The 72089-nt window shown below is 32.8% G+C and overlaps 3 protein-coding genes across 4 annotated transcripts; all 3 read right to left on the reverse strand.

The window, feature by feature from the left end:
- Positions 1-6519: 6519 nt before the first annotated feature.
- Positions 6520-14284, reverse strand: LOC132756379 (uncharacterized). The gene is made up of 2 exons (XM_060747439.1): positions 11005-14284; positions 6520-9763 (listed from the first exon to the last, which is right to left on the reverse strand). Exons 1-2 carry the CDS (start codon positions 11124-11126, stop codon positions 7660-7662), a joined length of 2226 nt encoding a protein of 741 aa, XP_060603422.1. The 5' UTR covers positions 11127-14284; the 3' UTR covers positions 6520-7659.
- A 2587-nt stretch (positions 14285-16871) lies between these two features.
- LOC132756380 (uncharacterized) lies at positions 16872-26938 on the reverse strand. Its single transcript, XM_060747440.1, has 5 exons — positions 26518-26938; positions 25248-25526; positions 23473-23488; positions 19986-20088; positions 16872-18228 (listed from the first exon to the last, which is right to left on the reverse strand). Exons 1-5 carry the CDS (start codon positions 26627-26629, stop codon positions 17788-17790), a joined length of 951 nt encoding a protein of 316 aa, XP_060603423.1. The 5' UTR covers positions 26630-26938; the 3' UTR covers positions 16872-17787.
- Positions 26939-33793: 6855 nt separating this feature from the next.
- On the reverse strand, positions 33794-40523 carry LOC132756381 (uncharacterized). 2 transcript variants are annotated; one of them, XM_060747442.1, is made up of 7 exons: positions 40364-40523; positions 38281-38403; positions 37920-38042; positions 36969-37121; positions 36061-36210; positions 35248-35368; positions 33794-34437 (listed from the first exon to the last, which is right to left on the reverse strand). In XM_060747442.1, the coding sequence occupies exons 1-7, from the start codon at positions 40418-40420 to the stop codon at positions 34217-34219; spliced, it is 948 nt and encodes a 315-aa protein (XP_060603425.1). In that variant the 5' UTR covers positions 40421-40523; the 3' UTR covers positions 33794-34216. The 2 variants fall into 2 exon arrangements, with proteins under 2 accessions (XP_060603425.1, XP_060603426.1); XM_060747443.1 differs by lacking the exon at positions 37920-38042.
- Positions 40524-72089: the final 31566 nt, after the last annotated feature.

The following is a 72089-nucleotide window of genomic DNA, read 5'->3' on the forward strand; positions in this document are numbered from 1 at the left end:
ATTGGTGTCAATGTAGTCTAGCCTGGCTCTATACTGGTGTCAATGTAGGCTGGCCTGGCTCTATACTGGTGTCATTGTAGGCTAGCCTGACTCTATATTGGTGTCAATGTAGTCTAGCCTGGCTCTATACTGGTGTCAATGTAGGCTGGTCTGGCTCTATACTGGTGTCAATGTAGGTTGGCCTGGCTCTATATTGGCGTTAATGTAGGTTGTCCTGGCTCTATACTGGTGTCAATGTAGGCTGGTCTGGCTCTATACTGGTGTCAATGTAGTCTAGCCTGGCTCTATACTGGTGTCAATGTAGGCTGGCCTGGCTCTATACTGGTGTCAATGTAGGTTTGCCTGGCTCTATATTGGCGTCAATGTAGGTTGTCCTGGCTCTATATTGGTGTCAATGTAGGCTGGCCTGGCTCTATACTGATGTCAGTGTAGGCTGGCCTTGCTCTATATATTTGTGTGAATGTAGGCTGGCCTGGCTCTATAATGGTGTCAATGTAAGCTGGCTTGCTCTATACTGGTGTCAATGTAGTCTAGCCTGACTTTATATTGGTGTCAATGTAGTCTAGCCTGGCTCTATACTGGTGCCAATGTAGGCTGGCCTGGCTCTATATTGGTGTCAATGAAGGCTGGCCTGGCTCTATATTGGTGTCAATGTAGGCTAGCCTGGCTCTATTCTGGTGTCAGTGTAGGCTGGCCTGGCTCTAAATTGGTGTCAATGTAGGCTGGCCTGGCTCTATATTGGTGTCAATGTAGGCTCGCCTGGCTCTATATTGGTGTCAATGTAGGTTGGCCTGGTTCTATTTTGGTGTCAATGTAGGCTGGCCTGGCTCTATATTGGTGTCAATGTAGGCTGGCCTGGCTCTATATTGGTGTCAATGTAGGCTGGCCTGGCTCTATATTGGTGTCAATGTAAGCTGGCTTGGCTCTAAACCAGTTGAAAGGGATAATTAATTGCAATTTAAACAGGTAAAGGATATTGGTTATACATGAAAAAAGTACTCGTATATAAGTATAATGTACAGTATATATTTATTTAATTACACAACTTTCCCATTTCAATACATCTTAGTAGGAAGAACAATAGTATTTTGCTTTTTTTTTATAAATAAACATACTAGTCAATTGTCATTTTTTAAAACCTTTTTTTTCCCCATACATTTATTTTCTGTAATATGTGAATGATTAAAGCATTTTTGTGTTTTTAAGCTTTTGTTTCCTTGAATTTGTAAACAATGTAGTACTGTTTAATTTTCATTTTGCTTTCATTCTTTGTTTTCTTTGTTTTTTTTATGCGCAATAAAGGTAACAGAGAAAAGTGAAAAAAAACTTATTCTAATTTGCTCATGTTAATGTTGTAATCTTTGATGACATAGGTTTATTAAAAGAATAATAATCTTAAAGGGACTCCACTGAGGTTTTTTGACGTAAAGGGAACGAAATTTTTTTTTAAATATTGTATAACTAAATAAAGGTCTAGACCAAAAACTCTATGTACACAATTTCAGATCATTCGCTCACTCCGTTTCCCAGAAAAAATCAAGTTCATTGTGCAAATTGGCCCAATAAATGAAAACCGTTTAAACGGTTTTCAATCAAATCAGCCAAAAATGGCATAAAAATCGATTACGAATTTAATACCGTGTATATTTTTATGCCCCCGCCATGTAATGGCCGGGGCATATAGTGTTACCCTGTTCCGTCATTCCGTCCTTCCGTCATTCTGTCATTCCGTCATCATCAGTTTCCGTTCATTATCTTAGTAACGGTTGCACACATTCAACTCAAATTTGAAATATGGATATGTCATGAGAAAATACAGGTCAGGTTTGAATTTGGTCATGGTTCGATGATTTGTGGCAGAGTTATGCCCCTTTTACTTTGAAAATAATATGAAATTTTCAGTTTCCGTTCATTATCTCCCCATTGGTACAACACATTCAACTCAAGTTTGACATATGGATATATCATGAGTAAATACAGGTCAAGTTTGAATTTGGTCATGGTTCGATGATTTTTGGCAGAGTTATGCCCCTTTCACTTTAAAATGATATGAAATTTTCAGTTTCCGTTCATTATCTCCCCAACGAATCAACACATTCAACTCAAACTTGACATATGGGTATGTCATGAGAAAATACAGGTCAAGATCGAATTTGGTCATGGTTCGATGATTTTTGGCAGAGTTATGCTCCTTTTACTTTGAAAATAATATGAAATTTTCAGTTTCCGTTCATTATCTCCCCAACGGTACAACACATTCAACTCAAACTTGACATATGGATACGTGAAATGAATGCGCAGGTCAAGTTCAAATTTGGTCATGGTTCAATGATTTTTGGCAGAGTTATGCCCCTTTCACTTTAAAAATAATATGAAATTTTCAGTTTCTGTTTATTATCTCCCCAACGGTACAACACATTCAACTCAAATTTGACATATGGATATGTGCTTGGAATGCCCAGGCCAAGTTGGAATTTGGTCATGGTTCGATGATTTTTTGGCAGAGTTATGTCCCTTTCACTTTAGAAATAATATAGATACATCTTAGAAATAAGCAGTTTAAGTTTGAGTTTGGTCGTGGTTCAATGATTTTGGACAAACTTATCTTTCCTGAATGTTGAAAAAACTTTGAACTTTCAGTTTCAGCACTCATACTTTTGTGGAAATGTATGTAGCTATTATTTTGGCTACAAATATGCAATATGCTATTTTCAAAAGGTTAAGACTGAATAATTTCAGTGCCTTGAACATTGTATGAAAATGGTATGTGTTAACATTGAAAAGTTTTAAGGGCTTTGAACTTAAAATGAAAAAATAATTTGTGTAAACAAATTTGGAACTAAATATTATAACATCTGAAATTTTGGCTGCATGCGGGGGCATCCTTGGCATGATGACACATTTCTAGTTGTGAAATCTATTAATTTAAATGTACCAGTTGATTTAAGAAAGAATTTCAAAATATATCATTTAAATCTATTGGACCTCAGTGGAGTTCCTTTAATCTGGACCTTAAATTTGAATGTCGTGGATTTTACTTGAACGTATCACACTTGGTTCCTCCACCCCTCATGCTACCACGCCTCATGAGATTTTATCTTTGTAAAATCAACTCAAGTCAAATACAACTTCCTGACCCAGGTACACCTGTAATAATTATTTTTCTCAAGGTTCTCTAGTATCGTTTTAAACTTAAAAACAGCATGTCTCCAGATTCATGCTAATTTTCATGGAAATTTTGAAAATGTATTTGAATGTGTAATATTGTGAAGTAACCAAAAGGAAGCAATTTACACATTATCAATGGCACTTACAAACCATGTAAATTACCAAAAAGTGGTCAAAATATGCATAAATAGCCTTTACTGCGTTAGTAACACAGTAGAAAATATAGTTTTAAATACTGAAAAATCAGTCAGTAATCGCACATAATATGTAAAATAGTACTTAAATCTTGAAACTTTTTACTTTTCCTTTCATCTTAGTACATTTTTCTCAAGTTTGATTTTATTGAAATATTTTGATTCACCTGGAGGCATGTAGCTTTAATTGGCTCTCTTTACCAGTGGCTAGTTGATACAGAACAATTTTTTTTTCCCAATTTTAAACAAAAAATATGATAAAAATGCAAAATAAATCAAGAATGAGATAGCAATGTCCAAAGTTGATTATACTTGTCTTGTAGGTCAATACTGGAAGTGGGAAGAGAGTATCCAAACCATTGGCAGTTAAAGGGTTCATATAGATTTTCTAGCCTTTTTTAAAGTCCATAATTTGACGCTTCTGTAACAGTTATAGGAGACATAACAATGGTAAAAGGACCACAGTTAAAAATCCTGGATTTCTTTATATAATTGACCTTGAGGAGTATGGCCGTTTACCTAAACTTGTTACTGTTTTCAATTTTGATTGTGCATACCTTACATACATGTAATTATGTTGTTTTTTAATTTGTCTTATATAAATTGCGTTTCTACTATTACTTGATCCATAGTTAGTTGCAACTTTTTAAAAGGGAGGTGGCCTATAGTGGTTAAAGTGCCTGCCTCTCAACACAGGGATCATGGGTTCAAGTCCTAATCAGGTCACGACCATGTTTCTTCATATGACACCAGTACTGGTTGGTTCCGGAATGTGGACTCGTAAGGGATTAATATAAATTGCAAGAACTTGTTTCACAATCAAGCATAAATAAATATGTTTAAACCAACTCTTTAAAACTATTTTTTTCGACTATAAAAGTGATAATGATATAAAAAATGTGTACAATCAAACCTGTTTTAAAAATCAACTCTGAATAAAGACAACCTTGTCAATAAAGGCCCCTTTTTATCGCCTTACATTGATAAAATGGAATGATGTAACCTTTATAAAGACCACTTGTCTGTAAGGAACTTTGATTCTCCATTGTATGGCCTTTGTTCACAGGTGAAATGACTGACCTCTAATTGACCTTTAGTATAGGCTTTACTGTTCATAGCAACACTGACATAGTTATTTCATTTTGTTCATAGCAACACTGACATAGTTATTTCATTTATATTCTAAGTATCATCACCTTGATTGAATTAAATGACCTTGAACTTGTATGTGACCTTTCTTAAAGGTCATACCAATGACTGGTTTATTTAACTGAAATCTTGTTACTGTAATAAATCTGATTTGTTGTTTTTGAATTTAAATAGCAAATAAAGCACTAGTAAATTGTTTATTTGTTGTTTTAAGTCCCCTACCAGATAGGATTAAAAGGATTATAGATTTACCATCAGTCTGTCTGTCTGTTTGTCAGTAAAATCTAGATCCTGTGATTATTCAAAGATGATGGCCATGAAATCGCTCACCTGAATACAGAAACTCTCCATGACAAGGAACAAGTACACAAGAACCATAACTCTATCTTCACTAATAACTAGTTATTGCCCTTTGTTACTTTTCCTTGACCGGAGCATAACTTGAAAACTACTCGTTGGAATTCAAAACAACCTCATACAATGGTCAAGCACAATAAGAGGAAATGCTGTGCACAAGAATCATAACTCTATCTAAAGAAATTACAGAGTTTTTGCCCTTTTTTACTTTTTCATTGCTTTTTTTGTCCGGAGCATAACTTGAAGACTAATGGTTGGAATTCAATACAACTTCATACAATGATCAAGCACATTGAAAGAAAGTGCAGTACACAAGAACTATAACTCCATCTTGACTTATTACAGAGTTATTGCCCTGTTACTTTTCCTTGTCCGGAGTATTACTTGAAAACTACTATTTGGAATTCCATACAACTTCATACAATTGTCAAGCACATTAAGAGGAAGTGCAGTGCACAAGAGCCATAACACCATTTTGACAAATTACAGAGTTATTGCCCTTTGATACTTTTCCTCATCCGGAGCATAACTTGAAAAGTACTGGTTTGAATTCAAAACAACTTCATACAATGGTCAAGCACAATGAGAGGATGTGCAGTACACAAGAACCATAACTCTGTCCAGAGTAATTATAGTGTTATTGCCCTTTGTTACTTTTCCATTGCTTTTTTCTTGAAAAAAACTTGAAAACTACTAGTTGAAATTCAATACAATTTCATACAATGGTCAAGTATATTGAGGGGAGCAGTTGAGGGGTATATTGAGGCCTAGTGGTTAAGATTTCTGACTCTCAACCCAGAGATCATGGGTTCGAGCCCTACTCGGGTCATGACCATGTTTCTTCATATGACACCAGTACTGGTTGGTTCCAGGAAGTGGACTCGAAAGTGATTAATATAAGTTGCCAGAACTTATTTTGCAATCGAGCTTAAATAAATGCATGTATGTTTTAAACCAAGTATATTGAGAGAAAGCTAAGTGCACAGAAACCATAACTCTTTCTTGACTCATTTAAGAGTTTTTGCCATTTGTTACTTTTTTTGTTCAGTGCATAACTTGAAAACTAGTGGTTAGAATTCAATACAACTTCATACAATGGTCAAGCACAATGAGAGGAAGTGCAGTGTACAATAACCATAACTCTATCTTCAGTATTTGTAGATTTATTGCCCTTTGTTCCTTTTTCTTGTCCGGTGCATAACTTAAAAACTAATGATGCAACTTCATACAATTGTCAATGCAATGAGAGGAAGCGCAGTGCTCAAGAAGCTTAACTCTTCCTGGACTTTTTACAGAGTAATTCAAAGGTCATTCACATTGAAAGGAAAACCACAACTATCTTTAATCCACAACCATAACTCTATGTCAATTCTTTTGCAAGTAATTCTGTTACTAGTAAGTTTCTCATTTTCAAAGCAGTCTTGCGGTGGTATAAATCACATTTAGTGATAGTTCTAGTTTATTCTGAAATCATTTTGGTCAAAGTTATAGTGACAATCTTTGTCTGATCAATAAACTGAAGATACAATAAGCCATGGCTTCTGTTTGAATTTGGTTCTATTTAGGATAAGGATCTTTACAGTAGAGCACTTTTATTGTTAAGCAAATTCTTACTTATTTCACTTTAAATAAGCGAATTTCAGCTCACCTGAGCCTAAATATTGGAAACCATATCTTAACATAGAACATTACTGTATTTCTAACTTTCTAGGAACTTATTAGATGAAATGTCATACATCATACCGGTAATTATAAAGGTATAAAAGAAAGAAATACAATGTACATATTGAATTTTATTTTCATAGTAATAAATCTTACAAAGTTATATATATAAATACATGCACTGACATGATTGATAGCTTTTTCTAAAAAACATTTATTTTGCTGTACAATATGTTTTCTTTTCATATTTTGCATTTAAATTAATAAATGAAAAAGATGCTATAAAATAAATGTTCACTGTGATTGACTTGTATTTGAATAGTTTCATATCACATATGAATTATCTGCTTCTCCTGTTTATCACTAAGTATGTACGTATCATATGAGCCGCATCACGACAAAACCAACATAATGGGTTTGCGACCAGCGTGGATCCAGACCAGCCTGCGTATCCGCGCAGTCTGATCAGGATCCATGCTGTTCGCTATTATTTTCTCTACTTGTAAAAGGGTTGGTAAGCGGATGCGCAGGCTGGTCTGGATCCATGCTGGTCGCAAAGCATTATGTTGATTTTGTCATGACGCGGCTCATATTATTATTTCACTGAATTTGATACTTTAAAACAAGGATTGTATTGTTATTGTCATTGTGAAACTGGTACTTATACCACTTGGCCATAAAAAACTATCAAAGTTAAAGGCCCATTATGACCTTAAAATGCTTTCATTTTCATGTCTCAAAAGCTTCTTATTTTTTATGTCCTGTCAAAGTTTCCAAAAGAAATTACTAATAAGCCATTTACTAGAATCTGATCCATTTTTTTGCTTCTTTAGCATTCAGTATGGAAGTCAATATACAACTTTGTTTACATTTTGCTACTTTTATGACAAGTTGTTTTACATTACACGCTATTTCATTCAGGTAACAAACATCAAACATGCTCATAAACCATTATTTAAACATTGTAAAACTCATATGTGCCCTTTCTCAAGAAGGAAAATAATAATCGTTTCTTAGGCATAATGTGCCTTTAATCTTCCATACTGGTGTATGAAGTACAGAATGATAGTGGTTAAATAAACCTAAACCATTTATTGTCCTTATTGATACATGACTGTATAGGTTTTAACTATCTGCTATGTACAAATGTACTCAAAAGTCTGCAGATATGAATCTTTGCAGCATTGTTTCTCCTCCTTACATTCAATGACAGGGAATAACACTGTAATGCATTTATAGGTCTGTGTTCCTGTTCCATGCACTGCCCCAATAAATTCAAGGCTGTTTCCTCGTGAGCTAATCTTGGTTCTTGTTCAATGGTTCTGGTAAGTTTAGAGAGTGCCACGCGTTTATCTTCTTGTTTGTTGAGATGGCTGTATATCTTGTACTGTAGAAAGTAGAGGAAAGTTAGAGAATCCACTTCAGCAGTGTCCATCCACATGTCGTCTATTGTTCTGAAAGCTTTGTCCTCTTCTGTAGATCGAAACATTTCCTGTCTTAATTCCTTTGGACAACAATAGACTTCACATGGCCAAAATTGTACACAGTTTGCGAATATGCATTTCATTGCTTCTTCAATTTGTAAATCACATTCTGCATTGAAAGCTTGTGCTCTTGTGTCTCCAACATATACATTTGAACAAAGAGGCTCAACAGTTTTAAGGTCATAATGCCTTTCAATATCACAGAGAACAATTTCGGCTCTTCGAAACTGCCCTGTACAGTATAGCATTGAAGCAAGTTTGAGTTTACTAGATGCAACATCAGTGTTTAGACCCAGGGAGATCCATTTGAGAGCCTCAGCTGATATTGTATTATACTGTTGTATGTCGAAAGAAGCTAAAACAGATCCTAATTTTGTACAGAACTTTGGTGCTACAATATTGCGAGCTGTCTTGTCTAGCCCATGACATTGAAGACTAACTAGGTCAGAAATGATCTGCTTTAACATGTTTAATACTTGTATTGGTTCCCTATTATAATGAGAACCAAAGTATAGAGACCCTTCATATACATGTAACGCAACACCAGTTACGTATTTTAGAAGTTTCTTTGAAATATCTTCACATGTTCTGAATGGGCATATTAGTATATTGTTGAACTTGAGCTGAAGCCTTGAACCAAGATCATCACACTTGATTCCTAGTAGTGCTACCCCATTACTGTTGATGATATGCTGAAGTATATCCAGTATGACAGGTTTGACTTCAGGTGTTATCTTCCCTCTCATCAAGTTGTTTCCAGGTATGAAAAAATGTGGACAATTTTCATTAAGAATGTTAGTGTACAAATAATGAATACATAACGATAAACATACAATTAAGTTCCTTTCCTGCCAGATAATAGACTGGGTATTTTCAATACAGTGGAACAAAACTGTCTTACACATGTAACTAGAAATCACATCATTAAACAATGGATCTATGAATGTTTTTGTTATCATTTTCATCAGGACATAGCAGCGAATCTGTGTAATGTTTAGGTTGTACATTAAACACCTTTCAGCTAAACATGTTGATATCCTCCATTCAAGATCTTCATTTTCACTGCCATGTTGACCACCAACTCCAACAAGAAAACAATCAGAACTACAGCAGTATTGTTTGATTTCATCAGTAGGCCATTGACCCACACTTTGTTGGTGCAACCATTGCCTAGCTTGTAGCGGCCATGTTGTACAGGTAAAAGCAAGAACAACATCTACATCTTCTGACGTACATGCTGGACCATGTTGTACTACTCCATGTTGTACTACTCCATTCAAATCTAGAATTAACATTGATAAAAAAGAATTCCTAAAACATACTCTTCCAATTCTGTCTGTTCTCCAAAAGAAGGTTGGAATTCCACACTCAGGGAGAGGTAGAGGAGCATCACATCTTAACACTTGAAGTCGACAGTAACCAGGGGATACAGAATGATCTTGAATCATCAGTAGATTGATTACACCAGGTTGCCAGTCACTCCAGTCTTGTATCACACGGTGCATTTTAAGACGGAAAACTCTGTCAATATCTGAGTTTAGTCCTAATGTAGTTGTGCCTTCAACTTGACTACCCATAATGTAGTGTTGTAGCATGTTACAAAATGAAGAAGACATGTTTATCATTGATTCAAGCAGAAGCATTGATCTCCTCCTCTTCAGTATCATTCTGGTATTCACGCCTATATCAGCAAGAACTTCTGATAGTTTCAGTGACACTGCCTCTGTGTAATCTGGTGCTTGAAACATTCTGAAATATCAGATTGTATAGATTTATCTTTATTCATATACAATCTATTTCTGTCAATGGATAACTTTTTTTTCAATGATTTAAAAAGGTGAGGAACACATGTACAACACCAGGTCAAGATTAAAAAATTTATTAGCTACTAGCTTCGAGTAAAAAAAGTAAAACTTGAAATATTACATTATTGTTTTCGTGTGATTTTTGTTAAATTTTTTTATTAGACTAAGGTTATTCATAATTGTTATTATTGTTATTGTTGGCCCATTATCCCTCAGAAATGCTATCATTTTTATTTCTCAAAAGCTATTTATTTTTTGGCAAATTACATTAACAATCTTTTGCTTCTGTTGCTTTTGGCCAATTATTAGTATTTTGTATATGAAAGTAAAAATATTAGTCAAGTTACATTTTGTTGCTTGTAATGTTTTGCAATATTGACCTGAGACATTTTAATATCGGTCATTATAAACCTTAACAATTTTATAATGTATTGTACATTGGTATATTAGTATAACTTAAAATTACCAGTATAACATTTGCCTTAATAACCTTAGTGACAAGGTTTTATACTTAAAGTTAAGTTAGTTTCATTAATTAAAGATTGTAGGTTAGAAACAAATGGAATCGTTTGTTTCTTGTACAAATTTTTTTATTATAATTTTCAAAACTTAACCACTATGTATTTTGCATGCAAGTCACCCACTGTATGACTTTACATATTGAAATAAATGAAATAAAAAAAATATGTATTAATTTTATCAAAATTATGAAATAAAAAAAAACAATGCTTAGCAACTCAGGTTTAATATAATTAATAATGTAAATTAAAATAAGTTTATGAAAACTATAAAAAAAAAACAACATTTGTTCGAAGATTTGAACTTGCAACTACATGGTCACAATTCTGTCGTGCTTACCATTAGGCCATCATGCAATATTTATTGATTAAAGTATTGAGATCTATTATAAGTTTCACTAAAGATTTAGCGTTACTCATTATAAATTATGGAAACTAACAAAGAACTTTTCGAAAATTAACAAGTTTTAGATCAGTATTGTCAAACATATGACAAATAATTCCACATTCAGGGTTACTTTTTTCAGGTAATAAACATCAAGCGTGATCTTAAGTCAGCATTTAAACAATAACAGAATTAAAGTTTTTCCTTTCTAAAGAATGAAATACTTGTTCATTTCTAAGTCTTTTAAGAAAACAATACACTTTTATAAAGTAAGATAAATACCTTGTGTTTTTCCCGTAGGTGAATACTCTTTGAATGCAATGCCTCACATAATATATGTTGTTATTTGTTTTATCATTTATACCCCCGCAGTGTCTCTTTACATCCTTACAATTTGAATACATTCTGTTTCTGTATCAATAGAAGGAAAAAAATAACTTAAAACAATGAATTTTTACACACGTCACATTAATTTCATTTTCCACAAAATTTAATAAAACCTACATTAAATTTCCTATTAAAGCCACATTATTACCAGAAATGCTTTCAATTTTCAAAAGCTTATTTACGGTGTCTTGTTTTAGTTTCCTAAAAGCTATTAATTGGTCAATTACCAATTTAGCTGAACAATCTTTTGCCTTTTTTGGTAATAAGTAGATACGTATCATGTAGTACTTTTCTTTGGCCTTGTCAACATTTTGCTACATTAAATAAATTTCGTTTTCAGCTCTACTTCCCTTTACACTTAAACTGTTATTTAAATGTTATGAAACTCATGTGAGCCCTTTCTAAAAAAAGGAAATTATTTATTAATTTCAGAGAAATAATAGACCATGAACTGTTATGATGATAATACAATAGATCTTTTTCCTGGAAGCTTCCTGACCTCATTAATTACGTACCGGGTATATAAGAGACGCAATTATTAGTCACAAGTGGAACTGTAGGTAAATCCGTTTGGCAATTCTTCTGATGAAATATTCACTTCACATACAGAAAATCCCGCAAAAAAAATCTTCCTTATAAACAATAATGTTATGAAAATTCTTAACTTCTTTATAATTTCCTTGTACATTGTAGTATACACTTTGCCTACAATGAAGCATTGTCTTGCGGTTCTTAACAAAAGCAAGAGCCATCACCTAACAGTGGCCCTGCTCAACTGTTTTCTTATTTTTAAAGTCAAACACATTGGCGGAAGAATTAATAAGTAAAGAATACTCCTAGAAAACATTATTTTCATATTCAATATATTACTCAAATTTCGTATTTGACCTTGACAGTCAGGGTCATTCAAAGGTCAAGGACACATATGAATTCATCATCATGCCAGTTTTGTCATAGTCAAATCCAGGAAAAAAACAAGAAAATTTTGACAATCTAAGCACATTTCAATAATTTGACCTTGACAGAGGTCAATTAAGGGTTATAGATCTATGCATATCAGAATTATTCAACATGTCAGTTTTGTTATATGTGTTCATTTGTCAATGTATAACTCAAATCTGTAAAAAATAACAAAACTATGACAATTTAAGCATTTCAATTATTTGACCTTGGCTGTCAAGGTCATTTAAAGGTCAAGTTTATATACAAATTACTTAACATCTTAGTTTTACTTTAAGACGATTGAGGCAAAAATGTGACCGCTAGAGTGTTAACGAACAAGTGTGGACAGACGACGGACGACCTGAGGTGAGCTAACAAAAATCAAGCAAATTCAATAGCTTGACCTTCAAGGTCAAGGTCATTGACCTTCAAGGTCAAGGTCATTGACCTTCAAGGTCAAAGACATTGACCTTCAAGGTCAAGGTTATTGAGAATTTATTAAGGTCATGGTATTTGGTCAACTAGAGGATCTTTTCCAAGGGACTGTTGTGTACTAGTATCCAGACATAAATAACAAAGTTATAGCCAATTATAGTAAAAATCAAGCAAGATTCAAACATCTGATTGTGAAAATAAAGGTCAAGTATGAAGAAATAACAATGAACAATGGCAAAATTAAATTTGTATAAATTTTTTACCGGCAATAGGAACCATAATGGGAGACAAGATTGTAGCAATATCATGAAATATTCTTTGAAAGTCAAGCTAAAAATAATGGTAAAAGTCTTCAAATAATACAATGCCTTTGCTGCTATCATTTAACAAGAGCCACCGCCGGGCAGAGGCAACGCTCGACTTTTTTATTTTTCCAAATTTTAAATAAATCTTTAAAAAGAAAATAATAGAAAACAAGAGGGCCATGATGGCCTTTATATCACTCACCTGATTATTGAGGATCTGAATTAATATTGTAGCAATGAATGAAATGGCACATATAATGCCATGAACTTAAACTGATATCATAACATTCATATTTGCACTTGAAATATTGCAAATATTAATAAGATTATTTTCATATGTGCCTATTCATGTGCTGTGACCTTTTTTGACCTCAGATGATCTTTATTCAAACCTGCACTGAAATCATTCAAACAACCTTTGTGACCAATTTCCAGGATATTTTGACCAAAACAGTAGCCTCTAAAGTGTTAACAAGGTTTTTCAATATTTGGGCTGAATGACCTACTTTTTGACTCATGATGACCCATATTCGAACTTGAGCAACAACCTTTCTAACCAATTTCCAGGATATTTGGACCAAAACAGTAGTCTATAAAGGGTAAAATGATGTTTTTCCATATTTGGGCTGTGTGACCTAGTTTTCGACCCCAGATGACCCATATTTGAAACTGCCCTAAAAATCATCAAAACAACCTTTCTCTACAATTTCCAGGATATTTGGACTGAAACAATTTCCAGGATATTTGGACTGAAACAGTAGATGGAAACCGATCCCCATGGGTCGGGGCCAATTTTGACACTAGAGAAAAACTTTGTTAGAAGACATATAGATGATACCATTTACCAAATATCAAAGCTCTAAGCCTTATATCTTCAGAAAGTTTTTTTAAAGTTTTTACTAGATGTACATAATGAAAACCAATGATCCCCAGGTTGGGCCAATTTTGACCCCAGGACTATAATATGAACAATCTTGGTAGAGGTCTACTACACAATGTTTCATGCAAAATATCTAAGCTCTAGCCTTTGTCAATTCAGAGAAGATGATTTTATAATTTTTACTATACACATACATGTATAAGGAAAATCAATGACCCCCTTGGGCGAGGCAAATTTTGACCTCGGGGCCAAAATTTTAACAATTTTTGTAGTTTCATAACATGATGCTACACAAAATATGCAAGTTCTAGACCTTGCACTTTCAGAGAAGAAGAGTTTTTAAGTTTTTGAAAATCAATGACTCCCTGTCATGCAGGGCCAATTTTGACCCAAGGGCTATAATTTGAAAAATCTTGATAGAGGTCCACTACACAATGTTTCAAGCCAAATATCTAACCTCTAGTCTTTGTCAAAACAGAGAAGATCACTACACATCTGAATTATTCAATATGTTTGTTTTTGTAGACTGTGAGTCTTGTTATGTCAATGTATAAATCAAATCTGTACATAAATTACAAAATTATGACATTTTAACCAAAATTCAATAATTTGACTTTGACAATCAATGTCATTTAAAGCACAAGGTCGGTTCAACCTTTGAGAAGGTCTTGTCTAAAAGGTTGTTTTGTCCAAATATGATGATATTCCATTTATTTATTACCAAGTCACAGTCAATTATAGCAACAAGAACTGTCGGAGGACAGTATTGGCTCGACTATTCGAAAAAGTTGTCACAAGGGTGTTTTATTGAGTATAATAATGCTAATTACCTATGAATACATAAAATTGACCGAAAAGGTACAAAGGCTTGTTATTAAGATGTTTTATCAAGTAAATCACTGCTTTATTATTATGAATGCATAAAATTGTCCCAAAAAAGGCACAAACCCTTCAGTAGTTATGGAGATAACAGCTTACAAGCAAAACTTTACCATGAATTTCTAAGTTGAAAAAGGGGAGAAAAATCAGCCTAAATGCAAGATAGAATTATGGATCTTGGTCAGTGACCTACAATTATGACCCTAAATGCATATGTGAAGTTTTAAATAAATATCTTTAATAGTTATTGAGATATGTAAAACTTGCATGAACATTAACCAAGAGAAAAGGGGAGATGAATCAACCTAAATGCAAGATAGAGTTATGAACTTGGTCAGTGACATACAATTATGACCCTCTAATTATGACCCTAAGCACTTAAACCAAAATTTCTAAGTTAAAAAGGGGCATAATTCTGTAAAAATTGAAGGCAGAGTTATCCAACTTGTCAATCTGATGTACATTGTTACTATAAATAAGTATATACAATGTATTGTAAGTTTCAATTATATATCTCAAGCAATAATTGAGATATTTGACTTTACAAAAAACTTTAACCAAAATTTCTAAGTTAAAAAGGGGCATAATTCTGTCAATATTGTAGGCAGAGTTATCCAACTTGTCAGTCTGATGTACATTGTTACTATAAATAAGTATTGTAAGTTTCAATTGAATATCTCAAGCAATAATTGAGATATTTGACTTTACAAAAAACTTCAACCAACGCAGACGCCGATGCCGGGGCGACTACAATAGCCCTCATATGCTTCGAATAAAAATTAGTGAAATTTCAATAATTTTATCTTCAAGGTCAAGGTCATCAATTAGCCAAGGTCAGCTTGAATGTGACACACATGAAGGACTTATGCAAAAGAATGGTCTGTCTGAGCAACTTGAAGGTCTATTATAAAAGATTTTTATCTTTAAGTTTGAAGACAATCCATTCAATAATAACATAGTTATAGCCACTTATAGCAAAAATCAGCAAAAAGCAAGCAAAATTTAGACATTTAACCTTGAAGGTCAAGGTTATTTATGAATGAAGGTCAAGGTTAGTCTAACCAACTTGAAGGTCTTGTCCCAAGGGTTGTAATGGCCTAGTATGAAGACAATACACCAAGAACTTAAAAAGTTATGATCAAGGTTAAAGTTTGCCGACAGCAACGGCAACGCCGACATGACTGTAACAATACCTTTATTTATTTATTCTTAAAAAGTCTAGCTAAAAATGAATCATTTTAACAGTTAACCGTTCTTACTTTATATATGTAATAAAAAGAATATTTTATTTGCGCAGATTGAATATTATGTTTATTAAACAAGTTGTATAAAACAATATTTTTTACTTTTTATTCTACTTGTTCAAAACCTACACTCATTCAATATTCTCACTCTGTATGATATTTTTAGTTTGCTGTTGTGAAAGCAAAAAATGTGCATCTGGTGGGGTGCGGGTAAAACACCAATATAAATATCCCATACATGAAATATTCCTTTCCATCAAATTGTAATAATCCTAGCCAATAAAGTAAGCTACAGAACAATAAGCAGCGGCTTGCCTCTCCATAAAAGGAATGTGCGTTTGACTCTGACTGGGATCACTTATTAATTTTGCTCATAATTGACACAAGGAATGATTAGTCCAGAGATGATGAATTGAGAATGATAAATAAACCGCGAGCTTTTTTAAAAATCCAGTTTAATTATACCTAATAACAAATGAGCCGCGTCAATGACAAAACCAACATAATGGGTTTGCGACCAGCATGGATCAAGACCAGCCTGCGCATCCACGCAGTCTGATCAGGATCCATGCTGTTCGCTATCAGTTTATTTACTTGTTACAGTGTCTGTAAGCGAACAGCATGGATCCTGATCAGACTGCCGGATGCGCAGGCTGGTCTTGATCCATGCTGGTCGCAAACACACTATGTTGGTTTTGTCGTGACGCGGCTCAAATGGATTCGCAAGATCTCAAGACCTGCAAATTGTGAAATTGTGATGACTGGTATACAGGGTCGCCGTCATGATTTTGTGATTCGTGCGGCAAATTTGGTGGTTCTAGGGGGTTTAACAGGGGCATGCTCACCCGGAAAATGTTTTATTCTAGGTTGCTCTCAGGAGCATTTTCCCCTGTACTTGGCACAGTTTAATGTCTGCCGCTAGTACATGTTATTTTGGCAAATGTCAATGATTTTTTTACAAAGATCTGTGCATCGTAAGTTTAAAGAAGGAAAGGGTTATTACCTATCCCGTAACTGATGGCAGTTGTATATAAAATATGAATAATTCTTATTTGACAAATAAAAAATAAACAATAATTGATGTTGTTATAATTCTTTAGTTGTATCTTATCTGATAATAATAAATAAATAAATAATAAGAAATATTACATACAAGAACAGTTATAGTAAGCAGATTGTGTTTAATCTTCAATGGTTTAATCTTCATTATCAATTGATCAGAGTCTGATTTCATGTGAATTTTCAACAAACACATCGCCTTCATTCATTTTGGAAACAAAAATAATTTTAGTTGAATTGATTCCAATGAAACTGTGTCAAACGTCATGATATCTTAACATTTTAAACTCTTTGTATTAAAATACTTGTTTGTGAATAGCAGAAAAATTTATAGAATTGTGATGTTATATTTTGAATATACATACATATAAATAGTAAACTGTCCGAAGCCACATTGATATCAATTAATGCCTTCAATTAAGATAACTTCACACTTGACTTCGTAGTACATCTACATGTACCTGGTCAATTAACAGTGTCCAGTTGTTTAGTTTCATGTTTGTACATTTATCACTACGCCTTGCATAAGGGGCCAGATAAGTGTCAAACTGCTAATCAGCGACGCATGTTTCGATTGTTTTTTTTGTTATTTTGTTGTTTTTCCCCGCTAAGGACCAGACATTTTTTGCCAAAATATTGGTCCGGCTAAGACCGGACCGTCAACGACAGCCTTGGTGTAACATATTTCTAACATAAACTATAAATTATGCTATGTCTCAATGCACTACAGTCTTCACACCTGTTTCAGTAATTATGCCGTATAACACGCCATCACGTTGCTTGTTGGAAAACAGCTTAGAAAAATTAATGACAGTGTTCAACTTGACAATTGTTGGAATGGCAAAAATTCCAACAAATGAAGACGGTTTTTTCTTGCAACAAAATATGATCACATAGGATTTTCATTAAATATTAAGTCTAAAATTTCATTTCTTTACTGACTCTTTTTCCCATTTCTCCACCATTCATAATATGAATCTTGATCACAGATAGGTCTAAGAATTTCATGAACCATAGGGCTATAAATAGAATCTGGTATATAGTATGACCTTCCTGCTTCTTTAAACGCAACACGTATCTTATCGCGTACAGTTTTTGGTCGGTCCCAGTTTGTTTCCGGTGTGTCTGGAGGTAGATCATGAAAAGCGAAAGATAATTCCGGTTGCAGAAGAATGTAACAATTTTTAGCACCGAAAGAATATCGAGGATGACTCTCAGGGTAGAACGGAGCAAATGTTGTTATGAAAAACGTGACCTTGTTAAACTCGAACACCCATCCCCTTTTGTCTATGTACGGCTTGTCAATACAATGTGCATCTGCTGGGTCATTGTCAGACAGTATTTTCAGCACTTTATAAATACCATCACCAAATTCCTGAAATGAGAATATCCGTATTGTAATTGTTATTAATACTTTACTTTATATCACTACATTTACATACAATATATTGTATATGTTTAACATGCGAGAAGCTTCCACAAGTAAAAAATGATCAGCGTTATATGCATTCAAAGTGGGTGGGGTAATTTATCGATGAGCGTTATTATAGACCTTATACCCAAACATGAGCTTTACAACACTTACCAAGTTGTAGTATACATACCATATACTGTATGTGTTTAACATGCGAGAAATTTTAACAGGCTTTGATGCGACAGTGACATTTTAGACATTAGGGGTTAGTTGCTATCCTGACCCAATTTTGAGGGTATGCAGCATTTAACTAGATCCATGCTTTTTATTTGTTTGGGTCGTCAGACCAAACAAATAATGGTAGCGAAATTTCAGACCCTGATGTTCTTATTTGCAAATGCCGAAAGGAGTCCAAACTCCTCGAAGCGGTTACTTCCCTTCATATGTACATAAACGCTGAAAATAAGGGGAGATCACTGCGTAAAGATTGTCAAATGACAGGCGCATTAATTTTCGTGATGAAAAATTTTAGTTCCCGATTGGTCAAAGATTTCTAATATTGTGTTATTCTTATAGATATACATGCTTATATTCAGCTCCATGATTTTTTACTTCAGTGTTAAACAACAGGTAGACCGTGAACAAAATATATCGAAATTAATAAGGGTTACAAACTCTAATTAAGAATAATATGGTATTCTTTAGGCATTTATCTTAAAACTCCCCGGGGTCGAGGGGTTAACACACTCACTTTAGAAGCAAGAGGTCCGGAGTTCAAATCCCAGTTCAGGCAACTCCTGTTTTTTTTTCAATTGATTAAGGTAAATAAACATTGAATTGAATATCAGTGTTGCAATTAGTCTTATAGCCAATTTACTATAGTTATAACACTGGAAACAGAATTTGGTGACACTTTACAAACAAATTGGTTTATAATCTCACAACCTTCCCCTTTCTGACATTCTGAGACCCAAACAAATTCAGCGCCTTCTGTGCTTTGATTTATAGACAGTACTGTTATGTTACTAAATTCACATGAAAGGAGCATAGGTATGTCAGTACAAATTTAAATAATTTACTAGCTCTTAACTCCATATTAATTGATATTTTTTGCTTGGAATTGAGATAAATATCATATGGCAGCTTTTCCAGCTCTACTGGTGACAGAATACCTCTGTAAGGTGCCCCTTCTTTTATTCTTTCAGGCACAAGAGGGTACTTAAATAGAACTACTGGCATTCTGAAAGCTATGTTTAAGAAACCCATGTCCACTGGCATCATTAAAACACAGCAGTGAAATCTCCGATCTCATTCAAATCAGATCATCCTTCTTGCTCTGCTATTCTAATGAGATTGCACTTCCCCCTCACTGCTTTGTTTGAATGGCTTCGTAGCTAATAGTAACAGAGCGAAAATGATGATCTGAATTTAATGAGATTGGGGCAAGTGGTTCGAAGTCAGCAGTGTTAACAATTGACGCCTCTTTATATAATTCTTAAGCATTATTATGCCTATGGAATCATCAAAGAAACTTGTTTCGTACATTTTTGTTGGTGAAAATAAATAACATAATTAAAAATTATTTGGTCTATACAATAAAAACCCACATATAATTAAACAAACAATTAAAATTTACAGCTTAAATACATGTGATTTCAATTCATGTATAGATTTTAACAATATCAATATTGAAATGTATCAAAGAATCAACCACTTACCTGTAAAGAATCACCATACATGTGGCCTGGCAACTCTATCAGAAAAGCATCTAGTCTCTCATTAGTACACACAATGGTGAATTTAACCAACATTGGTAGTATCCTGAAATGTGAAAAGTATTTGATATATAGAAAATATTGATTGAGTGTAGGTTCAATACTGAATTTATGGAATGAGTTGATTAAAATTATAATTATAATGCAAGCCTTTGGCGAGCATAATATTGTTTTATTCAACGAGTTCAATGAATTTAGTAATAAAGCTACACGAGTACATGTATAATATTTTCTTTTTACATATCCAAAATAAGAATTGTTATTAGAGCTCCCAAGGGAATTTACAGAAGACAATAAGCTCTGCAATGCAACGAAACCAGGTTTTCAACAACCAAGATATTAACAGCGCTTTAATTACAGCCGTGATACATGTAAAACATGAATTGTGTAGAACGATAAGTTTGGATAAAATTGCACCAGTAGTTTATGAGGAGTAATCCAGACAAGCTTTTGTGTATCTGGCAACACACAGAAAAAAACACCTTTTTATCAAAGGGCCATAACTCGGCCAAAAATTATTCAACCGGAAACCCGTGCAATATGCGCAATGACTTGAGCTACAGATCAATCCTGTAAAGTTTCATTGAAATTGCATTAGTGGTATAAGAGAAGTAGTCCGAACAAACTTTAAAAATAAAAATTATTAAAGGGCCATAACTCTGACAAAAATCATTGAACGGGAAATTGCTGACAATATGCACAACTAGACTTGGTACTGATCATTACTGTACAGTTTGGATGAAATTGCACCAGTAGTTTATGAGGAGTAGTACGGACAAGTTTTGTGACGGACGGACAGACAGACAGACGACGGAGAAGTGATCCCTATATGTCGCCACTACTCCGTAGAGGCGACACAAAAATGACCTATTCGACCAACTTGTGTACTAAGAAACAGTTATATTGACATATGTATTTATCATTCGAAACATGTAAAGCTGGAAAAACGTTAGGAATATATTGTGTTCCTAGCGAATATTATTTGACTTAATATTGGTTCGAACTGACTGTCTCTTGAAAAATTGACAGGCCCTTATTTGAGTGATACAAAGTTCACTTGTAAATGAAATGTTTAAATACTTCAAAAATTTTACTTGTTTAATTAAAATATATTAATCGAGCTTCTTATAGTAACTGTTAAGCAATTTTCAAATACGCTGAAAAAAAGTTTATAATTCAGAGGAATGAATCACAACTTTAAAAACTGCAAAGGTAACTGATATCATAAATATATTTACATTTTATCATAGATATATGTCACACATTTTTATCAAAAATATATGTCACACATTTTTACCATAAATATATGTCACACATTTTTATCATAGATATACATGTATGTCCCACATTTTTATCATAGATATATGTCCCACATTTTTATCACAAATATATGTCACACATTTTTATCATAACTATATGTCACACATTTTTTATCACAAATATATGTCACACATTTTTATCACAAATATATGTCACACATTTTTATCATAACTATATGTCACACATTTTTTATCATAAAGATATGTCACACATTTTTATCATAGATATATGTCCCACATTTTTATCATAAATATATGTCACACATTTTTATCATAGATATATGTCACACATTTTTATCATAGATATATGTCACACATTTTTATCATAGATATATGTCCCACACTTTTATCATAAATATATGTCACACATTTTTATCATAGATATATGTCACACATTTTTATCATAAATATATGTCCCACATTTTTATCGCAAATATATGTCACACATTTTTATCACAAATATATGTCACACATTTTTATCATAACTATATGTCACACATTTTTTATCATAAAGATATGTCACACATTTTTACCATAAATATATGTCACACATTTTTATCATAGATATACATGTATGTCCCACATTTTTATCATAAGTATATGTCACACATTTTTATCATAGATATATGTCCCACATTTTTATCACAAATATATGTCACACATTTTTATCATAGATATATGTCACACATTTTTATCACAAATATATGTCACACATTTTTATCACAAATATATGTCACACATTTTTATCATAACTATATGTCACACATTTTTTATCATAAAGATATGTCACACATTTTTATCATAGATATATGTCCCACATTTTTATCATAAATATACAGTCGACTCCGGTTATAATGAACTCAATGGGACATTAAAATATCGTTCGTTATATCCGAAGTTCGCTAAAAGCGAAGTAGCAACAACTTTCTGACTTGTTTGGATGGGGAAATTTGCCGTGAAAAAGCCATACTCTTCACTGGTTACCTGTGTAACCGGAATTTTACTGCAGCGGTTATGTAATAGAAAGAGCACCGAAACACGAGGTTATCTGATTTGTATGAGGGGGGCATAGCCCCCCCGAGTATTAATCAGATTACCGAGTGTTTTGGTGTTCTTTCTCTTTTGTATCATAGTCAAACATAAAAACACGTTCCCTGTTGTTACAATATGACACCCGGCAAAAATGAACCAATGAACGAGCATCTAAATATGACATTTCTGTCGATTTCACTTTCACTGCCGTCACAATATGTAAACCCCAGCAAAAATGAGCCAATCAATGGGCATGCTCTGCAGTGCGGGTAACTAATACCCGCACTCCAGTTATAGCACTGTGCAGAAAACAGAAAGGTCTCCAAACTATGATACAATTAATGATTATTTAATGCAGGGCATTTTATTGAGCAATATATTATGTACATGGTACATAAATTTATTCATGTATTGTTTATGAAGTTCTTACCATTTGTTTTCTTTTGCTATTTGTTTATTATCGTTTGGTTAATATTGCAAACACAAAAAAATCGATTACTCGGCAATTATTGGGCATTTACATCAATCAACTGAGGGTGTGAAATACAAATTTTCCGTAACAAGTAGGAAATTATGTTGTGAGACCAGTTTTCAAAATCTTTATTCCCTGAAGCCATTTCTAACCTGTGCAATCATTCGATTGTTTTATTATTGGATAGTGTTATTCGTGTACTGATTCTAATCGAGCGCATCCCGATATTTCAATTATAACAGTTTGTTATAACCGAGGAAATTTAAATGTTTTCCGTCATTTAGGGCCTTGAAAACTGGTTCGTTATAGCCGAAAATTCGCTATAAGCGAGTACGCATTAAGCGATGTGATTTAATATAAAATAAAGAAGGAATCGGCCGGGGATGTCAGATTTAGTTCGCTATTAACGATAATTCGTTAAAAGCGAGTTCGTTATAAGTGGAGTCGACTGTATGTCACACATTTTTATCATAGATATATGTCCCACATTTTAATTATAGATATATGTCACACATTTTTATCATAAATATAAATGTCACACATTTTTAAAGAAGTGCACATCATTAGCTTATGTCAAACAGAATGAGAATTAAAAGCATTTTCTTACCTAAATATGTTTCCATCTGAAATTTTTATAAATAATAATTAGAAAAGAATACAGGTATATACAAGTACATGTAAAAGTGATTTTACCCTGAGTGAAAGTTAGCTTGCTTTCTTTCCATGCAACCAAGATTAGCCTGTTCATTGGCGCAAACTGATCATGGTCTGGGCCGATTACAATTCAGTCAAATTTATTTTGAAATCTATTAATTATTATAATACATGTAAATAGTTTCATAATAATTGAATCATGGATAAGTCCATTCAAGTAATTTTGCTGGGTTATAAGTGTTAACTTAGTAAAATTGTTAATATACAGTCGGCATCGTACAATGTACTTGCGTCAGCCTTTATTAAGCGACATTTTTATTAAGCGGCCGCATAAAATCCCTCCCGATGATATTTACTATATAAGTTAATTCAACTAATTGCTGAAAAATCAAGAAGTTTAAAACTTATTGCATGAAAGATTACTTGGAGCTCCGGCTGATGATAAGAAAGTATGTTCAGCACAAAATGTGTATGAACATTATAAAAAAATAATTATGCTTTGTTTCATGGTCAAAATGACCTGCTTGATGGTATTATGAGCGTAGATCACATTTGTACACAAATTTCTACAAAAAACAACATAAATGTTATTATGAAACTGAAATACATACATTATATTGTAGTTTTTTTTATGTAAAAATATGTTATTGTATCTTTACTTAAAGTGTAAAAACAAAACCCTCAAGGCTCCAATTTTTCAGAATTCTATTGAGAGACCACTTTATTAAGAGACCACTTTTTGGCAGTCCCTTGAGTGGTCTCTTTAACAATGTCTACTGTATTTCTAAATCATCTTTACCCTTTCCAAGCTTAATAAACCGTCCAGTTGGCGTTGGACTGAGAATCAAGTGACTCTGGTTTGATTCCCGGATGGTGAAGATCATTTTTGTTTTGACTGATCATGAAATCCCTGCTACTGTCATTCCTACTGTACCTCTACTCTGGCAAGAACAGAAGTTATCAGTTCCTCACAAAAGTGAAGGCAACTAATACTGGTTTACTACTAGACAGCCTGCCGAGGAACAATGTGGTGGCTGAACTTTTTTGTTTTTGTTTTGTTTTGGGTTTTACGTCACATCGACACAGTATAGGTCATATCGCGACGTTCAAGGTGGTTGAACTGTGAACAGGATGAATTCAATGTGGCTTACTACCATGATCTGGAGAGCAAACTACCAACACCACCACCTGATGGCCAATGGCCCATCAGAAAGTTGCTGGGGTTCTAACCGGTAGGGGACTTATGGATTGCTTGCAATACTATGATAATTGCTTGTTTTCAAAGATGTTAGAGTTATTCATTCAATATTAATTTTTATTATTATTTTATTATTATTATTTTGTAAATTTCAATTGGAAATTTTTTCCTGTGGATTGGAAAAATAATATCCTATTTTCAATTTGGAATATGACCCAATATCAGCTATAAAATAAGCCAAAAATATATCCCTGTTGCTTCACATTTGTGCCAACTTATTTCAAAATCCCTTGATACATGACAAGAGTTGTAGGCAAGACAAGGTTTTTGAACACTCGCCCACACACTGACATGGGTTTCAGTATATGCCACTTTGCCATTATCATGGCGGGGGTATAAATAAAATTACTTGTTACATCCCCCTTAGAGTTAGAAAATATGATCATAAAACAGTAAACTGTTACACAATTTTTTATTTTTTTTTCCATCTTCGAGCTTTTTTAGATTCAAAATGGTAAGACGAATCTCACCTAAATTAAGATCGTAATTCCATGCTGGTGAGCCCCATATTTTGGCTTTCCTTGCAAAAACACAGTTTGAATTCTGTTTTATTGTCTCAAATCCTTGAAGACTAGGGGTATCTTCAACGTCATATGACACAAGAGTAACAATAGCATCAGACACCTGTTTTGCCAACACAGCCTCTTCTGTTTTAGGATACAGTTCAGCTATGATGTCTTTTGTTTTCGCTGGTTTTCTTTCACTACTGGAAGATTTACGTGGAAACAGTGGTAGGAAATAAAGTGACACTGAAATTAAAAATGAAATTTATATAAGACATCAAAATCTTAAATAGTTTGCAATGAACAAAGTATGTAATTGAATATAATTCAATAGCTACAAAAAATGGATTTAACTCATTACAGGACTGGAACAGTACCTCAAATCATGAACAGTAAATAACAGTAAAATCATGATTACAAAATAGACAGATATATTTTTTTTCGCTTTTAAATTATTACATTTTTCATTCTGATATTATCATACATAAATTGGTGTGGAAAAGATAAATTAGACCTTTTTTTAAATTTCATTCCGTTGGGTAAAAAGGCAAGATTTTAGCTTTTCATCATTCAAGGGCCCTGTTCGGTATATAACTGAATACATAGTGTGGTGCTCCAATCCTTGTTTTTTAGTCTTACTCATAAAACTTACAGTACAAAATGAATATTTGGATAGATGAAGGAAATAAGAACTGGGAAATCAACTATTCTTAGAGCTTGACAATTACACATCGAAGAGGGCTGTAAATGAGTCTTTATGAGACTTTACAAACTGATTTTACACAGACATCGGCCTTTATGTAGAAGGAAAACTATCTGCATTGTTTTGTATCGTTAAAGTGGGTTGTGTGCGAAGGGCTACCACCGTCTACATAATAGAAAGCCCTAAAGCACAAAATTTGTTGGGCTAGGTCTGTACCAAAGGGAAACCATCGTGTATATAATAAAAAGCCCTGGCACACAATTTGTTGGGCTATATATGTATGCTAAAATTTTTAGTTCTTACTCTGCAAATGATTTAAGCTAATTTAACAGGACAAGTATTGCACTATCAGCCGTTATGGGCTTGTTATAGCTCAACAAATTGGTGAAGAAAAGCGCCAAAATTTTGGATCAATATATACCCATGGATTGGCTGACAACAACTTAATTAAGCATTTATGGAGGTCGTCCGAGTTTGATGGTTCTCTAGTTTTGTTAATCACCGGTCTAATCTTAACAACACACGAACACTTACCTAAAAATATTGTGAAATACACCATAGCCTTCCATGATAAAGTCATCATGAATACAATTATACACAATGCCCTTATACAGTATATGATGACCAGCTTCATAAACAAATCCATACTTAATGTTTATTTCTTCAAGAAAAATATTTAAATCATACAAATTCTTGACTTGAAATGAGATACAATCAAGTAATTGAAGTAGGCCTAGGTGTCAAATGAAATAGCAAATTATCTGATTATGTCATTGATAAATTTAGAAATTTATTCATGGAAGTTTATGTCACAGGGAAGTAGCACGAAAAACTATCAAATATCATTTAAGCTTATTCAGAACTTTTGTCATTATTACTTTATTATAGAAACTTTGACATAAAATTAAATGTTTTGATTTGTTTTCATTAGAAGCACTAATATCCGTCTATGCCGTGTTTAATTGAACGCCACTAAATTTTAATGCTAATTTGAAGTAGAACACCACTAAATATTTTTCAGCTATTCTCTTTAGTTTATACAAACTAAAGGGAATAGCTGAAAGATATTTAGCTATTCTCTTTGATTTTTAGGGCAGTTTTTGACATGAAGGGACAGGAAATATTTTTTTAATTTTGTGTACCATTTGCTGTAGGTCAGGGCTCTAAATAACACACTTTTCCCAGAAAATCATTTTATTGTAACAAGAGCCACCGCCTAGCAGAGTCAGACTCAACTTTTTCCAAAGGTAAAGACATCAGGGGTAGAACACTGTAGTAAAGGGTTTTCAAAAACAATATTTTCACTGATTTAAAAATTCATATTTGATCTCGCTAGTTTAATAGATAATTTACAGATCAAGGTCATACTTGACATGTTGGTTGTCATCATTACAGTGTTCAAATTTGTTCAATTATAATAAAGTTATGGCAATAGGGAAAATCTAATAACATGACCTTGACAGTCAATGTCATTTTAAGATGAAAATCATATTTGAATTATTTAGTATGTTATCATTACAGTGTTCAAATATAATAAAGTTATGGCAATAGGGAAAATCTAATAACATGACCTTGACAGTCAAGGTCATTTTAAGGTGAAAATCATATTTGAATTATTTAGTATGTTGGTTTTGACTTTGTTGCCATTTTATAAATAAAATTTAATGACAAAGTTGTCTCATTTTAAAGCAGCATGAAGGTAATAGAAAAACTACCGTCTTACTTTATTTCAAAATCTCTCCTCATTAAAATCATATAGTTGAAAAAAGTGAAATGACACTTTAAATTATTAATATTTTAACATTATTGCTCTGAAATTAGACAGTTTGCTTTTCAACCAAACTGGGATAAACCTCTTTTATTATAAAACAGAATTCTTTCATTGTTTTATTTCTAGTACCATGCGATGGTACAAGACAATATCATGATTTTTGATGCAGAGCGCACAGAGTCCAGCATCGTATACATAATAAATATAGATCGATGGAAACAAATAAACTGCTTTGGCTTTGATATTTGTAGTAATTTGTTGCACAAAAAAATATATTTGTTTAATTATATCATATATATGATAACCAGTACATCAATTTAAATTTTAGCTTGAAATATTATTAGGGACAACTTATTTACAAACATTGACAAGTCAAAAAAGTAAATAAGATCAAAATTCAAAAATTTGACCTTGGCGGTCAAGATCATTTTACAGTCAAGGTTTTAAGAAAATATTCAAAATATTTGTTGTGTACCAAGTGACATTTTATCCAAGAATGAATCAAAAGTTTTTTTAGTTTTGGCCAATGTAAGCAACTTTCAATTATTGAGAGTGAAGGTCATTTAAAGGTCAAGGTCATACTGGAATTATTAATTTTATTTGTTTGGCCACAAGGATTATTTTGTCCCAGTATGAATCAATTTTGTCGACAAATATCAACATTATGACAATTTTAGCCTTTATGGTCAAGGTCATTCAAAGGTCAAGGTCATATTTGAGTCATTTTTCATTATGTTGGCTTAGTTACATGTGCTATTGTTAAATCCCATAATAAATAAAGTTACAACCAATTTTAGCGAAGATAAAAAATTTGACCTTGACTGTCAAAATCAAATAAAGGGCAAGGTTCATCAAATATGAAGGTCTTGCCATTAGGATTATTTTTTCAAGTATGAAGAAAATCAATTAATAAATTACAATGTTTTAGGCAATTTTAGCAAAATAACAATAATGAAATTAGTCAATTGACCTTCAACATCAAGGTCATTTCAAACTTACGGTCAAGTTCAGTGTAGCATTTCTAAAGGATTTCCCTAAAGGTTGTTGTGACTAAGTATGAAGACTATCCATTCATTAATAATAAAGTTATAGCCATGCAGCTATAGCAAAAATCACAGACATTACTTACTGTAACTAAAGTCTGTGCAAAAGTCTAGCAAAATTCATTATTGACCTTCAAGGTCAAGGTCAAAGTCAGACTGATTGGCATATATGATCTCAAAAGAATAAGTCGTCTTTAAGAATTAAAAACATTTAATTACAAAAGCTTTTTTTTGTAAGAAAATTGTATAAACTCAATAATTTTTTATACCTTGCATTCAATTAACATCTTTCAAAAAAAAATCCATAATCAACAAAATAATAAACCCAAAATGTAACAACATTTTTTTTAGAACTTCAGAAACTACAAATAAAAATCAACAGATTAATCTTTTCATGAAACTAACAAAAACAGACCAAAAACAAGAGTCACCACCTAGCAGGGGCCACACTCGACTTTTCTTATTTCTCAAATCAAGTGCATCAGCAGAAGAATATCTTAGTAAAAAGTTCCCCATTTTATTTGGTAACATATAAAATTGAAAATTTATATTTGATCTGGACAGTCAAGGTCATTCAAAGGTAAAGTCACAACTGAATTAATCATCATGTCAGTTATGTCAGATGTTGTACGTGTTCTCAAGGGCAGTAATTCTACAAATACTGAATAAATCCACAAAGCCCTATGGTGCACAAATACATATGCTGACCAACATTTCTGTAAAATTTAATAACACTAGCTAGGTCAAATAATTTTTATCTATGTGTGACACAAATTGAAAATTTTTACTAAGCTAGTGAAAGGCAATGACTGAATTAATAATCAACACTCGAAATCCCAGGTGCACAACTTCACATTCTGTTCAAAATTTATGTAAAGTTTGTTCAATGTTGATTTTAGTTTGAGTGCTTTTAGAGTTATATGTGACACAACATGAGAATGGACAGACGGACAAGCACAAATCTAAAATTTAATGCCCCCCTAGAGTGGGGGTATAAAAATGCCCCCCCCCCCCCCCGAGTGGGGGTATAAAAATATCTTAGGCAAACAAATAAAACAACACCATTCTTTTCTTTTTATGTTTCTTTTTATTTTAAAAGTTCACAATACAGTTTCAACATACAGGACAATGAATATTTCTACAAATGGATAAAACATGAAAAGATGCCTTTAAAATCAAAGCTGTTTATTTTTGACAGTTTAACGAGAAAATAACACAAAGTTTGTTAAAAGTATATTTACCTGTATAAAAATTACATGTGTATAGGCTGATTTAATAAAAAAGAACAAAAGGTTATATCATTTTTATACTTCTTTTATATATCTAAAACACTCATTCTTATTTTTTGTATGCATTTTCTGCCTGGCAGAGCTGAGTAATTTTCGTAAATACCTAAATTATAACAGAAATATGTGTTTTGATATAAAACTCTAATTTAGTGTATTTTAACCTATGAATTAAAGTTAGTTCAGATCCAATTTATGAATTCATCCTACAAAGTGTAACTATTTAAGAATGACTCAGATAACATACCCTCCAAACAACGTCTGCGGAATTGACCAATTTAATAGAGTTTTGTGCATTTTTACTGTCAATGCCTGCCCAGTTAACCAATCTAATGGGAGATTTGTGCATTTTTATTAACAATGTCTGCTAAGTCAACCGATCTAATATTTTTTGTTTTTTGTTTTTTTTTGTACTAGTTAAGATTCCACATCACTTCATACATGGTTATGCTCACTCATCCTTTAGAAAAGTGTACTTACGATCTCTAATTGAACAGCCAAATCTAGCTTAATCATTTTCATTCACATGTGAAAGGAAAGAAAAATAAGGTCTAAAAGTGGGTGGGGTAATATGTGAAACAGGGTATCAAGCCTGTAATTCATTTTTTAAATGAATTTGTTTTTCAGCGTCAAGCTTCATTAAAAACATCACAGTCATAACAAGGTTTAACCAATCACAGATATATTACTATAAATAAAGTTTGATTAAAATATGCACAACCCAATAAAAAATATTATGTAGATCTAAATTAAATATTAAAAAAAACCCTTAAAAATAAATATTTTCAAGTCCTGTCCTAAACAATGGTGAACAAGATTTCTCTAAAAAATAAAAAAAAGCAACAATTTTGTTTTACATGAAATAAAACATGCCATTTCCATGGTACTTCTATTCCTCGACCAAAGTAACATAAATTTTTCAGAACTCAAAGAAAAATATTCTGAAAACTATTCTTAACACCTGCAAAACAAAATGTTTCAATTTTTCAGTAAAATCTAACCAATTTTTGACTTGTTTATTTAAAACTAAAGTTATCTTGACCATAAACAATGAATAAAACTTTAAAACAGTTGTTAAACTTCTTGAAATTTCTCAAAACAATTTTTGAAATTTCCCCAAATTAAGCAGGAGGACTCTTCCCAAAATAGTTGGAAACGGCTTGGAAGTTTTAATTCAATATGCTTACTGATAAAAATGATATTATATGGGTAGTGATTATTAAATGCTAGTTGATTTCTCACAATATATTTACAATTTAGACATTAAATGGAAATAATGTACAATGTGGAACACGGAAATGCTGCCAAAATTGCATTCTATAAACACACGCTGGTAAAACTACAATGAGATTGACTGGAAATCAGTGTACATAATTATATTGGGTACCAGTCAATAATGCCAACCATCTGATTGGTTAATTTTGAATTTGTATTTGAAATTCACCAATGACAACACAGAGTTTCTAGACTGGACTGTGTTCTAGTAAGAAGCTGCACTAAATACATACATTCTGTAAATAACTCAGTATTATCCCTAGTAAAAAAGTAATAAGACTACTTAATAGTTTAAATACTATTTTTAGAAAGAAAAAAAAACACATTAATTTCATTCATTGTTAAAATTAATAAAAGGAAAACAAACTTCCAAGTATTTCAAATCTGTCACTTTACTTATTTATGAAAATACAGATTTTATGACATAAAATGGATTGGTATGTTAAATCTAGTTTATGTTGAAATCATTAAACAGTACTTGTGTATTGACATTTATCAAACTAACAATACATTGAAAGAAATAATCCCAATTAAAAAGCAAAAATCTAGCAGCTTATTAAAATGTGAAAAGTTAAAACAATGTCAAAAAATGTGAAAATCTTGATAACAAAAATGTGAAAATAATGGAAATAGTGACATACCAATGAACAAGTGATATACATGTAAATTTGAACTGAAACATTTCAAAAATATTTCAGATGCGAGTATGTGATTTAATATTTTCTTCTCATTTTCATTCCACATAGTATAATAATTTCTATTTAGATTTATATAAATTATTTTTTCATGATGTCAGAGAAGGTAAAATAATCTGTTTTTGTCAATGCATAAAGAAGGCAATTAATCATAATCTCACATACATCATCTTCACACAGTTCTATTATTAGAACATATTCACACAGTTATGCTGATTATGGTAATTCAGCTAGCCGATATATAAGATGGCATCCAATGACAACGTGTATCAGCATAACACCGATTGGTATATTTTTCGATCTACACGAATCACAATAAATCTGCCGCACATGTCATTAGCTAAATTGCTGATTTGTTTCCACTTATTCAGCTATTTGTGTTACTCACATGTATATGATTAATACATTCAAATATGACGTCAAACGTGTTATGTTAATACACCACTTCGTTCATGTCAATAGGAAATCGTCGTCAAATTCTAAAATAATATGACTCACTGAGTTTTTTTTACGTTACTGTCTGCAAATATTTCCAGATTTGTTATATTGATGTAAGTCTTGACAATAATGTTGACTATCATATTATAACGTATGACGTAAAGCTTTTCACTCAAATCGGGCCACGTATCACACAAAAATGGATTTTCCACATAGTTCTGAGCATATTTCTTTATTACCCTTCACAGATTTTTACATTTTTAGTACTGAACTTAATCTAAGAAGAAATCTTATTTTTTTGTATGTATTTAGGATTTTTCACCTCAGTGGAGCTCCTTTAATAAAGCATGGCAATTGATTATTTAATATCAAATTATCAGATTTCTTCAACAAAAAATGTGGTATATTTTATAATTTCACTATATATTTCAAAAATATTGCGAACAAAATATATATGGCATACAATTAGTTCATAAGCCTATATTACTAAACAATTTAAACTGCATGGATGCGCAGGCTGGTCTGGATCCATGCTGGTCGCAAACCAATTATGTTGGTTTTGTCGTGATCCGGCTCATATATGGCATACAGTTAGTTTATGAGAAGCATAAGCCTATATTACTAAACAATTTAAGCTAAATATAAAGATCATCTAGTAATACACTCATGAACTTTCCCGCAGTTTAAACATAAAGTCCATATGTCCTGCAAATCATTATAACAAAATGAGTAAAATAAATTGTTTACACAACCATAACATACAAAACCATGTAAAAACAATAAAAATTCTTAACACATAGCATTTGAACAATATTTTTGGGAGTAAACTTCAGATAGGGTGATAGTTTGGTGAATTTCAAGAACTGAGTAAATGACAAATTAAAATTCTTTTTAAAACTTACCATAATTATATAAAATCTTTGAGTCGGTTGGCACACAATGGATGCTTTAAATTATTTGACACCATATAACTGACTGTATTATATAATACCATATAAATGCTAGATTTTCTTGTATGATATTTCAATAATGAACTGAACGATGCAATAAAACAGCTTGTTTATATGATGCCATATAACTGTACAATGTGTTATATGCCATATCGCTAACAGATCACATGAATCGATATAACTACTTGTTTATATGATGCCATATAACTGTACAATGTGTTATATGCCATATCGCTAATCAGATCACATGAATCGATATAACTACTTGTTTATATGATGCCATATAACTGTACAATGTGTTATATGCCATATCGCTAATCAGATCACATGATTTGATATAAATGCTTGTGTAATATGATGCAATTTTCATTAAACAAGTCATATGGTGTCATACAGTTGTTAGCAGCTTATGATGTCATATTATAAACATTTCAAAAAGATGCCATAAAAATGTTTATGACACATGACGTCATATGCCATAAAATGTGATAGTTAACATCAGCATTGTACATAATGGTTATATGAATAATGATCCCCAGAAATGCTTCAACAATGTTAAGGTGAAATACAAAACACAAATTTAAAACCATAATTTTTGTCAAAATTTTCTTTTCTACTTGTGTCAGTGCATTAATATAACTTACTATCTCTTTTACAGGACTTGATGAAGAATGAAAACACGATTCCTAATGTATAATCAAATATTGTACACACTTTTCATGGAAATATTTTTATAAATGAATTAAGTTTGTAACTTAAAATTGATTCGCCTCGTTTACTCCGAGTTGTTTTCTTCTTCCTCCTCACCTATTGCTTCCTCGGCCTTCTTTGCCGCGGCCCTCTTCCCTTTCTTCCCTCGTGCGAGAAATTCTTTACCCTCTTTTGCTGTTGCCTCCATTGTACCTGCTTTCTTCAATTCTGGTTTCGGCCTACTGGCCGACCTTGTTCGTCGGCCCTCACTGAGATCAACTTTGTCTGTGTCCAACACATATTTAGCTGAAATATCAACAGCCAAACAATCATTTAAAGGAATTCAACTGAGGTCCTAAAGCCTCAGCTAGAAATTTGAACTTATGTCATAGATCAGCTGGGGCACTTGAAACAGAAAAGTATGCAAAAGATAATTATGAAATATACACGTTATATAATATGCTAATTTTGTGCCAATATTATTTTATTGGCCTGATAGAGCTAAAAACGTTGCAACGCTTTTTAATTTTGAATAATGTCTCTCAATAAGAATGATTATTCTGGAAAAAATGATCTGAAATTTTGCACACAAGTTACTGGTCTAGATCTACATCAAATGGAATATTAACCTCTAGAAATTATTTCAAGTCCCGTCATATCGAAAAACCTCAGTGGAGTCCCTTTAATGGGTATAACGCTTTATCTTAATGAAATAATTTTTATAAAATTTGATAGCTGAAGGATTTAATGAATTTCCCAGTCTTGTGGTCGATTTTCAAAAAGAGTTTTAAAATGGAAAGTCTCTGTTATTTAACACACATGAATATTGTACAAAAACAGGATAAAATTTTCAGGAACAAAATATAATGCTGCTTTTTTAAACCCGGGTTTGTAACTGTTTAACAAAGATTTCATGCATGCACCATTCCCTTTTAAAGAAACATAGATAAACATACATAAAATTATTTATTTCTTTCGTACACTTTTGTACCATACTGAACCCATAAATTGTCTTGGCTCAAAATGACTGTACTTTGCATTTGATTTTGTTACTTTATCAGAAATTTACTTTACATATTGCAACCAAAAATTGTTATACGTTGTATTTAATTTTACCTTCATCCACGGTTTTCTGGATAGTTCTTGAACGTTTAGGTGGAGATGGCCGGCTTGCTTTTGCTTTTGTTTCTTGCCGAGTGTCGCCTAATTTTTCGCCATCTAAAAGCGAAGCACCCTCCTAAAAAATAAATGGTATGAATATAATAAGAACAGCATCCACTTGAGAGCAATACAATGTACAAGTCAGTAATTTGAATGAGCCTATTTGTAAATCATGAGAAAATTCATTACAACATAACAGGCATTTAATTTTCTGATTCTTTAGCTTTCAAGTTAGTACGGATATCACATCACAGAAATTATAATTTTACCATTTCTAGTCTGATGTCAGCATGTCACACCTCATTTTTCAAAACAAACCATGAGTACAAAAGTCAAACCACAGACAAGTGAAAGGTCACACACCTAATTCATGTGTTAGTTTCCTTGTGTTTGTGCATGATTTCAGACTCAAGCAGGCACCTAAGTCTAACAAAAAACCTTCTATAAGCTCACTGCATTGTGCTTACAATATCTTTTATACCTTACCACTCTTTATATTTCAAATGAACATGTCCATCTTTAAATCTGGATAAGTCATTCATTGTTTTCCAGTGAAAATCTCAAAACTGACTGAGTAGTCAAGAATACAGACCATGATCAGATGGCACTGATGTGCTTCCTGGAACCAATCATTATTGGTGTCACATGAGGCAACACGGTCATCACCCTAGTTTCGCACATACACTCAATCTCTTGGTTAAGAATTAGACACATTAACCACTACGTCATCCCTTCTCTTACATAATTAATCGTAAAAAGAGTACATACCTTAGCTGTTGCAGCCATTGTTGTGTTCTTAGATAATTTAGGTTTTTTTGGCGACGGTTTCTCGGCTTGTATATCTTCGATTTTCTTCTGCTGTCCTCGAGTGTGAGCATCAACATCGGGGGCGCTAGATCCTAGTAAATTCTTTGCTTCCTATAGAATATAATATATGATTATACCTAAATATTAAAGTAATGAAGTTCACAAAATACAACAAACATGTGCCATATCACGACAAAACCAACATTATATGTTTGCCAATGAATTTTAAATACATGAAAATAAGTTTTGGGAAAAAGATGTAACTTTGTTTCATCATGCCTGGAGTTGTTGAGAGAGGCTCTAATCATTTTCATTTTACAAAAGTCAGGGTCTCATTTTTATCTGAGGCAACAGATGCTCCAAAGAAAACAACCCATTTTGCCATTGTCATGGCTGATAATTTAATAAACAGGCTGTAAATAAAACCCATTTTAAAAGCAATTTAACCGATTGTTTGGATCGCCAATTGGTTAATAATGAAAACCCTGAACGTTCATATCAAAATAGTATTTACACTTTGCTCTCAGTTAGAACATCTCAATTAGCTTGTAATGAATGAATAAATGTTTGACTGGGAATACATTACTCAATCATATACAGCCTTTTGATGACATTCTGACCAATTGTCCAGACAAAATATATGAAAAAGTTTTTTTTAAAGGTAGGAAATGATGCCCTTCCTTATTTTGGGTGAAAATGACATTGTATTTTTGCAAAAGCGGGAGAAAAAATCACATAAATTGAATTTCAGCATAAAACTGCATGATTTTGCAGAATTATTCTAAGAGGACGACGTCTGAAAATGAAAACTAAAGAATCCAGAAAAAGGGCTGATATAGATGATGTTTAAAGAGATTTTTCTCAGTTACCTTTGCAGTGTTAACCATAGTGGTTGCCTTTGACATGCGAGGTTTCTTTGCTGCAGGAGCTTCTTCTTCTTTAATCTCATCCATTTTCTTCTGTTGACCCCTTGTAGTGGCATCAGGATCTAAACTGGATCCTGCCAGTAAAGTCTGACCTTCCTGTCAATATAAGAAAGCGTAAAAAACTTTGAATTGTGACACTAAACATTCATAAAAAAATTTGGTTAACATTCTGTTTAATACAAGCCGGAGACTTTAGAATAAATCAGGAAAACATTGTCATAATTTGTTCGAGATATCAATAAATCACAGTAAATATGTAACCCTGAGACTTAGTCTGCTGGCATTAACAGATTCTGCCCGAGCACCAAGAGAGACCAGTGCTGACCAAGATCAGTCGGCACAATTTTAGTCATGACAGTCAGTATATATTGAGAATTTCTTCCTAAAGAAATTTCTTCCTGTTTTTCGACCATACTGAAATAAACTGAATGATGGACCACTCCATTTATGACATTTTAATTATTTAGCCTTAACTTGCATTGAAATAGGTTTTAAGTTTTTACCCTGTGCTCTTAATCCATCAAATGAAGTATAATTTAGATTCTGATTTGTCTTTCATTTCCATGTATATTTGTACCTTTTAATCAGAACATATGCTGTCATAATTGCAGGTCCCTTATTCCATTTAAAATTGCAAATGGACTTGTCTACCTTTCAATTTGGACTAAACCATTCATCTTTTAGAGGAAAATATGTACCTACTAAATAGCAAACAGTACAGACCATGATCTGATCAGACATGGACTGGTCTGCAATGACTGTATAGAGTCAATTGCAGCAAGAAGGCTAAGGGTTAAATTGTGACATTTCTGTCGAATGTGAGACTTTCTTAAGACATTGTCATCATGTGATAGCCTTCCCTAAATAAAGTTTCCTATTTAGCCGATGACAGACCTTGGCAGTAACTTTCATGGTTGAATCTCTGTTTATAGCAGGTTTCTCTGCTTCTGGTTTTTTCAGTCCCTGCATCTCTAATAAAGTATCTTTACCAGCAGCCTCCAATAATGCAATGCCCTCCTGTTAAAAAATATTGCTATGAGTAAGCAGAGTAACTAACATGCTAGTACCATGTTTATTATTTCCCTTTCTTCAGAACCCAGGACTGCCAGAATTACAGATTTAAACATGGGTGTCATTTCTGTAAGAACTTCAATGAATAGGGAAACTTTCAATCTTGACTCAGTAGTCAATACTATATTATCAACCTTAAAATTATTGACTAATTCTGGAATTTCCTATTCAAAAGATGACAGACCTTTGCAGTAACTTGCATGGTTGAATCCCTGTTTATTGCGGGTTTATCTGCTTCTGGTTCTTTCAGTCCCTGCATCTCTAGTAAAGTATCTTTACCCGCAGCTTTCAATAATGCAATGCCCTCCTGTTAAAAAAACGAGTATGAATAAATTATCAACAGAAAATTAATCTGAGGCAACTAATCTTAAGTTAACATGGAAATACACATTTTTGTTTAAGATCTACATGTACATGCAGAGACTCTATACTGGCATGCAAGCAGTTCACGTACAGAAACAGTACCCGTATTTTTTTCTTTAAAATGATTTATTTTTACTTGCATTCTTTAAAAATTGATATCAAATCAAGCTGATGTATGAACTAGACAAATCTAAGTGTCAGTTCAGCAATACATTTAAAAAGTTTTCATTTTAAATTACTTTCACCTGTGCGTTGTCAAAACGCGACCTTGTAAACGTTTTGGGATTTCGTCCTTACATGCATGCGCAAATATACTTACATATGATGTTAAAGGGTTTTCCACTAACAGGTAAGTGGGCAATGTTATGAAAACCTGTTCCATTATCAGAATTTTGACCTATATTACTATATTAAATCATTTTATGGCTTTAATGGTAAAATATCATGCGTAAAAGCAGGCCATTGCACATGAATAAGTTGGGGTAATAGATACCAGCGTTAAGTCTACACTCTATTTCCTGAATTACATCTATTTACCTCTGGGAAAATAGTCTATTTATCAACTATAAATGACAAATAGGTCTGATATAACAACATCGCATAATTATAATGGGTTATATTTTATGTAAGGGAACTATTTCATAATGTATTATTTCAGTACCCCATATCAGACCTCATAACTAAGGGTTATTATATGTTTAGAATATAATGGAATTTCCAAAATTTGTGTGACAAGCCGAATATTGATGCGTAACATTCAATTTTTTGGTGAGAGGGTGTAATAAAAAATAATTTTTAAATGACTACGATTTTTGTATGGGAACTGCTCACATGCAAGTATACTAACTCAATTACACTTATTTAATGTAAAGTTATTATAATGTCTTTGGTATATGATATAATGACTTAATAATGAAAAACATGTATGTGCAGGTAAAAATAAGATTATTAAAATAAAACATTTAAATTTTATTAGCAATTTGTTGTCTTATCAATATAACTGATAATAAAATCCCCCTTTAAAGGACACAATTTAATTGGAGCCATTCTACCTTGTTCTGGCGACAAATCATTTTGAACAACTTTTGAAAACATTTTATCTTTTACTTTTTTTGTATTTTTTCTCAGGTACATCATCAATACATATGGTCTTTCTTTGTTTTTCACACATGCTGTTTCTTAAGATAAGTGTCAGCAAACACTTTATTTTACCTTCATCAAATCCTCTTAAGTTAGGATTATTATTATACATATAATAATCAATATTCTTTCACACATTCAATGTGTAATTCAACATTTTCACCAATAAAGTGGACAATAACCTTTGACTTTGTGCAAACATTACACAGATCTAATATTATTCAATAAAACGTGCACAAGCTAAAACACGTCTTGTTGTGTATACCTATATAGATTTTGTAAACTTCATCATAACCGGTGGCATATATTTTCAATATAATAGCTTGAAACTGTTTATGAAACGTTTTACAAAATACATAACATGCTTAAATCGTTAATTAAATACGTTTTTGTACATTTTGTATCTTCGGCATAATTAACATACTGGTGTATCAAATTATGATAACTCGAAGGACATACGCAACAAAGCAGCCATCTTGAAAAATGAAGTCAAAAACGGAATTTTGTTTAAAGGTTTATCAACACATAATAATCAAGTCTTGCAATTGTTTTTAACATGTAAACGTAGAACGCAAAATGAATTTCCATTTTCCCAATCTTCCTTTGTTCGAACGAACCTGTGTAAGCAGTAAATTGGAACTTCAAGCAATCAGGTCAATCCGACATCAAAATACAATACATGTACATAGTAAGCAAAATTTCTCACCGTTTGGTAAAGTTTAGACGCAATTTTCACAATGAATACAACATAATCATTTACAAACCTTGGCAGTCACTTGCATTGTACCATCGCGGGGTAAATCGGGTTTAGAACAAGCCATTTTGATGTATACTTTCACCACAAACCGTCCAAAAACAAGCACACTAAAATGATCGTTTTTCACGAGGAAATTCGGAGCTGAAAGAGGAAGGCGTGGTCACATGTTCGGTAACCGGGCTGTTGATTGGTTAAACGAAAACGAGACTGCCCGGAAGCGGGTAATATAAACAAAGATTGAGTAAAAATTCCTTAATTTATTTCAAACAACTTCATTTTAAAATAATTTAACGGAATGGTTTGGCAAACCATGCAGTGTCAATATAAAGATGACTATTTAATCTTTATACATCATACTAATTATTGAGATGACACTCTTTGGATCTGTATTTAATTAGAAATAAATTATACTATTTTCTAGCCGCGCAGCTTGTTGCAATAAGAAGAATAATTGGACAAAATATTTTAAAAGGATTGGTTACGGAATTAAATTTGAACACGGTTTAGATTGCGCTGCAAATGAAATATTTAAGGCAAATTGGTACTGATCTACAAGTATTTTGAGGTTATAACACTGGCTGTAATATAACTTTCAAAAATTGAAAGCAAAACTTATTTATCGTTATATACACTTTCTTAATAGAAATACATTGGCTCAGTTAAATAAATTGTCACACATTATCATACAATATTCGCGCAATCATTTTTTAAATATTATTTACTTATTTATTGTTGAACAATTTATTTAAACGGGACATATATACTTTCATCTAGCTATATAGGCTGCCGTTCAATGAATGTTTGATTGGGTTTTACGTCACACCGACACAGTATAGGTCATACATTGTATGACGACTTTCAAGCTTTACTGATGGGAGAAGACCGACGTATGAATCGTCGACCTCCTATTACATGTAAAAAAAAACTTAAACTTCTCGCGCCTGAATCAATGAATATATATAATCTATACAGCGCCTGGATCTGTTGTTAAGGTGCGGCTCAATCCAAGGTTTACCGGTTGGAAAGCCTGTCTGAGTGGGTCCTTTAGCCGTTTAAAAATATGACAATATATTATACTGGTAAGTTTCAGTGGACTCAAATTTGCAGTTGTTTCAATAATTAAAGTGCTAGAATTTAGTCTACATTGTAGACACAAGAAGCATGATGCTCTAGTATTTTCAGATGTACAAATTTCATGAGTTTGTTAAAAAATATGAGAATAGACATTTTCATATACATCGTTTTGAAAGCGGTTCCGGACTCATTCTGTATAGAAATTCGCACGTGAATATCAATTCTACCAACTAATCTAGCTAATTTTCTGCATTATCTGACACAAACAACTTTATCAATTCGTCAACATAGATGTTGATGTCCTTGTGTACTAGGATTAAGGCTAACGACAGTCTGTTAAAAGTATTTGTTGACCGCAAGTAGTTATTTCTATTATTCTTATGCCAGTAAATGGTGCTTCATGTGTGCCGGACGTTGAAGGCATGAGACATCCATTGACAAAGCCGGACAAAAGCCTTGTAACACCGCACATTGGGGTCCAACGCAATTTGGGATCCGACCCCAAAGTGCGTTACTTACTTTGGGGTCCGACATTACAAAATTCATGTTTGCCCTTTCTAAAGAAGTATGTTAGATTTCCCATTAAAAAAGTCTCTGGCGAACGGTGGCCTTCGAGATATTTTTGTTCTGTGTCAGAATCTCGATTTTACGAGAGGCACAAAGTAGCGCACTATCTCGTCGCACAGTACAATTAGTTGGCCTAATCTGGAGGTATGGAATTTCAATTATGCAAAGACTGCTCAACAAAAATCTAAGTAGTTATACAGACTACAATGGTACGTTTTACATTCACATTGTAATTAAGATTGGCATTATAATCAAATGTAGGCGGAGTCATACATATCATTACACCTGCCTTATTTAAAACTGCACCCTCCAGATGAACCAACATATTTCAAGAACATCAAATGTGAGAAAAAATGTACATGCACTATGATTTTAAATAAAATAAAAAGGTTCAAGATTCAAGTAAAATTCATGGGTTATGTGCAATTAATGGCTGATTTTGCAGTATTTATCACCATATTTCTGCCTCGTGACTAGTAAGAGCTATTTTTGCATATTTTAACATTTTTTTTGTTAATTTACGTACATTGAAAGTGACATTTGTAGCGTGTAAAGTACTTTCTTTGTTCATTTAATATTTTATTTTTAAATACATTTCCATTTTTTAATGAAAATTAGCACGGGTCTGGAGGCATGCTGCTTTAAAGTAAAAGTTTTAACAATCCCATGAGACTTTTTCTCCTTTTTATTTCCAAACTGATAAAATAATATGGTGTATCAACACTGGCAATTATGATTATTACATTCCTGTCTGGGACACAAAGTATAGTGAGATTGGTTCAACGTAATTTAATGTCAAATGAAATAGAAACTCTTGTGTGAAAATTAATTTAGGTTTCACAACCCTTACAATAGCTTAGAATGAAAACATGAATGAAATATTTACAACATTATCTACAATTATAACTGCAATGGTAATGTTATTTCTTTCCATTATTTATCTCTAAAACGTTTCTTGTTGTTTTTTTTGTTGTTGTTTTTTGTAATAATATATCATGTGGCTGCAATGTTTTATGAATATCCATTTTAATTCGTATGTCTGCTTCTTGACAACGTAACACTTTTAGGAATTTGAATTAGTTGGAATCTTGTCTCCCAGACGTCTATAAAATAAAGAAAAATCAGCTGGCGAAAAATCATCACCGGTAAAGGTGTGTTCTGGTGTTATATTCATCACCACCGGTAATAGGTGTGTTCCGGTGTTCTTATAATCATCACCGATAGAGGTGTGTTCCGGTGACCTAATAATCACCACCGTTAATAGGTTTGTTCCGGTGTTCTAATAATCATCACCGATAGAGGTGTGTTCCGGTGTCATAATAATCACCACCGGTAATAGGTGTGTTCCGGTGTACTAATAATCACCACCGGTAATAGGTGTGTTCCGATGTTCCAATAATCATCACCGGTAAAAGGTGTGTTCCGGTGTCATAATTATCACCACCGGTAAAATGTGTGTTCCGGTGTTCTAATAATCACCATCGTTATAATAGGCGTGTTCTAGTGGTTTAATAATTATCACAGGTTAAGGTGTGTTACGGTGTACTAATTATAATAAAAAAATACGTGTGTTTCGGTGTCCTAATAATCACCACCGGTTAAGGTGTGTTCCGGTGTCATAATTATCACCACCGGTAATAGGTGTTTTCGGTGTTCAAATAATAACCACCGGTAATAGGTGTCTACCATTGTTCTAAAAAAGCAATACTTTCAAATTAACTTCTTCAAGATACTTTTCACTATTTGAATATATCTTTCTGTTATACCTGTAGGACAAGTTGTCGTGATTTTTTATTTTTTTCTGTGTAACACAAGACCTTAATTTCCTTACTGTTAAAAGCCATTTATTCTGCGCGTAGAGGAAAAATAGCAAGTTTCCTGCTGGCTTTCCGTTTGATTTTTATTTAATTATGATATGACTAGTAATGTGCAGACAATATTGAATAATTCACCCATAACATGATATGTAGTTTGAGCAAATAAAGCGGGAAACGCAAAATGATGTCAATTATATGAATTTGAGAAACAGCCACACTATCTCAAGGTATGCCACCTTACAGAAATTTCAGTACAAAGATAGCAGCAATGAATCATAATTATGAGGTTAATGTGAGAAAGAATTATTATCCGAAAAGAACTGGCCACATTTCTACATGAACAAAAGCTCGTGCAATGTAATCTATACAATTGCCGAAAAAGTAAAATGTAGAAAAAATATATATTTCAAATGTCCTACATGCAATGGGTCCAAACGCTACAATCCGTTGAAGCAACATTTAATGATTACAAATTAAATCGTTACGGAATCATTAAACTTGACGGGATTAATCTATAAAACAATGTGATTTGATTAATTTTACATTCCACAGATATGTTGAATAAATCGGAACATCCTCGGCTATTATTCATAATTTTTATCCGAAGACTGACGGAAAGGGCCGTGTGAAAATTTGCGATTGATGCTGAACGCTCACCTTAATTATTTAGGAATTTTTATTTTGGGACTGGTATCTGGATACGTATGTAAATTTCTTTTAATTAGGGGGCGGGTTCTATATATATATATAGCGCATCCTACGGTCGTCTTAATACACACTCTTACCCATACTTATTTTGTATTTTATAATTGTGTTCGGAATAAATAGGTAACTTTTTTTGGGTAAGTGTCTTTATCAACAATTTTGTTATGTATTTGTGCCATGTGATATTGTTGCTCGGCAAAAACACTTTGTCGTTACTTAATTCATTGCTTTCGCCTTTTGCTTCATTGGGCGCTAGACGAAATAACAAGAAAGTGACCACTTTCTGGCGCCTTGTGGAGCGAAAATACGACAAAGTGAGCACTTTGAAGAATGTGTCTAAAACATTTAGTATAACACAGATTTCAGTATTGTATTGAATAATTATCAGTGTAAGGTATTTTTTTTAATAAATTTAAAAGATAATGTACTAAAAGCTTTTTCAAAATCGATCATCATAATTAAACCTGGTATGTAATTTTCTTCATTATGTCATACAATAATCGAGTATTCTCTCCCATATATGTATTTTTTTACCAATCCAGTTTGATCTTTTGACACTAAAGTATCTTAACACCTTTAATTCTATTGGCTTTACTGCCAGATGCCACAATTTGGCTTTATCCTGGAATAGACCCCGGCGTCTTAACCAGGAGTATATATATACGGTTCATTCAGTTTTCTTTGGTGTATTATACACAAGTTTTACTTCTGAAATAAACTTCTAGGAGCCTAATCCAGGAGATTGCCGGAATACATGTGACTGTCCCTAGTTTTTAACTTCTTGAAAAAGTATTTACATTATAAACATAATTTATAGCCCTCACAACAAAATGTCCGATTCTGTTCCAAAACGATTAAAAGAATTGTTGAAAACCCATCACAACCCGGACCTTTTATCATTTTTCATATTCTTTAATCATTAGTCAAATAAGTAACCATACACTTTCTCAATTCTCTATCAATGCTTTAATATGCAGTCAAATTGATCTCGTTATACAAATTTTCATTATAATCACAATTTTTTTTCCAATATATCTTTTGGTTATAAACAAATGTTCCATCATCCATTTCTAGGATTTTTTCTGAGCAATGTTATTTCTCTATATTAACTAAAAAACATACTTAGTAGGTTTTTCTCCAGATGCTATCTATTTTGACTGTGACCAAATCAGAGCTCCTCTTATTTTGTTGGTTCATTCTGTATCTTTATTGTCATTTGTCAATTTTTTCTAAATAAAATCTTTTTCATTTATTGGTTGTTTTTCAAATTGACCTTAAAAGGGCTGTAACAAATGGTTTGACCTCTTAATTCCTCTTTAATTCCTAAATATTATTTCTTGATTTACAATTTATATGATGACCGGATAATTGCCTCCACAAGTTATGACTGAGTCATTTTCATTAAAGATATCAATAACCGCAACTTTAAATAAATGGACTATCTATATAGGAGCATAAATATTGACTTATATAAAAGTTGAAGAGTCAAACAAATAACTGTAAAATTATATAACATACATTATCATCGGTTTTAACTGATTTAATTTTGATATTTAAATTCTTTCTGAATAAATAGCTATGTACATTGCATCCTTTCATAAACCGTAAGTTACGTATATTTAAGCCGAAGAAAACATTTATGTATTGTCTCGAGACATTTGAATATACAATGACTTTTTTGGGGTAATTATCGATTTCCACAGTAAACCATACGGACTTCAATGTATGGTACAACGATATACAACAATGTGCATGTATAGTTTCAATACTAGCCTCAGTAACCCGATGGAAGACTTTCTTTTAAGTTGAAGGTTGTAGGTTCGATGGAACATTGTTTATATATTTCCTTTACTTTAAATAGTTTCTTTTTTTTTAAAACTTGATGACTATGCTTTATACATACAAATCACCCCCTATAATTGAGCCGCGTTACGACAAAACCAACATAGATATTGAATGTTTTTACCTTTCTTTAAATTTTAGTACATTTTTCTCAATATTGATTTTCTTTAAATAGTTTGAATCATCTGGATGCGTGCAGCTTTAAAAATCACGTTTTACAAATTTTGCCAAGGTTCTACCAAATTCTGTCATTTCTTGAATTCTTTACCTTTATAGGAAATTTCTGCCATTACACCCGTAACTTTTTTCTTACAACAGCGTATGAAATTACAACTTCATTAATATGCAAGAAAACATGCTGTTCGGATCGGGCGGGTCCCCTCGGACAGATATTCCAATCTGCACCGCAACATATGACATATATTATTAAACTATGCTCGTTATAGAACATGTTCTTTTATCGCTTTTCAATTATGTTTTATATTTTCAATATACTTTACCTGTAGGATAATACCTCTGTTGGAAGGGCTATGCCCTTATTAAGCCCCTTTTCTTTTGACAAACTTTCGCCACTACTTCATATTAGTCTCATCACCTTTAGAAAATGGATTCTGTTGAAAGGAATTGCATTGCTATTGTGTAATATATTGCGCCATGATTTTTTTTTCAGGAGACACATACACATATTTGCAGCACACATAGGTATACATAATGGTTTTCTGTACGGTTTGTGGTCTGTCGCTCGATGCAAGCTTTCTTTTCTGTTGGCGTTGTGGAACTAAGGTTGTTCAAGATGGACAGACATTTGACTCTAGTCATCAGTACTGCTGGCGTTGTGGAAAAAAGGTAGATTTAGGTATATTTAAAAAAAAATGTTTTGTTCCTTTTTTTTTTTTTGCAGATAGTAAGAACAAAACCCACCCTATTGTAATATTCATGTGTAAGCTAAGTTTAAAGTGGCATGTATACGCCAGTTAGTCTGTCACGTTTCTTTTTATTAATGTTATTTTTTCGTAACATTTTTAAAAGATGTTTGTCAATATTCTATTTTCTTTTATTTACTCAGACTTAGTTTGATATTGTGTTGATAACAGTTGAAAAAAAGTGGAGCTTGTTGTTTGATATGTGTTGGGAATAATATTAAAGCATCCGATTTTACAAGAAACGGAATATTCTCGTATAGTCATCGTAACAAATTTGACAAAGGCTTCAGCACTCCCAGCTATAGCTTATATTATCTAAACTCTTGGTAACTCATAACATTTTCGGCCATTTAGTAATGTAAAAAAGTCGAAATTTCGAGTTGATAAGTTGAAATTTCGAGTTACTTAGTCAAAGTTCGAGTTACTAAGTCGAAATTTCGAGTAAATAAGTCGAAATTTCGAGTAAATAAAAAACACAGACCTGACACTAATTACGGAAGTCTTCCGTAATTAGTGCCAGCACGGGGGAAGGAAGTGTTACACGAAGGATGGAGTTCTTATGATAACTTGTTTGGAGTTCTTATGATAACTGTCACGGAGTTCCTGGAAAACGTTACGGATTTCTGTGGAAAACTTTTCTATATACTTGGAGAACTCACGTAAAAAATGGTCATTTTTACCTTTAAATGGGGAGTTTGGGGTGCTAAATTAAACTTTGATAATTAAGCTTGCCCTACATATTGTATAATGTTTTATAAAAACCTTTTATTCCATTTTTCATCGCCTTTTAAAAAAAATCTGGTAGTTTTGAGTAAAATTTCCATATTGCTTGCTCATTCGTACATATTGACCTTTTCATTTGTGATCTCCTTCGTTGCTTTACTTAATTACCTAATGATAATGGAGAGTTGTAAACATAAAGCCCAGGCTAATAAATTTATATCCGATTTTTCAAAAGTCACGGAGTTCTTGTGATAACTCAAAATATGTCCTGGAGTTCTTATGATAACTTTTGTTACTGCCAGTGTGTTTCTTGAGCTTAATTACGGTACGTTTACGCGTATTTTATTATTTATTAAGTGTTTAAATCATCAAGAAACTTTATACTCTCAGCTTTAACACAAAAATAGGTAAGATAATGTTGGTTTTGAGCGTGTTTTAGTTCTAAAGATATTTTTTTAATCAAATTTGTGCGAATTCATATTTACATTATAAAACCGAACGAATGCACTAAATGTTTTTGTGTATATTGTTCGTAAACTATAGTTTTATGTCATAACTTTTCCTTTGAAATGTCAGCAACTACGGAGAAATATATGTCGCATAATAGACATGCATATCGTTATTATGATGATATAGTAAAGTTTATATGCGGTACATGTATACAGCTTGGTGTGTAAATAATTTTGTCACGTAAATTTTAGGTAACTGTCATTTTTTTCAGGATTTAGATGTCAGAAAACCCCAAATCTTTTAAGAATAGATTGAACATGAAACTGCTTTTGGTGTGCAGTCTATAAAGGATTAAACAGGTGAATTACAGGCCATCTTCAGGAAAACCTGAACCAGCGGTCACCTGTATTCAGCAGTAACATGGCTTAAACCTCTGAGCAAAAATTGATAAAACTTACACTTTTTTCTCAGTAACATGTTTTAAGCAACCGCCTCTCTTAAGCAGACAATATATAGTTGGGCTTTCCTGAAGAAGCGGCTAAGTAATTTGTATCAATTTATACCATAAACAACAAGTAAATATCTGGGATACCCTTCACACCCATGCACCCGAAATGTATGATCTTTTTATACATAAAAAAACCGATCACTATTGATCTCTTCAACAGATTTATACGTGCCCTACGGGTTCGAGCGAAAGAAGTTCGACAATATAATTTTGTTATCAATTACAGCAAAAGTTTCCACAACTAGGATTATATAGGGGGAATGCCCGAAGGACTCCCAACTTTGATAAGAAAAATATATGCAATAATTTTCCGCCATATGGAGATTTCTGTACGTCATGTGATGCTACATTGGATTTAATAGAGAAAGAAACGGCATGAACCTTATGGTGACTCACATATATTATTAAAGATTTACTTTCTATTGTCATATCATTTTCATAGAACTTTATACGTTTCTATGACAAAATTGATACCTTTTAGAAATTAAGATATCCATTGAATACCTAAAGATGAAACCAACCTCTTTGAATTTAGTTAAAGGTAGTGCATACTACTTCCTATTTTGCTGCAAACCATTTACATGCAATTCAATTTGTTTCGGCAGACTTAATAATTTCTAAAACTGCCAGGAATAATGTATACATGAAGGAATCATGCTTAAATATTAAATTCAAAGCATATTTTTATCCTGTAAGTAAATGCTCTACATCAAGTATGTTTTTAATCATTCCAATAAAAAGAAAAAAAAAATAAGAAACACCAAAAAGAAACTTACACCCCCCCCCCCAAAAAAAAAACAAAAAAAAAAACAAAACAAACAAAAACACAAGAAACGGGGGTAAGAAAAATATCTTTTGAACTGAAATACGCTCAAAACCAACGTTATATAGCCAAATGTGTGTTCAAATGATACGCGTACTAAGCTTCATAATGATTTACACACTTATTGACTAATAAAATACGCTAAAATGTGCCGTAATTAGGCACAAGCAACACACTGGCAGTAACAAAAGTTATCATAAGAACTCCAGGACATATTTTGAGTCATGGTCACGTGATATGTATGGCGCCGGTCGTGTTTTTGTGACGAGAGATTTATTTCTAAAATAAAGGATTTATATATCATATTTATGGATACGTTCTAGATCATTATGTGTCATACGAGGGACTAATTAATTCTGAATGGGAAATAAACGTAAAAACAGACAAAGTAGTGGAAATATTTGTGAAAAAGAGAAAAACAGTAAGATTTTCAAACCAAGAGGCCCGTCAGAGGAGTCGGAAATTTCCTTGAGCGAAATCTTAAATGAGACAAATTCTGTTTTATATTGCACAAGTGACAATGTAGGAAGTGTGTTTGGTGGACCGTGTCCGGGATCGGATATGTCAAGCGAAGCCACCGGTCGGCCGAAGGAGGGCCCCACTAACGCTGATATACTAGCTTATTTGGAGAAAATTAATGGGAGAATAGGTGACGTGGAGAAGAGGCTTGACTCTTTATCTGTGTTAGAAAAGAAAGTTGATGGATTTGATCGGGAGTTAAAAAAGTTATGGAATGCAATGGAGGATAGAAATAAGAAGCTTGATGCCAGACTCTCATGTGTGGAGGAGAAAGTTGAATGCTCAGATTTTAGCGTTGCACAGTTAGAGAGCAAAGTGATCCAATTTGAGAAAGAGCGGGATAGTTTGAAGAATGAGGTAATCTATTTGACTAGTCAATCTATGAGAAACAATTTGATATTTACTAACATTACTGAGGCAGATGATGAAGACCAGCATAAGACAGAAAGGTTGTTAAGAAGCCATTTAGTAGATAAACTTAAAGTAGCGCAAGATTTAGTGGCAGATATGAAATTCGAACGTGTACATAGGATAGGGGAGAGAAGTAGAGGAAAACCTAGGAACATTGTGGCTAAATTTGTTTTATTTAAAGATAGAGAATTCGTTCGTAGGCAATGGAAGCAGCTACAGGGAACACAGTTTAACATGTTTGAACAATTTCCGAAAGAGGTGATAGAGAAGAGGAGACGCTTGGTACCTAAGATGAAAGAGCATAGGAACAAAGGGGATAGGGCATGGATCGCCTACGATACGTTGTATGTGAATGGCAAGGCCGTCAGAGAATAGGATTGCGCGGAGGGTAAACTTAACATTCTTTCTTGGAATGTAAATGGACTATCTGCTGACAAAAAAGACAATGATGCTTTTGTAAATATTATTTCCAATAGTGATGTTTGTTTTTTATATGAAACTTGGGCATGTTCTACCAGTAACATTGAAATAAATGATTATATTGTACATAATTTTTATAGAAAATTTAAACACCGTAATGCCAAACGATCTAGTGGTGGTATAGCTTTATATTATAGAGATAGTTTAAAAAACGGGATTGAAATAGTAAAAAATCATTACGATACTATAATATGGCTTAAACTTGACCATAATTTTTTTAAGACTCAAAATGATATTTATATTTGTGGTGCTTATATATGGGTTGAAAACTCTCCTGCATATTACGTTATTAATACTGACTTATTTGATATTTTAGAAAATGATATATTTATATATGAACAAAAAGGTGATGTATTTGTCACTGGAGATTTTAACAGTAGGGTTGGTAAAAAGAATGATAATTGTTAATGATTTTTTAAATTCATACACAGATGATGTTGACTATACACCTGATATGAACCTATTACGGGCCTCAATTGATAATGTAAATAACAGTCACGGTGTTAAACTTCTTGATCTTTGTAAATCTTCATGTTTACGTATTCTTAACGGTAGATTAGGCGACACTTGTAAATACACCTATGTTTCTCCTAGAGGCGCATCGGTTATTGATTATTTGCTGACCAATGAACGTAACTTTTCATTGGTGGATAATTTTACTATAGATTCTATTAATGAATGGAGTGACCATGCACCTTTGCGTTTTTCTTTATTTTGTAATAATAATGTAAATAAACCTGATAGTTTTTCAGAGATTATTTTTAAATGGGATAGTATACACACCAATAATTTTCGTAGCGGTCTGATAGCTAAATTGCCTGAGCTAAATGCTATTATTGATGATATTAATTTTTCAAACAGAGACTCTATAAATAGTGTATTAAATGACTTCACTTCTGTTATTCGGAGCGTAGCGGACCCTTTATTTGGAAAATGTTGTAAATTTAACACATGTTCCAATTTTAGTGATAAATCAGTATTAGATAACTCTGAATGGTTTGACAGAGAATGCATTAATGCAAGAAATACATACTTGGAAGCATTGCGGGTTTTTAATACATGTACTAATGATTCAAATAGAATAATATTATGTAATTGTAAAAAGAAATATAAAGATATTGTGCGCAGAAAGAAAAAAACATTTTACAATAAAAAAATGTCTGAATTAGAAAATTTAAAGCATAGTAATCCGAAACAATTTTGGAAATATTTTAAGAGTAAATCCAGTTCAAAACATAACGGTATCCCTGTACATGTATTTAAGGAATATTTTGAGAGCATAAGTAGTGATTTATTTAACTGTACAAATATTGATGCGGAAAATTTTTGTGAAAGCCATTCTTTTAATGACTTGAATACTCCATTTGAAGAATTAGATAAGCCAATAACTTTAGAGGAAATTTCAAAAGCTGTTAAATTATTGAAAAGGGGTAAATCTTTAGGTAGTGATTATTTAATGAATGAATATTTCATAGAAGGTTTTGATATAATAGGTGCGCATTTGTGTGATATATTTAATGCTATTTTAAATTCGGGTTTTTATCCAGAGAAATGGACTGAGGGAATTATAATACCTTTGCATAAGAAGGGTAGTACTGATGATGTTAACAATTATAGAGGCATAACATTAGTTAGCTGTCTTTCAAAATTATTTACCACTGTGCTTAATAATAGAATTGAAACTTTTTGTGAAAGTAATAATATTATATCTGATGCTCAATTCGGTTTTCGAAAAGGGCGTTCTACAATGGATGCTATATTTATTCTTTCGTCTTTAATCCAAAAATATTTAAATCAAAATAAACGTTTATATGTAGTTTTTGTTGATTTGATGAAATGTTTTGATAGTATTTACAGAAACGCATTATGGCTCAAAATGTATAAAATAGGTATCCAAGGTAAAATGTTAAGAATAATTAGAGATATGTACCAAAATGTAAAATCATGTGTTAAGTCATGTTCTAGTTATTCTGATTATTTCAATTATGCCATTGGCCTACGTCAAGGGGAGGTAATTTCTCCAATTTTATTTTCTCTCTTTGTTGAGGATTTGGAACTTTATTTGCAAGACAACATTGAAACTGGTTTGACATTTGATGATGTTATATTGATTTTATTATTATTTGCTGATGATATGGCCATCGTGGGCAAGTCACCAATAGAACTTCAAAATAATTTAGATCTTTTATATTCATATTGTAATACTTGGGGTCTCAAGGTAAATACTACTAAAACTAAAGTAATGGTTTTTAGAAAGCGTGGAGGACTTCTACCCACAGAACACTGGACCTACGACGGCCAAATCCTAGATATTGTAAATGATTTTAACTACCTTGGTACTGTTTTTAACTATACTGGTAATTTCACACTTAATCAGGAACATTTAATAGGGAAAGCATTAAAGGCTCTAAATGTTTTATTTTATAACTGTAAGAAATTTGATTTAAAACCAAAAACATTATGCCAGTTATTTGATGCATTTGTAGGCTCAATCTTAGGATATGGATCTGAAATATGGGGGTACACAAAATCTAAAGAAATAGAAAGAATTCATTTAAAATTTTGCAAACGATTATTAAATGTAAGACCTAATACTTGTTCTGCTGCTGTTTATGGTGAATTAGGAAGATATCCATTATATGTGTCCCGTTATGTTAGAATAATTAAATTTTGGTGCAAGTTGAAAAACTCGGATAATATCATTTTAAATACAATGTATAGAGAAGGTGTAATTGATTGTAAAAGAGGGTGTAAAAATTGGGTCTCAAATGTGAAGAAGTTGTTATGTGATTATGGTTTTGCTGATATTTTTGATAGTGATAATTATATAGATCCTAAATTGTTTCTTCAAAAATTTAAAAGTAGAGTTATTGATACGTATAAACAAGAATGGGCCAGTATCCTAGATCGAAGTTCTGTTTTATGTAATTACAAACATTTTAAATCGTGTCTTAGTTACGAAAATTATCTTGACATTTTACCACGTAAATTTAGAATGTATTTTTGTCGATTAAGATTATCTGTTCATCCTCTCAAAATACAAACAGGAAGGTATGCCACTAATAACATTCCTCGTGAACAAAGATACTGTCAGTGCTGTAATGTTTTGGATATAGAGGATGAGTATCATTTCATATGTGTGTGTTCAAGTTTTGTAGATTTACGTAAAAAATATATAAAAAGTTACTATTATAACAGACCATCTATGTTTAAATTTACTGAATTATTGTGTATCAAAAATAAAAAAATATTAATAAATGTTTGCAAATATATCAAAGAAGCTTTAAAGCTAAGAAATACAATTTTGAACTCTCAATTGTAGTTTATCCTCTCATGAATTTGGTGCTTGTAATTGTTATGTTTATATTTACTATAATGACTCGCCATACATATATTCATGTGATTATGTTGTATATATTATTCAATGCATGTTAACAAGACGATGTACTTTGTATAAGTCTAGAAAATAAAATTTCTGTTCTGTTCTGTTCTGTTTGAGTTATCACAAGAACTCCGTGACATTTGAAAAATCGGGTATAAATTTATTAGCCTGTGCTTTATGTTTGCAACTATGCATTACAATTATGTATTTATGTATAGCAACGAAGAAGATAACAAATAAAAAGATCAATATGTACGAATGAGCAAGCAATATGGAAATTTTACTCAAAACTACCAGATTTTTTTTAAAAGGCGATGAAAAATGGAATAAAAGGTTTTTATAAAACATTATACAATATGTAGGGCAAGCTTAATTATCAAAGTTTAATTTAGCACCCCAAACTCCCCATTTAAAGGTAAAAATGACAATTTTTACGTGAGTTCTCCAAGTATATAGAAAAGTTTTCCACAGAAATCCGTAACGTTTTCCAGGAACTCCGTGACAGTTATCATAAGAACTCCAAACAAGTTATCATAAGAACTCCATCCTTCGTGTAACACTTCCTCCCCCGTGGCCAGGTGTGTGTTTTTTATTAACTCGAAATTTCGAGTCGAGTTAGTACCCCGAAATTTGGAGTTACTTCTCTCGAAATTTCGACCTACTAACTCGTAATTTTAATAAATACATAAAATTACAACATTTTAATTATTTCAGCTGATACAAACTTGGAAAATTTGTCGGATCGTTTAATCGTGAAAGGCAAGTATGTGAAATGCATTAAAAATTTCGAAATTAAGTTTTAATGAAAATTGTTTTACCTATGCACGAACAGATTTTTGAATATACATGTATATGATATGGGTGCTTGTGTAAAACTTTCCATATTTTTTTAAATGTCTAAACAGATTAGTCGATTCGAGAATAGTAAACAAGTAAAAAAAACCTCCAATGAGGTCAAAAAGACTTAAAACATAGCATTTTAAATTCTTACGTAGATACACTGGGGCACAAAAAACGGAAAAAATATGTTATGATTATAAAGAAATGTACTTTTTATGTAATTTAAAATTTTTTTCGAGCGATTCTTAGCCACGTTTGAATTAAACTTTGCATATTTAACATAACTTTTAGTTCATTCCGTTTTCCTTCCGCAATAATTATTTTAGATATGCAAAATACGGAATGAGTGAATGATGTGTAATGTACACAAGTTATAGATCGATCAAATCATTCAAATGATATACTGATCTCTAAAAAGTAATTTTTAGTTCCTTCATGTCAAAGAAACCGGAGTTTAGTCTTGAAAACAACAGTTTCTTCTTTCACTCATGGTTAAACACGTGATCAATGGAACAGAACAGAACAGAACAGAAAATTTATTTGTCTAACTTGAACATTTACAGTTCATCGTTATATACATACATACATTTATTTACATACATGAAGTAATGTGACATTTTATATAACATATTAATAGATTATTATATACAATTAATACATATATATATAAATATATTGCTGTATTTAATTTCTAATTCATTTTTTTTTCTTTAGATATATGTTTGAGTACATTCTAGTGATGAGTCTTTATTATGTCTTTTTTTTAATGATTTAATGAATTCCTTCGAACATCAAATGCTTTTTTACAATAATTGGCTAATTTATTTAAAATGTTTGCATTTGTACACTGTAACAATTCAGTAAATTTTAACATACTTGGGCGTGTATAATAATATCTAGGAATGCATTGTTTCCTTAATGTTGTATAAGCTGAGCAAATTAATTAATTAATTAATGGAGTAACACGTGTATTTCTTGCTCGTGCAATCTGTGAAATTATATGTAAATTATATCGATCTAATATTTAAAAAGTGGATTTACATATCATAAATGCTTGAATTTCTGTATATTGGATTTATGTGATTGTCATAATATGGGAGGAAAAAAGAAAAATAAAATTAAGAAGAGTGACGAGAAAAGTTTTTGTAAGGCGGGAAGATTTTCTCACTCGCCAGAATGTGAATCCTTACCTGAGGCTTAATAACAAATAACTTAAGTTTCATTACAATTATTAATTTCTTTATATTAGTTATATTATTGATTTCTTTATATTGATTGCACTTAAAAGTACATGTTACTTGAATATTATTATGTACAAATCAGAAATAAAAGTTCTGTTCTTTTAATTCAGAACATAGTAATGACAAAACTCACAGCTATCATCTACTTTATATATATATATGAGCCGCGTCACGACAAAACCAACATAGTGGGTTTGCGACCAGCATGGATCCAGACCAGCCTGCGCGTCCGCGCAGTCTGATCAGAATCCATGCTATTCGCTAACCAACTCTATTACAAGTGTAGAAACTGACAGCGAACAGCATGGATCCTGATCAGACTGCACGGATGCGCAGGCTGGTCTGGATCCATGCTTGTCGCAAAACCACGTTTTGTCGTGACGCAGCTCATTTTATAATTTGTTTTACGATCTTTTACAGAGGAAGCCATAGATGACTGCAAAGGTATTGAAAACAAAACCCTAGACTTTTCATATACACAATCGGATGGTAAGTGATACTGGTCACGTGACTATCTATATTCTACAATATTAAACATTTAATAGATATAAAATTATTCTCAAAAATGATATTTTCTTTAGAAATAAGCATTTGTTTTATTTTTACGTCGCACCATCACTGATAAAGCCACATGACAACTTTCCAGCTTTACTGGTGGATGAAGACCTCAGGTGCCCCTACGTGCATTGTTTCAGGCAAACGTGGATAACTGAGTAGAACCACCGACGTTCTGTAAGCTAGCTGGATAGCTTCATTATAAGACCCTGGCGGGATCCGATCCTACAGCGTGGAGGGGCAAATGGTATGAAGTCAACGGCTACGAACTCTCCTGAAATGCATTTAAAATGTTGTTTGATGAATATGTTGTTGATATTTTTATCTATCGTTGCAGTTTTAACCCTATCTAAGTACATTAAATGAATTATCTTAAAAAGACATTTAAACGATCACTTTAAGTAAAAATTTCAACATGATTATGTACTGTCTGAATAGCGAATTGTGCAGACCATTATGATAAGGCTTGGATATGCCGGCTGATCTTGGTCTGCACTGTTCTGTAGCCAAAGGGTAAACGATCTTTACTTTTAACATTTCGGTATTTTGGAGCATTGTTGTTGTTGTTGTTGTTGTTGTTTGATGTTATTGTTTTTCTTCTCATCGTTTAAAATTACTTCAATTGCACTTTTTTCACAGATTACAGTAGAATAAGTAGAAAAAAGAGTGTGAAGCGTACAAGATGGACAGAAGCAGAAAACTCAATTTTTAATTCTGTCCTTAGTGATAATATATGCCAGAAAACAATGCCGCCAGGGGAAACTCTCGAGAGTTTATCACACAAACTTGAAGGAAGAACGGTGGCACAACTACGTGCAAAAATCCATAATATCATATCAGGGAAACTAAAAAAATATTAGAATAATTTTGTAGATGCATGTATATGTAATTAGATTTATTAATATGAGCCGCGTCACGACAAAACCAACGTAATGCGTTTGCGACCAGCATGGATCCAGACCAGCCTGCGCATCCGCGCAGTCTGATCAGGATCCATGCGGTTCGCTTTCAAACCCTATTACAAGTAGAGAAACTGATAGCGAACAGCATGGATCCTGATCAGACTGCGCGGATGCGCAGGCTGATCTGGATCCATGCTAGTCGCAAACGCATTATGTTGGTCTTGTCGTGAGCGGCTCATATTTTTGTGACGAATTCGCATTTTCCTCCCTTCTGTGTTATGTTGTTTTTTTTAGACAAACAAACAAACTCACACCAAGAGCTCAACTGCGCTCTTGTTGATATTCATAAGAAAAAGTATATTTGTGTTGGTTTTTACCTCATTTAGTTCATTATTGTTCATATTGCTCTGTTAATACCGGGACACCAAAACTTGATAGCATGTATATACCTGTGAATTTGTTACAAGGTCTATGAACATGTTAAATTATATATATTCAAAAAATGTATTGAATATTCATGTGAACTTAAGACTTAGATTATAACATATTCAGAAAACGGTTATATTGTCTAATCATTTGAACTTTTAATGGTTTATATGAATTCAGCTCATGTTAAAATAATGCTAATGAAAAAAAGTTTTATATTGTCTTCGTGAACACGTATAGATTAAGGGTTTGTTTACATGAATATCATTGTTATTTGATAATCAAATATGAACTAAAATAAAATCCATCATTATATTTCTATATGTAAAACCAGAAGAAAAAAACTCAAATATTTACCTCTGAAAATGTCAACGAATTTATAGAATACTACATATTATTTGTCATTGGGAACTTCATGATTTATTATAATGCTTGTATGGAAATTAGAAAATAAAGTAACAAATTAAAAACAAAAGACAAATCACAAGAAAGTTTTTAGTTTGTGAAAGGCGATCAAAGATCAAGATACTTATTTAATAACTGTTTTATTTTGATGTTTCCACGGTTGGCACCTGAAAATGGTGTTTTTTTTAACGAAAAATTGTACATTTTATATAGGGAAAGAACAAATCACCGGTCAAAAAAAACAACAACAAAAAACACGACCATGCCACGTGGAAATCTCTAGGCCATGTTCTTTGGGCTACTGTACAGCTATGTGCCTTATACTGTTGTGAAGAAGTACCTCCAAACTAATACAATTTCCAATTACACTCAAAATTACACTCTACTGGTGTTTGAAATGTTCAGAAAATGGCCTTTTCTTTTTATTGTTTTTTTTTTAAAACAAAAAATGTAGCCTTTATATATAATACCATGCATTGATGCAGACATAGCAAATGTCAAAGTTAACGTGACGGGTATCATCTATCTGCAGGAATTGAAAAACTCAGATGTCTATGACTGATACATGAATGAAAATATGAATGGTACTTTAAAACCACATTTGCTGACGACAAAATTTTGTCATATATATTTGCGGGTGCAAGCAAATGATAGTGTTGTCTAATTGACCAATGTTACAAATGTTATCGTTTTTCGTTATTTTTTGTATTATTAAATTTCTTTTCATCAGTCATCATTAGTCATCATTATTCATCACTTGTCATCATCCTCATCTTTACCCACTACATTGTCATTCCCAGCCATATTATTATTTTAAATCTATTAACAACATCATTATTCATTAGTATACATTCATTATAATGAATGAGTAATTTAGTTACGTACGGACGCGCCTTTTCGAAGGAGTGACAAATCAAACATTGAAATGATTTTTTCCCCGATTCAGTAAGAAACACCTATGAGTTCATATCGTAAATTTTTCAGTTTATGTGACAAGGTGTTGAGAAAATTTGCATAACATCAGAATCGTCTAAGCTTATTTCATAATTATTTATACCCGGGTCATTTTTTGAGAAACATAAATCTTGCTCTACTTGTATATATAATTGAGCCGCGTCACGACAAAACCAACATAATGGGTTTGCGACCAGCATGGATCCAGACCAGCCTGTGCGTCCGCGCAGTCTGATCAGGATCCATTCTGTTCGCTATCAGTTCCTCTACTTGTTATACGGTTTGTAAGCGAACATCATGGATCCTGATGAGACTGCGCGAATGCGCAGGCTGGTCTGGATCCATGCTGGTCGCAAACGCATTACGTTGGTTTTGTCATGACGCGGCTCAATTATTTGGATATTTTGTTTCTTTTACATCATATAAACTTACACGTGAGTGATCTCAAACAAATCATGAAAAGAGTTAACGGCGAAGTTTTCTCCTTGTCCCATATTTTCACAAAAATTACATCAAGTCAGAAACATAGAGAAAACACAAAGGTTCATCTCCCGTTGACCACTGTATATACAGTTGAGAAAACTTTTTAAAAACAATTTCCCTTGTTCATCGAAACGGGGCTCTTATTTCATGAAATAGTACAGTATATAGTAAACTTAGTAAAATTCAGTAGTTTAAGCCGCTGCAAACACAGAGAAATAAATATTAATTAATTAGTTAATTCAATGAAATAAATAATATAATAAATTAATAAAATAAATAGATTCTCAAAATCTCAATGTAAATATGACAATGTATCCAGATATTCACTGCAGTTCATTGTATTCACATGAACATGTATTTACATGAACATGTATGTAAGATTAATTATCTAAGTATATAATAAAAAGTTAATTTGATATTCGGCACAGGTAACTTAGTGTTTGCATTTTAAACAAAACACAACGATATAAAATGAGCCGCGTCATGACAAAACCAACATAATGGGTTTGCGACCAGTATGGATTCAGACCAGCCTGCGCATCCTCGCAGTCTGATCAGGATCCATGCTGTTCTATGTAAGTGAACAGCATGGATCCTGATCAGACTGCGCGGATGCGCAGGCTGGTCTGGATCCATGCTGGTCGCAAACGCATTATGTTGGTTTTATCGTGACGCGGCTCAAATAAAGATTGAATAATACGTATACGTCATATTAATGAGGCCGACGTAAAGAAAGTAATAAAAACCGAAATCCAAATGTTGTTCTAAAAATAAATGAAAAAGTTTAATTTGTTATATCATTTTGCAGCTGCGTTAAAAATTAATGAAATGATAATCCTTTGAAATAGAAATCATATGATGCAACTTAATTAAGATGAATTCTTACGATTGTTGAAACTAATTAAAGGTGGCTGATTTGTGCCATGTCGTTTTTTCGTTCGCGGGGAGCCGAACGAAAACACGAAAATACGACAATAAATATTTTGTCGTACGTTCACTCCGCGGGGCGCAATGCGAAACGACGATAACACGACAAAGTCATCTCTTAGTAACCACTAAAAAGACAAAGTGACGACATTGTCGTACTTTCGCCACGCAGGGCGACAGGCGAAAACACGAAAATACGACAAAGTGGTGACGTATTATGTTCTTGCCTATCGTAACCATAATCCATGTAGCGTTGTTTTTCACTTTTAGATTTTCGAACCCTTGGTATAGTCTCCACCTCTCTAAGACAATCGGTTTGTCAAATTCCCGCTAAAATCCCGCTACTACGTTTCAGACATAGTCCCAGCTATTTTGGCTCCAAACGAAAACCACTCGTTGACGGACAGTCTTCGACTCATTTCCCCCGCTATCTCCGCCATTCCACTGTGGGGATTGTTGATACTGGACAGTGTTTACAATTTGATCGGTGCATAGTTACTTATTTACACAACAACTTATAACTGACTGGAAAAAATGAAGGAAGAACCAAACTTTAACTCTTAGACAAAACGAAAAATAAATATCACATTTTGAATATATTGGCTGCTGGTGAAATAGACGCTTATTAAGCTGTATAACACACAGAAAGAGAGAAATTTGCCGTATTTTCACGAACGTCTCATCAATGCAATAACTTTCAATTACAAAAATGAACAAATATAAAAAATTGACCACAATAAAGATAATTGCCTATGTATTTAACAAACAAGAAACTTTCTTTTGATCGCCTGCAGTCTTATCGTTGCAACGATCGGTAATTTACAAGCTGAATTTTTGGTCATTTTCGTAATAAATTTTAATTTTATTACAAAACACTGCATGATAGATCGCATGGTAATATAATCATATACACGTAAAACGGCATGCCGTCATGTGCATTATATGCAATACAAATCTCATTAAAGCGGAGGAGAGATTTACCAGTGTGAAATATGTTGAAGAGGAATATTTGGATTGCGTTTGTCATTTTGAACATTATAACAATTGTTGATGCTCAAAGAGCTCGTGCTACTAAGCAGAATCAACGAAATGCTGCTCAAAGGGCGGTAACTCCGGCGACTCAACAGCAAAACACGAACACTAACAATGCGGGTAAGGTTTATTTGAATTTTGAGTATCTTGTTATCCGTTTCTAGATTTGTAAAAATATTGTCTGATACTCGCTGAAGTTTTAAGGGTTTTTTAAGCAGTCTGTAAAGTTATGAGTATAGTTTTCTTTCTGTCATTTCTTTGATTCAAATTTTGCATTTTCAATAAAGCATCACGCTTCATGTTATCTTTCATGAAAACTCAAAAATCGTTCAAATATGTAAAAATGTTGGGATGTGTACAAATTAAGTATTTTATACCAAACCTAATCTACTATCCACAGAATTAATCTTTTGAATATGTAGAAAATGCTCTGATTATTCGTAATGAAGACGGACTTTGATGATAAAAATAGCCTTTTCTGCCTTATTTTCATTCTGCATTCAAAGAAACATCTGGATTTTTGATACTTTGTGTATTACTATACCTATAGAGATATGTTTCTCCTTTTTATTATTCTTATTATTAATGTTGTTGTTGTTGTTGTTGTTATTATTGTTCTTCTTCTTCTTCTTATTATTATTATTATCATTATTGTTGTTGTTATTATTATTATTATTATTATTGTTGTTGTTGTTGTTGTTATTATTATTATTGTTATTATTATTATCGTTTGATTTTATTATTTATATTATTATTATTATTGTTGTTGTTGTTGATTTTATTATTATTATTATTATTGTTGTTGTTGTTGTTGTTGTAATTATCATTATTATCGTTAGATTTTATTATTATTGTTATTATTATTATTGTTGTTGTTGTTATTGTTATTGTAATTATTATTATTATCGTTAGATTTTATTATTTATATTATTATTATTATTATTGTTATTATTGTAATTATTATTATTATTATTATTTTTGTTGTTATTGTAATTATTATTATTATTATTTTTATTATTATCGTTAGATTTTTACTTGAGGTAATATTAATATCTGCTTTAACATTCCGTGCTGCCCCTTTCGTTCACCTTAATTGTAAAGAGTTTCGTTTATACTTTATAAATTGTTTGACGGTGATGATTATAATGATGATATTGACAACGACGAATACTATAATTATGTGGATAACGTCGATGATGATGTTGACGACGACGACGACGACGACGACGACGAATACTATGATGTTAATTCTTAAGGGAGACAATTTAAACTATATTTTATATTGTAAAAATTGGGTCATTTCCCTTTGTATATAATCTGTCTATAAAAGTAATGCTGTCATGAAATACCGCCACTCATTCACATCACTCGATGTAAATAAATCTTGTATTTAAAGATTTAAAGAAAAACCTTCAAGAATATTTTCTATATGTGTAGAAATGTATAGTACTACTGTAATAAATAACGATTCAGTGATATAATTTTTTATTCATGTACATTTCAGTCAATAATCCATGGATGCAGTTAATGCTGGCTTACCAGAACTTGATGATGTCCATGCCATGGGGATGGGGTTGGGGATGGGGTGACGATATGTTTGACGACTGAGCTGTGATCGAGATGTGACTGTAGCGTGGCATAGAAAATGAAATAATGTAGTAAATAAACGTCAACTGTATAGATATTCAAATATTTCTCTGGATCCCAAGAAAAAAGTTATAATAAAAATTTGCAAATCAATGTTTTAATGTCTTGTTTACATTCGAAAATCAAGACAGCGGTTCAATACGTGGACAACGGTGTTACTCAGTACACATGTAATCACAGGTGGCAGTATTGGTGTTTGGATACCCCATCCCTATCTGCCCCTGGACCCCTACTACAACCCTGAAAAAAATAAGTCAACACCCAAAGGCTTACTTTAAGGTACCAAATACAAAACCACCGATAAAATTATATATATATATATAAAAATTACACTATCAAAATTATAGTTATAAGAAGGTAAAAAGCCTATTTTAAATATGTTCATTTGCCAAACAATGTGGAACACGGGAAATCGTCGTTTCAGCGACTGAGGCGTATTCCAGCGGGATTTCGCTGCATCATTCATTAACATCAATAAAAAGAACTAGAATTCCACAGCTTATCTAATTCAAGTCCAACGAATATCAATATCATTCCGATTTTTTCTGTTTCTCGATTGTCGTAGCCATTTTGCAGTCTGATACCCGGGTTGAAATACGCGATCTGACTGGACGAGCCAAATTGGACGCCCAATCAGATCGCGTATGTCACACAGGTATCAGAATCCAAAATGGCAGCGACATGTCAAAAAATACCGTGAGCATTACTCACACCACAGAAATACTCACTGAGAATTACTCACATCACAGACAATACCCACTGAGCATTACTCACATCACCGACAATACCCACTGATCATTACTCACATCACAGACAATACTCACTGAGCATTACTCACACCACTGACAATACTCACTGAGCATTACTCACATCACCGACAATACTCACTGAGCATTACTCACACCACAGACAATACTCACTGAGCATTACTCACACCACAGACAATATTCACTGAGTATTACTCACACCACAGACATTACTCACTGAGCATTACTCACACCACAGACAATACTCACTGAGCATTACTCACACCACAGACAATACTCACTTAGCATTACTCGCACCACAGAAATATTCACTGAGCATTACTCACACCACTGAATATACTCACTGAGCATTACTCACACCACAGACAATATTCACTGAGCATTACTCACACCACAGACAATATTCACTGAGCATTACTCACACCACAAACAATACTCACTTAGCATTACTCACACCACAAACAATATTCAATGTTTATCACTCACACCACCGACAATATTCACTGAGCATTACTCACTGAGCTTTACGCACACCACAGACAATATTCACTGAGCATTACTCTCACCACATTCGTATTACTCACACTACATTCATTACTCACACTACATACATTACTCACTGAGCATTACTCACACCGCATACATTACTCACTGAGCATTACTCACATCATAGACAATACACCTTAGCATTACTCACATCACATACAATACTTAATGAGTATTCACCGAACAGTACTCATATCATAGAAAATTGTTGTTGAACACTGCTCGCATCATATTAATACTCAATGTGCACTACTCACATTACTGCTTCGACAATGTGGCCACTCAGACCACTCTGAATATTACTTATTGAACACTCCGCATACCCCAAACACTTCTAACATAGCGCTAATGGTTATGAACACGACTCACTATTTCTATATTACCTAAAAATAACTTTCGCGGCAACTTGCGAGTACGCAACATGTATATAGATATTTAAAAAAATGTTTATCTTGCACTACATGGCCTGGTTCGCCCAGTTAGTCAAGGAAAATGATGATAATGATATCACTATTTTTATATTTCATTTTCATTAATTTCATTGGAGTTTCTTATGAACTGGAAATTTAGTGACAGGTCAAAAGACGTAGGGGTCAATTTCAAAAAACAAAAGAAAATGTTATACTTGAGAAACTTCGATATGACTCGGTTAATGGCAAAATAACGGATAATTGTTGATTTAAATTTGTTAATTACGTGTATCAAGGGGGAGAATCACGCCGTTCGTTACCCAAACAAACAAGATGGCGGATGCAGCCAAAAAGTAGGTTTTTCTCTTTTTTTCTCTGAAATTCGTGATGTTCTAATGTAAAGGTACATATAACAACCTTCTACACATTTTTCCTGGCACACAGGATGTTATTTCATGATGTTTCGTCCCGTACTTCATCTGAAATGCGCGTCACCAGATTCGAAGCGAGAGAATTTTCCACCGGTTTGATCGTGGTAACGTACGGCTTTTTCTCTCAAATTCACTGTTTCTTTTACATATATGTATATTAACTGAAACCACTGACTTAAAAAAGTTGTAATATGTTGTCAAGTAAGCAATCATGCCATATCTGGCTAGATTTACTGCTGTAAATATTAATATCGGGGCATTTTCCGGAAATGATAACGTATGGCGCACAAAATATCAATGATAACGTACGGCGCATTTTACTACTTGGTGGATTTCCATTTGTCCAATCAGCTGATAATGAATTATTTTTATGTAGGAAATGATAGATATCTGAAAAAAATGTTGGTCCGGTCAGAAATAATTAATTGAACAATGCTGTACTATCGGAAATAGCTGGAAAAATCTTTCTAGCTGGTGGCATAATATATATTCGTTGTTAATATACCAATTAAAACACACGTGTATAGTTTGAGAATATTTTGTATAAAATGTAGAATGGGAAGAAAAGTCTCAACATTAAGGAAACATTTGTGTGTTGTTGTCTTTACATTAAATTTCGCCAGTGTTGTGCGATAATTATGGTCTTATCCCATAATTGGAAAGAAGAAACGCATTCAGCAGAGCAAAAATGTTAAAAAGGTACGGACGGCTTGATATATTTTCTTTTCCAAAGAAAAAGTCTAAAATCATTCCTAACAAATTTCTGATAAGGAAATCTTAATATTTGAACCCCTCAACATTTACAAAACGAAAATTGATTGCGACTAGCTTACACCCAGATGAGATGAGCCTGTGTTTATTCAATATGGTCGCTCATTGAAAGAAAAATACATAACAGAGAAAAATGAATGATTGTAGGTTCTATAATGAGTTTATTGAATGAGTTAGAAAATAATGTTATGCGAAAAACTTAATTGAATTTAGTAAATAAAAAAAATTCTGTTTATTAGACGGGCGGTTAATATTGAAACGCTACCATCTAGCGTGACATTGTGAGATATAATTACGCGACATAGCCTCAGAGTTTTTTTTATTATAGTAGACAGTAGACATTTTATTTTATTCCATTTGGCTTTAGAGCCAATGAGGACATAAAACATGCATAATAACGAACAGTTCATATAAACATGTAACCCTTTCCATTATTAGCATATTGTGAAAAATGGCCGTTTTTTTTATTGAAAAGCCTCCTGTAACAAGTTCAAACTGCTATGAAACTTTGAAAAATGTTTCAATACTAATCAAACTTGGCACAAATGTTGACAGGACCATTGCCTTTGTAACGACATGCTCAGTCTAAAATTTCCTGTTACCATGGCAACATGGGGACATCTCAAAATTGCCATTAATCACTATTTTGCCTTGAGTTTTTCATCAAGATTTATTTCAAAGTGCTGCAACTTCTCAAGGGATTGAGATAGAGTCAAAGGCTTTTCAGCGTTGGTTACACGTTACCTTATGATCGACCTGGGGTCATTTTTAGCCTCTCGCAAGTCCAAAATTTTCTTGGCGATGAGGGGGACTACCGCCCCTCTTCAAACCCCCCAAACAGAAGGGGGCACATCCCCCTTCTGGCAACCCCCTGATATATCTTTTGGATGGGGGCGGCGCCGAAAAAGGGCTCACTTTTTTAGCAACGTTTCTCAAACGAAAACATGTGTTTGGGGTCCAAAAAGGACATTTTTTCACTGAGGCCTAAAAGGGGGGGTCGAAAGTGTGTTGTTTCGCGTATATATGAGGTAAAGGGGTAAATACCAGCCGAAATTTTCTGAAGGAGTAACATTATGAATATTTTCAAAATTGATCTTTAAACCAGTAACTTATAGGTCTCTTGTATTTACATATACATACACACGTATACATGTACATACATACAAAAAGCATACATTACATGAGCTATTAATGCAAAATTGTTGTATATAAATCGATTTTTAACACAGAAACGCAATTAACCGTTGTTTATACATATATCCTAAAAAAATGAAGGTCCCTTCGCATCAATTGCGGATTTCATAATTGTAAATAAAAGGAACGTCATAAGTTGATCAAAACAATTACATGCAAGAATTTGCCTATCATATTCTGGCGTTTTTTTCCACAAACGCCCCAACAAAAAAAAAAATAATTTCTTTTAAAAAAAAGTATTGCAGGTATCAGCAATAAAATAGTGACATTGGAATTTGCTTATTTATTTCTAGTGTTAATTATGAAGTTTCAAATCGTATTTGGATTTCGATGTTTTTTTATCTATGCCGGGAACCCGTCTGAAACCTTTAATGCCAGACCGCTCATGTGCTTAAATGACGTCATTATCTTTATGGAAGAACGATTTTAAAAATTATTACGCTACTCTTAAACTATTGTTTACGAAGTATATGTAAGTGTTCATCCGTGTTGTTCTATTTCGACGGGGCGATAGCGACCGGAGAATATTTCTTATTTCTGTAGAATAGCTACGGATGAATACAAACCTACTTAGTGTCAAGCTTTATTTGGCTTCATTAGTAATAACTTAATTTCATCACTATACCTGTCCATTTGCACAAACGCGGTTCTATGAAGTACTATGAAAAATAAAAGGCTGATATGAACGGACTTTGATATATCATCGACTTTTGTTCTTCTATTCTATGAAAATTTACACAATTTTTTTTTAAGAAATACAACGCTTTCATTGGATGACAAATAAAGCTGGTAACTAATATTATCTATTTCAGTTTCTTAATTTGGTTCTACACATCCACTTATGTCTTGTAAACATAACTTTTCTACTATAAAGAAAATCAATTAATCAGAAAAAAATGCGCCGTACGTTATCATTGATATTTTGTGCGCCATACGTTATAATTTCGGAAAATGCCCCGATATTAATATTTACAGCAGTAAATCTAGCCAGAATTAGTATGTTTGCTTACTTGACAACATATAACAACTTTTTTGAGTCAGTGGTTTCAGTTAATATACATATATGTAAAAGAAACAGTGAGTTTGAGAGAAAAAGCCGTACGTTACCACGATCAAACCGGTGGAAAATTCTCTCGCTTCGAATCTGGTGACGCGCATTTCAGATGAAGTACGGGACGAAACATCATGAAATAACATCCTGTGTGCCAGGAAAATTGTGTAGAAGGTTTTTATATGTCCTTTAACATCAGAACATCACTAATTTCAGAGAAAAAAGGGAAAAACTTACTTTTTGGCTGCATCCGCCATCTTGTTTGTTTGGGTAACGAACGGCGTGATTCTCCCCCTTGTGTATGTCCACCATTTCTGTTTATGCAAGCCAAAATTCTCCTCCTTATGGAGTGAACTGAAGTCATTCGGAATTGTCTGCCACCCAAAGAAAAAAGCATGTTTAATGTCGTTGACGTTGTTTAGACTTGGTGGTTTGCCCTTACCCTGCGTCCGAGTTCATCGATAGGGTTATATTTGGGGACATTGCAGGCCAGGGCAAGGCGTTGACGACGTTATTTTGAGCTAAGAACTGTGGGTAATTCGCCTAGCATTGTCATGCTGAAGCGTAACGTGAGGGCCATGATTCTGCATGAATGGGAGAAGATGGTTGCGTAGAACATTTATGTAACCCTGTGCATTCAGATTTCCATAAATAATTACGAGTGTTGTCTTTTAGTTTCCCTTTATGCCACCTCAGACACTGCCACCACCGAACCTGTCTCTCGACTTGAAACAACATCGGGCAAATCTGTCGTTAGGTTCGTCCATCTGAATAATTATTACCAAAGTAATTAAAATAAAATTGTCGTATGGAAGAATGCCGTCAGTCAAGAGAAGAACTATTTGAAGCTAACATGTAAAAAGAAAATAATAACATATGTGTACATGCAGATTTCCTCTTTTGTAGAAGCATGTGCCCTATTTTTCTTGTGTGGAAATTGAAGAAACTTTGAACATACAGTTCAAAATAGAACTATCTTTGCCTGTAAAGATGGCCGATCTGTTATGAAACAAAAACAAGGTGAATTTAGCAATACGTTATTCACTGACCGTCTGGGAGTGTTAAATCGCGGTAATTGATTTATTGTTCTCCGAAATTAGTAGCGACTCTTTTAATTAATTGAATAAAATACCAATTTACTTCCGGTTCTGGGGTCCAATTATTTGTTCCAAATTACAAGCAGATAATAATAGATTGTATTCCATTTCATGGATATCACGTACAAAACTTCGCATTCAGTAATGAGGTGTCGTGAACCGTTTTATTTAGTTAGGCATTTATGGTGGACACAATACTATGACGTCATTTTTTTCTGAAGGCAAGTGATCCGATGTTTCGAAACCTGGGACAGTAACCACTCGAGCAAAGAGACCAAGTCTCCTGATGATAAACTGAATGTATTTCATACTCTATTATGGAAAGCTATGCTCAATGCATTCATAGATATATTTTACCGAAAAGAAATCGTATGCCCCTGTCAAGAGATAGCAAATTTCTGAAAAAGTGTGATTGCTGAATGAAAACTTCATGTCATTTAAAGCCCCTTGTCATAAGATTTAACCATATATATGTTCAATTGATAAGATTCATTAAGCGCAAAATGCAGTTTTGTCTAAAAAAACGTCCAGAAACCGTCAGCGCAAGTACTGTTGCATGGGGTCAGTAATTTGAGCCGCGTCACGACAAAACCAACATAATGGGTTTGCGACCAGCATGGATCCAGACCAGCATGCGCATCCGCGCAGTCTGATCAGGATCAATGCTGTTTGCTATCAGTTTCTCTACTTGTAATAGAGTTGGTAAGCGAACAGCGTGGATCCTGATCAGACTGCGTGGATGCACAGGCTGGTCTGGATCCATGCTGGTCGCAAACGCACTATGTTGGTTTTGTCGTGACACGGCTCAGTTGTTTATTTGTTCGTGGAAAAATAATGCATTGAATAGAAATTGCGATATAATCGTAAATAGCCTTTTTATTGTTTACAAATTTGTTTCCAATTTAAAATTTTGCAACCCTCAATCAAACTCTCAAAACAAATGTCAAATTCTTTTGTTTGGAGTACACGCTTGGAAATAGAAAAAGAAATTTTATTTTCTGTACAAAATAGATATAAATTGGTAATACCCATACTGCTAGGGTTTGTAAAATATATATCTTGAAATGTTTGCCTCTCCGTTGGGTAGGAATAGTTTCGCATTAATATAAATGTCTGTTAAAAACTCTAATTATGTTTTTGTGTGAAAAATATCCCTGCCAGAGGGGATGACACACTCCCGTTATAGAAAGTAAGGCGATGTTGTAAGTCTTCGTCTAATGACTGTTCTAATTGACATAAATAAATATAAATTGTTAAAGTTATATAATTATTACCTCATCTTATTAAGTTTACAGAACAAATAAATAGAATGTGAGACGCAAAAAATATGTTTTTTGCTCAAGAAAGGAAAAAAAAACAACAACACAACATTTCTTTGTATTTGATGTATCCTTAAATTGACATGTACTGGAGTAGTTAAAAGACGAATTTGGTTTTTATTTTAACAAATTGCTTTAATTACTTGTCGCAGAAGATGGATGTACGTGACCGAATGACCCGTTGTTAATTTCGTCTCCATGTACCAGAAAATATATAGAGGATATTTGTTTGTTTGTGTGTAAGATGAAATTTTATTTCATCGAGTGGGCTTTAAAAACAGTATTCTCACGAGTGGCGTAGCCACGAGTGAGAATACTGTTTTTAAAGTTCACGAGATGAAATAAAATTACATCTTACACAACAAACAAACAAATTTTCTTTTTATTTTATGCTAAAAAACAAGTTTAAACGAAATTTCCATAATATTAACATAAATATTAAAATCTGTTTCCCCATTGAGAGCCTCATTTCGTGCGAATTTCTCATTAAAAACAAAAAGTCTTGAGCTGA

This window comes from Ruditapes philippinarum, unplaced genomic scaffold (genome assembly GCF_026571515.1).
Source record: "Ruditapes philippinarum isolate M1 unplaced genomic scaffold, ASM2657151v2 ctg2280_1_1_1_1, whole genome shotgun sequence".
Classification (NCBI taxonomy): Eukaryota; Metazoa; Mollusca; class Bivalvia; order Venerida; family Veneridae; genus Ruditapes; species Ruditapes philippinarum.

What these genes read in the sequence shown, in the direction of transcription:
- LOC132756379 (XM_060747439.1), bottom strand. Translation starts at nt 11,126, where the DNA reads ATGTATTCAAATTGTAAGGATGTAAAGAGACACTGCGGGGGTATAAAT. An exon ending in ACCTACGGGAAAAACACAAG is followed by an intron (nt 9,764 to 11,004) that starts GTATTTATCTTA and finishes CTGATATTTCAG; the next exon opens with AATGTTTCAAGCACCAGATT.
- LOC132756380 (XM_060747440.1), bottom strand. Translation starts at nt 26,629, where the DNA reads ATGGATTTGTTTATGAAGCTGGTCATCATATACTGTATAAGGGCATTG. An exon ending in GTATTTCACAATATTTTTAG is followed by an intron (nt 25,527 to 26,517) that starts GTAAGTGTTCGT and finishes TTTTAATTTCAG; the next exon opens with TGTCACTTTATTTCCTACCA. An exon ending in TGTATGGTGATTCTTTACAG is followed by an intron (nt 18,229 to 19,985) that starts GTAAGTGGTTGA and finishes TTCTCATTTCAG; the next exon opens with GAATTTGGTGATGGTATTTA.
- LOC132756381 (XM_060747442.1), bottom strand. Translation starts at nt 40,420, where the DNA reads ATGGCTTGTTCTAAACCCGATTTACCCCGCGATGGTACAATGCAAGTG. An exon ending in CTATGGTTAACACTGCAAAG is followed by an intron (nt 36,211 to 36,968) that starts GTAACTGAGAAA and finishes TATATTCTATAG; the next exon opens with GAAGCAAAGAATTTACTAGG. An exon ending in CCAGAAAACCGTGGATGAAG is followed by an intron (nt 34,438 to 35,247) that starts GTAAAATTAAAT and finishes TTGATATTTCAG; the next exon opens with CTAAATATGTGTTGGACACA.